The following is a 58,261-nucleotide window of genomic DNA, read 5'->3' on the forward strand; positions in this document are numbered from 1 at the left end:
GTAATTTTATTAGAACATGGTAAGTGGAAAGATTTTAATTTGGATGGGCAGAGGATAGAAAAGTTGTGATGAGGAGGAGGATTGTTGTGGATACCAGACCTGACAAGATTCTCTGACTCTGCAGAAAGTTCCTTAAACAAAATAAATAAATGAATAGAATATGTTTGTACAATTTACATGCATGCATACATACACATGACAATGAATGAATGAATGAATGAATGGATGAATGAATGAATGAATGAATGAATGAATGAATGAATGAATGAATGAATGAACAAATGAATGAATGAATGAATGAATGAACAAATGAATGAATGAATGAATGAATGAATGAACGAATAAATGGATGAATGAATGAATGAACGAATAAATGGATGAATGAATGAATGAGAGTGAGTGAGTGAGGGAGGGAATGATGGAATAAGAGAGGGAGGGAGTGAGTGAAGCCCAGCAGTACCATTTAGAGAGATGTTGGTGCTACACGTAGTAAGTGGTAGTAATTTGTGATATCGGTACAGTAGTTGCTGTGATGTAACAATGTTTCCCCAAATATCATAATAGATTAAATAAATACAGGAAGTTGCGTGAAACATTCCGTGAAAGTTTGTAGAAAATCAGACAGTCTGTTCAAATATTACAACTTTTTTTTTTCAGTTTTGGTGTAATCTACACTCAGCAAAAAAAGAAAGTAAACACTTTTTCGAGTTCAAAATTTTCATAGAAGATTTTCATGAAAGTCAATATATTTTATACCATATTAAAGGTAATTTAATTGGCTATCAATCTAGTAGGTCAGTATAAAAGGAAACTTTATGCATGAGTGAACACATTATCCTCCAAAGCACAAAAGTAAAAGTTGCAAAAATTGACATATTGTCTTTCATTTGCAAATGCCCTTTAAGACAATAATGATAAAAGACCAGTTTAACACAATGAGAGACACAAAGAAATGGCAAAAATAAGTTTATATTCTCTTAATCTCTTTATAAACTCAAACAAAATAAAAGTGGGAAACTTCAGGGTGGAAAATAAAAATTTTTACTGAACTAAAACTTCAAGTGACATAGGGAGTAAGGGCACGAAGATGATTAAATGAACAAAATATCTTTATTTTATTCATTCAATTTAGTAATTTAAGAATTCATAAGACAAATTCAAGAACCAAATATAATTTACAATTTTCCTAATTTGAATATTCAATTCAAAATTCTACCATTTTTGTTAATGTTGCTTATTCTCTCATTTCATGTGAATTTGGATTTGACAGAACATTCTTCATTTTCCTCCATTATTTTTAGCCTTTATTGATCTTTTGGGCTTTAAAGCATTTATAGAGATCATAGGTATATTTTTGCAACTGAATCCATGTTCATTATTGTGTCAAATTTGTCTTTTGTTCTTATTGTTACATGGAAGAGCATTTACGCATGAATGACAACTTGATCATTTTTGCAATTTTCACTTTTGTGCCTTGGAAGAGAAAAACAAAGGTGATCACCCATGCGTAAAGTTTTCCTTTTTATTGACTTATCAAGTTGATAGCCAATTAAATTACCTTTCATGTGGTATATAATACGTTAACATTTCACCAAGAATTCTATGAGTAATATAAACTTGAAAAAGTGTTTACTTTCTTTTTTTGCTGAGTGTATATATGCCACCCCTTCTAATTAGGTGATACAGTCTGGAGTACGATAAAAGGGAACCACCACCTTCACCCCTTGGTCATCTGTATCGAATGCGCATTTACGATTTTTCTGGAAAAGAGATATGATTTGGGGGGCTTAATTCGGGGAAAATTTTCATGAAATCATTGAAATAGGGGGTCTAATTAGTATGTTTCCTATTTATCTTTAATTAGAGGTAGTTTTCCAGGTTGATGAAAATGGATACATGGGTTTTCACATTTAAAATCTTTTCTTTTACATCAACAGACACCACCGTGCTAAAGTGCAGTATGTATGTGCATTTTCAAAATCTTGTATCCACAGTCTTCAGAAACGTCAGGAGCAAAAAACAAACACAGCAATCACTTCATGTGTATACTCCGAGGAGATCATTGATTCCTTTTTGGTGGAAACAACAGTGGCATGGAGATGTCATTCATCAGTAGCCTCGAATTATGCAATGATGTGATAAAGTGCAGTATTGTGTATTTTCAAAATCATGTCATAGTCTTCAGAAACATCAGGAGCACCCCCAAGAAATGGTGCTGGACCATGTGTTATTCTTTTCTACACATCACATGACCTGTTATATCTGAACAGCAGATGACTGCGTATTGTCAAACCGAGAGACAACAAAAAAAATACTGTGTTTAAAAATAAACATAGCAATCACTGATCACTGATTCCTTTTTGGTGGAAACCACAGTGGCATAGAGATCCCGATGTCATTCAGAAGCGTTGAATTGTGCAATGATGTGGTGGCGAGATCCTGGGTTTTGTAAAGTTTGAGAGGATTTCTTTTCTTTTTTTAATAAATCATCTTGTTTTGATATTGGATTTTACTTTTATTTGATTTTTTAAAAAAAGGAAAAAACGATTTGATTAAAGACAGTGTTTCAACGCAAGATACAATTGCAAAACAAATATTACAATTGCAGGATTCATAACAAAATCCCTCTGTAGGTATAAAGTTCACACGCACTCGGGCGCGTACACACCAATACGCCAACAAAAATCAGTTGGAGATTGACAGAGCAGAATGGATTTACCATTAACTATTTAAAGTTTTTTTTTTATTTTGTATAAAATGAGCAGTAAATTCCTTAAAACTCAGACAAATAAAGATTATTCCCTTAAAGATGGACGGAATCTTATTTCCGAAAACGGCTTCCGGCCACACGTGGGCATGATGGGGCGGCGTGGGCTCAAGATATCAGGCGGTGTCACACTACCCAAAATACCGAGATGTTACCGCACTGAACAAATCTAACAGCGGCACAAGATTTTCACATGTTACCATGGTACATGAGTTCATAATATGGTAGCAACAAAGGTCATTCGCCCATATGTGGCATTAATGTGGGCTATTAATAATCGAGCTATGATGGGCATCTATATTGTAATACCAACTCAGGTTGTCGCCGTAAATAACCGAGCACGATGCGTATCATATCAATTTGCCAATGTAACACGTCTACCGCATGTTAATTTTGATGCCTTGACGTGACTTGGCACCGTTTCGGTCGAAAAATCTTTGTACTGGTGATTATTTTTGTTCTAAACAACAAAATTCTGAAGTTTACAGATTTATACTTTCATCAACTACGACAACTCATGTTCAGTCAGAGGAACCGTGCATGTATGAGTTAGCAAGACGATTGATGATAATAAAGAAAGTATCCTCCTCAAGAAGTGATCTAACAAATTATTTTTATACCTAGACCAAGTTTTCAATCAATCGCGTGATGATCTAAAAAAAAAATGCACCTAATCTTGCAAAACTCACAGAAAGTTTTCATCGTTTTTTTTTTATATCGTAATGTTTATGCAAATGTCGATGGGTGCGGATGCGTGCGTGTTCGTTGGCGCGTGTGAGTGTGTGTGTGTGTGTGCGTGTGTGTGTGTTTGTGTGTCTGTGTGTGTGCGTGTGCGTGTGTGTGTGTGTGTGTGTGTGTCGTGTGTGTGTGTGTGTCGTGTGTGTGTGTGTGTCATGTGTGTGTGTGTGTGTGCGTGTGTGTGTGTGTATGGATGGTGTGCTTCTCTTTGCTGTCACTATACTTTTTCTATCTGTACAAATCCAATTAATTGAGTGGCCCCATGCACATACCGTTATTCTCTCACAGCTTGTCTTCTATAAATGGACCCCTCTTTTCCCCAAAATGCAATGATTTTGTTCAAACAGCTCAAAAAAGTTATGCAAACTACTAATTTTGTCTTTCCGCTGTCAGTATGATCGTGTATATTATTTTTATTACACTGACTTTCTGTAATGATATTGTTTAATAATGATATTATGTTCTATCTGGCAGTCAGCTTGATATGTTACTACATCTCTTTGAGAAAGTAAGAATAATAATTAGTTCGTGTTATTCATAATTTCCTGATAAAAAAAGGCAGTCAAGGCAAGCTATATGAAAGTGACGACGAATGCAATCAAAATGGTATTACTCGTTCAATTCAAGAGCAAAAGCTGAAACTATTTAATTATAACTCATTCCATTGCCCCTCAAGTGCCTGAATGAAAAATGATATTACATAACAATATGATGTTTTGATATATCTCTAAGAGATCATTTACATGTATATCATGTCGCCAAATCGCAGTCAGATACATTGAGACTCTTGAGAGAAGATCAAAGAAATGCCGCATGGCCGTGTAATTTTATGTGTTAAACAGGGTCAACCCAACGCATACATGGAACCATGATTTATTCATTGAATCTCTTGTTACGAATGTATATATATATATATATATATATATATATATATATATATATATATATATATATATTTATACTGATCCGAAGCCGCGGAAGCCTAATGTTACGATGAGCTGAAACAAATACGTTACTTAAACTTTGCTTCATTTAGAAAAAAGTAAATAAAAACAAAGCTCAGATGCTTTTGACTACTTAAGGTAATGATTGATCACACAACAGAAATTGTTGGAGGAAATGAATATTTTTGTAGATAACAGTGTGAGAACGGTAACGGCCCATCAGATACGTTACCATCAAACATGGCAGATACGTTACCAATAAAATGTATCGTGCAGCAAGGTTAACCGCGACGCGCTCTTGCGCGCGGATTTAACCGGTTGACAACGTGCTCTATATGACTTGCTAAGAGGACCTACAGTTCTAAGAGGTATTAAAAGTTTATTTGATAAAATCGGTTTTGAAATGGCCGATATATCCAAAATAAAGTAAAAGATTGAGGTCCTAACAAAATGTGATGGCTTTTCTACTTTTATTTGGACATCTTTCTTGTACTTTATTTTGGACATCTCAGTCATTTCAAAACCGATTTCATTAAATAAATACTTAATTCTTCTTAGAGTTGTATGCTCTTCCGTATTTCGTATTAGTAAATTTCACTTATCTTGCAAAAAGTTAAAACGTAAGTACTCATCTAAACCATAACTGTACTATCTCTTAGAATTGTGATATCTACAAAAAGGGCCGTCAGATATATACGTTACAAATTCATTTTATTTCTGCTTCGTTGTGTTTGTGTGTGTGTGTGTGTGTGTGTGTGTGTGTGTGTGTGTGTGTGTGTGTGTGTGTGTGTGTGTGTGCATGTTGTTTCACAATAACATAGAAGGACTTTAAGGGCTGAAGTGTGGTACCCACTTTTTTCAACTTCACAGCAAACGCAACTACCTACGGTCTTCCTTTGTTCATTATAATTTTGCATCTTATCTACATAAAATGGGGTTAAAGTATTATGATTAAAGTCAAGAGCACTTCCTTCGTTGCAGGTTTATGTTCTGAAAAATGACAATAGGATTTGATGTCTAACGTTTTGCATCAGGTATTTGAATCACATGTTTGAGTGATCGGGGTTTCATGTATAAATTGGTAGTTTATTGTGTCAATGAACATAAATATTTTGTCAGATACGTTACCATCGTTTATCAGTTCTTGAGACCCAATTAATTATAGACAGGAACAAAGGAAAATTGAATTCATGTGTATCATTTGCATAAATCTTTTCCAATTTCATTCTTACCGTCTTCCGAGTATCATAATAACAAAATTTCGGAACTATATCAGAAAAAAGTATGGATTTGGGCCTGCTTGGCTCTCGTATTTCACGTACATCTCAAATTTTTATTGAAGAGTTATAATCTTCTATCTATGACGAGAGCATTCTTTACGTTTAAAAGTAATCAGAAATATGTTTAGTAATTTAGAAATAATCATATTGTGATGTTCTTACAAGTTAAAATGAATATTCTTAGCGTGATTGGTGTTGGGTTTAAAATTGTATACTAACGGAATGTTTGATGCGTCAGATACGTTACCACACACCGTTATTCTTTCGATCCGAAATGTAGACTAACAAAGATGTTACCTGGCATTTGTTATTTATGAGAAGTATAATACTTGTTCATAAAGTTTCATACATAATCAATGAGATTATCGATATAATTCAAATTCAGGTAAAAAGTTAAATTATGGTAACATATTTTAAGCCAAAATATGTATTTGTTCTTGATTGTTATTTAGCCTTCACTGTATAAGTTACGATCATTTTTATTACTATAGATCAAGGCTGACTCCAAAATGTTTCCATGATGTTTGTAGATGTTTAAGCTTGTAGTTTTACATAAGCATAACCATTTTAAAGCAAGAAATAAGCAGACAACAGTTTTCTACGATGCTACCTCTGGTAACGTATCTGATATTTGGTTTAAACATGCAGAAAGGGACTCTCCGTTTGGAAATGTTTCCAGAAAAAAATATGGGCTCTCAAAAATCACCCATTGATTGTTTTGTATTCCTAAGGGATTAAAGTTTCTGAATTGATAAAAGATGAATGAAATCTCTGATGTTGAATTTTTGTAATTTGTACAACGGTAATTGCACACCAATATTTCGAAGAATGGCCCTCTAGTCCCACAAGACAGTGCGAGTCACGTGCTGTCTCCGCTGATCTCTATAAGTAACCATCTAAAGAAAGATCTAAAGATAGATAGGTACCGTACATGTAGAGATTTTTATCAGTGACTGCAAATTTAGTGACTCTATGGACTCGTTGAGTGGAGGCAGCCGCAAGAAGGCGGCGCCCATGTACCTTCACCACTCACAGTAACGCATTAGAAATTTGAAGTCAAATAAATTGTTCAAAGTACGCTTTCAACCTAATGTGACATAATTATAGTGCGAGAGATTGTTCCCTTCCTAAACGAACGCGGTGCCTCATTGTGGGTAGCATGATAATGTAATGTCATATGACACCAATCTTCTTATTACCTTTATACACAAATCAATCATTTAATGTAATACAGAAATACAATCTAACATCATCTCACCCACAGAAATACATTATGTATCAAAAATGGGAAAAAATATTAATAATAAATAAACTCAATTCTTATTATCATTATATGTCAGAAGTCTGATAGAAGAAGCCACTGACTTTAGGATTCCTGCGCATAATCCGAAAAAAAGTTTATTTTTTTATTATTATTTTTTTTTTACCAACAGGGCATGTTTTATTTTCTAATTCACTGAGATAAGCATCTTTGATGTAATGGTTATTCAAGTAATCCTTATAATTTTGTAATTTGTAATTTCCAGCACTTGCACCTGAGAGTGAAAAGTTTGATTTTGTGATATCAACGGAAAAAGTATATAATATGTTAATAATTTTAAAACATGATGAAATGGATGCTTTCCACAAAATTAATGTTTTGCTTTCCACAAAATTAATGTTTTGCTTTCCACAAAATTAATGTTTTTCTTTTCTTTCTGTTTTTTTTTTTTTTTATATATATATATATATAATTGACGGGCCATTCTGGTAAGCCTACCCAAGTTCACTGGTTGGATGAATTCCATAAATTGTAACATCGGGCAAACCTATGCATGATGCCGCTTTGAGGTACTTGTAACCAACCGACAAAAAAAAAAAGGAAAGAAAGAAAGAAAGAAAGATCACTATTGTACACCGTACTTTCTCTTGAAATTTGCAATGGGGGAGGGGGTGGTTCCCTGCAAACCCCGCCCTATACAAATGCAGTCTTTGCGAAAGATCATGGTTTCGCACATGTATTTGAAAATTGCGTGCATGTCATGTTTACACGCCGAAACATATTGAAATGGAATGAAATGAAGTCTTTCTACATTTGAATTCGAAAAAAAAAAAAAATCATGATGTCCCATGCATGTCTCCGGACGAGGTGAATTTTGTTGAGGAATCCACTCATTATACGCGAGGTATAGCGAGCTAGCTCACACATCTAGGTGGGGCTGATCCATTCTATCTGGAGGTGTGAGACCCATGCTGCAGTCGAACGTACATTCACACGTGGAAAAAATGGCCGGAGACAGTGACAACAGCGAGACACAGAGTGCTGGAATTCCAGAAGCGGTTTTTCTGGTGAGTAAATCTAAGGCTTTTCATGGATGATGTTTTGTTGTTATTGAGTTTTCACTGACAGTTTTAAGAGATATTAGATATTCCGAACTGTTTGCGTGAGGTGAGGTTTTACTAGGGAAGTAGTAGGTAGCTACTGTGTGCAGTAAACGTTCACTCTTGTCTGGCTCCAGCGGGAGCTTCACATGGACGGCGCGGACGCCTGCCTGCTGGGGATGGAGTGGCCGTGCGATTGCTATCCGCGAGCGAGGCGGGCTTGCCCGTTGTTGCCGACTCGCTGATGATAGCATGCCATGAATGATGAGTGATGTCGTGCACGCTGGTTCTGAGAGTTTCGGCGTAACATCACAACAAATCGAATTTTGAGGGTAGATCTTGTAGCGTTCCATGAGCTAGATTATGGTTGTTCCCTGTGGGTAATCATGGAAAGCTAAGGCCCTAAGTAAGGGAGGCTGATGTGAAGTTGAACTTCCTTTCTAACTAACGATAACTAGAACTCTACAGTAAAAGGAGACACCTAACAATTAGTTTGCGGTGTTGAAATTTTCGCGCATTTCTCGCGAACAGAAGCTTGCACGAAAAAACACGCGAATACTTTTGCGTGCTGTATGTTCCTGTGGTTGATGTCTTGATTCCGCGGAATTAAAAACACGCGAAACTCTTCTTGCCCTGCTGAGCGCGAAAAATTAGTCGCACGAAAATATCCATTTTTACAGTACCAAGAATAATGGATTTTGCTATGTGTGCATGGATTCTGTTACTACCTAATGATGCCAAATGGTTTGCTGTCCACTCATCCTAATTCTTATTTACCTTATATTATTATTATTAATATTTGAACTGATTTTGATAATTATGTGCTTCTTGATGCACACAGCATGCGTGATGTCTAAAGCTCAGCCCCCCCCCCCCCCCCCCCCCACTAGCCCCACCAGTAAAGTCCTCTATGTAACACTTTTAGTTAAGTTCTGGTACTGAACGTAATATGTAGAAATGAGGAGCATGTACAGATCATTTATTTCATGTAATCCTTGTAGCGGTCCACCATGAGAACAAACAAATTAAGCCACCGACTTTCTGTACTAATGGATGTCTTCTCACTCTCAGTATCACCTTTGACATTTGACCTTTGCACTTGCAGGAAGATGTAGAGAGCTTTATGCAGCAGCCCCAAAATGACTCAGCAGAAGCTGTCCTCAGACGACTGGAAGAGCAGCACCAGAAGTACAAATTCATGGAGATGAATCTCCTTCAGAAGAAAAGGAGGTATGTGACTTCAAGTCAAAATGACATTGAGAATGACATGTAGATGTATCATATCCAGTGTTTCTGTTTGCTTTGTGAGCTGATGAACTGTTGCATGAAAATTCCTTGAAAACTGTTATTGTATAGTGGCGGATTATCAGAATTTAAAATTTCTGGCGGACAGAGAAGGTGCAATTCAGTCAAACATATCATGGTGTTACTGATAACATTGCTTTGACTTGCCTGAATAAACATTTGGGCAAGGGCCCCATGCTTTTTAATGGGGAATGAAACCCAAATATGTGAATTAAATGAATGCAGCAATATTAGTAGAACACATCAGTGAAGTTTGAGGAAAATTGGACAATCCGTTGAAAAGTAATGAATTTCAAAGTCTTAGTGCTGTCATCGATGGATGAGATAAGACTACTACAGTTTGTGATGCCACACATGGGTAATGATAAAAAGAAAATATTAGAAGAATTCCACAAAATTTATTTTAATGGAAATTACACATTCCCTTAACTTGTTGCTGACAAGGGGTAATATTGTTTCCAAGGGGTAATATTGTTTCCAAGAGAGAAGTTAATAGGCAAGTGCTCTTTCAGTGTACTAGACAACTGAAAATATTTTGAGTTCGTAAAGCATGAATTTATCAGTGGGTGAGAAGACTACTACAGTTTGTGAAATAACGTATGGACAAAGATATAAAGAGAATTCCACAAAATTTCATTTTTATGAAAAGTACACATTCTGGTGCGAGTTTCTTCACTTTGTCTCCCTCTACAAATTAAATTTGTTAAGATCGCAACTGCAGATCAGCACCTGAACCTTCACCCCTCTGAATAATATCTTTCTTTCAGTACACATTCCCTCAACATGTTGCTGGGAGAGGGGTTACATTGTTTCCCCCACTTTCAGAGAGAAGTTTAATTGTCAAATGCACTTTCAGTATGCCAAACAACTGAAATATATTGAGTTTGTAATCGGTGGTCTCATAAATTTTCTTGTTGCAGATTGAAAGGGCAAATACCTGACATCAGAACAACACTTGACAGTGTGAAACACCTTCAGAGTAAACAGGTATTAAGTTTCTTCATCTCTTTCCTTTTTTCCCCCCTTCCTTTAGATAAAGTCAATTCACAGACAAAATGTTTTGCCAATTTTATGTCAATATCTAAATTCTTGATACCACTTGAAGGACCAAGTTTTTAGTCATTTTGCTTCTTTTTTTTTTTTCCATCTAATGTGTCGATTATTGTGATGAGTGTTCAGTTCCCCTGAAAGTTGGTGCACTGTATATTTTGTGAGTGGTCGAATTCATGATCAAGAACCACATTGATGGAATGAGAGAGAGAGAAAAAAGAAGACATTATCTCTTTTCAAGAGAACATTTTGCAAGTTCCGACCTCGAGACAATAAATACTGTTTATGTTTAACATTTATGTCTTATGGGAAGCAATACTTGTGTGAGTTGATTGCGGCTTTTCATTGACTTGCAATTGCAATTCATGAAAATAAAAGCACTGCTTTTGCACTATTGTTCATTGACTGGTGGTGTTTTCTAGACAGTGTCTCCGTTCTGTCTCTTCTAACCCATTCCAGGGATCTGGTGAACAGCTCTCCACTCAGTTTCTGCTCTCGGACCAGGTGTATGCCAAGGCTAGCATTCTACCAACAAATAAAGTTTGCCTGTGGCTAGGGGTAAGCAGAAACGGTCCTGAATGAGACATAAGTATATATGCATAAAGGAATCCAATTTGGTTTGAAGACTGTTGTCTGGACTGCCAAAGTCTGCTTGCTTTATACTATAAGCAGATCTTGTATCCATGCAGTGTGAGGACAGCATGAAAAACATTTTAAAATTTGTATATCACTTTTGATGCCAATTTTGTTTTGATCCTTTCAAAATTTGTACATCACTTTTGATGCCAATTTTGTTTTGATATGTATGTAACAGGAATTACATGCATAAATGCAAAAAATGGCATACATCATCAATTTCATTTTCATCAAGAGGCTGTGCCATGAGCTTAACCATGAGCTTATCCTCAACTATGAGCTTATCCTCAAAGTTAAGGATCATCATCTGAATGTTAATACTTGTCTGGAATTCCCCTTTAAGTTGACAACTCACTGTGGGATTTTAAAGTTCCTGTCTCTCTCAAATTGGCAAGTTTTGTAGTATCATAGCTAACAAGATGATGATTTTTGCAGCAAACCCCCAGGAACTTCAAGGGCTGAAGTGGTGCCTCTGCCTTTCCAAATCGTGATCATAAAAACCTTCATTGTATTGTGATGTCACCAACAGTATTGTTAACACAGAGGTGTTTGTACATTGCAGGCTAATGTGATGCTGGAGTATGAGCTGTCGGATGCCGAGGCCCTCCTCTCCAAGAACCTGAAGGCTGCCACAGAGAACCAGATCCAGGTCGACAAGGACCTGGACTTCCTTCGGGACCAGTACACAACCACTGAAGTCAGTATCCTTTGACCAAAGTTACCCTCGGATGTAATTTTCTGGCAATCTTCCATGGAGGTGTAAGCATTGCATTTTAGTTTATTGTTTCACCTTTGTGCAAGCCATTGGTTTCCACTTTATTTCACAGTGTTAGTGTCCCCACATTCTGCAAACATGAGGAGATATCATCAGGGGGCATGGAACACTCTTTTGAATTTTAACCCCCCCCCCCAAAAAAAAAACAAACACAAAACACAAAACACAAAACAAAACAAAACAAAACAAACAAACAAATAGATAAATAAATATAAATGAATAAATAAATACTCTCAAATAATTAAAAAAAAATATATATATATATATTTTAAAGCAGTATTGCAAAAAACACTCCACCAATTACTTTCTGAGGATTTCGCCCCAGAGGGTACCATTGATCCTTCATGCCACCATGGGCACTACCCTTGTTTGGGAGTTTACTTCAGAAGAATGTGATATGAATTGACATTTCATTCAAGACATGTTTTGTGTGCCTGTTTTCATAAGGCATGTCTACAGGTAACTCTAATCAAATGGAGGAGTTGTGGACTTTACTCTGCAATAAGTATGCTTCTTGCACAGCCTGTACACCATGTACTAGTACCTTGATCCACATTCAGCCGGGTCTACCTAAATTTGAATCTCTTACGTTGCGTTACTTTCAAAGTGACCCTTAGTAACCCTTGACCACCTGTGATCTTCAGACATGGCTCGAGTGTACAACTGGGACGTAAAAAGGCGCCAGGCAGCATCATCAAAGGGTTCGTCGTCATAGCTACAGTACAACGTTAATTTAGGCAATATACATAGTATAAATATGTGCTTTGTAATGTTCATATGCTTGTGCCCCCTCTGTGATGTGCGTGCGTGGACAGACATGCACATTATCTTGTCTATGCTTGTGACAATACCTTTTTTTAAATTTCGCCGTCGTTTCATCTTTTTATTTTGAAATGGGGGAAGGGCTCTATGGTTCAGCTCCCGAAGTGTGTACAATCAGCTGTTTGTATACCGATTTCAGCAGCTCCAGATATCAAAACAATTGCTATACAGTGAAACCGTATTGTAGCAAGGTCGGATGTAAGCAAGATACTCGGTATGAGGTAATGTTGCGGGTCCCATTCCTTTGATATTTTTTTTTGTTTTCATTCCTGATATAACAAATACCCGATATAGCATGGAAATTTCAGTGATCCCAGGCAGCTCGTTATTAGCACGGTTCCCCTGTATCAGCAGGAATTTCCATCTCCCTCTCTTGCAGCCTGTGTCTTATCTCTCCACACTAAGTTAATGGAGTTGATACCGCCTTAATCAATTTTCCCCAATTATGGTCTCATGTTTGCTGTGAACATTGATGAAGGTAAGGTAGGGTTTCAGTTTTGTACTTTCATGGTTCATAGATGTACACACAAATGCATTGATAATGAATGTATGTGAAAGTCACATTAATGAAAAATAGTAACAAAGCAGCTATATCTTGCAGAAGTTGTGATAGTGAAAATAATTTTTTATTTATAAAAAAAGAAAAGAAAGCCGAATTGGACGTGAAAAATGATAAACTGTACATCAACATCATTTCCACAACATCTACATCACATTTCATGCAGTGAATTTGGAACTGGAATTGAAAACAATTGTATTAAGTCTTGGATCTCTGTGGACATACCGTATCACTTCTATGATAGAAATTACCAAAAAAGGAAATAAGCATTTGTATAATTACAGTGAAAAATAAGTCGGATATTTAAAGGTTAAAACAATGATGGATCATGTTTGGCTGTACAATTGCGACCATGAATAGAGATCGTACTTGCAAGTTAACCATCCTTAAAGGCATAATTTACCTTTTGCAGATGAAACAAAAACCCAGTATTAGTGCTTTAGAAAAAATCTAAAATGTGAGTTAGGGTTAGAAACAATCACTGTAAAAATCTGAATCCATATCATTGATGTTAATTATTGTTAAATGCGCAAAATGTGAACAATAATTATAATGAAAATGTTTCCAGACTAAACCGTCTACAGTTATGGTTTATTAAGAAAAATACTGATGCCTCCTTATATGTTAGGCTTTATTGCAAAAAAAAAAGAAGAAATTGTATGGTAGGATGTTTTGTGATACAACAGACCTACACATATGCATCAAATGTGATATCTTCAAAAGTTTTTAAATCACTGCTCCCAAAGGTAAACTGGACCTTTAAAAGGGTGTCGATGTTTCTATTAAAAGCTAAGAGGATTGATGGATCCTCTTTTTGACAAAGTTTAACAAACTGCATGGACTTGATAAAATATCAGTTTTAGTCACATTGGTGACATTTGTTTTGCCAAGGCAGTTAATTCACATGATCTTCACAATTTTGGATAGGCTACAAACGGTCGTTACAACACAGTCACTCCAGCCCTTGTATACCTATGCTTTACTTGTTTGATGAAAATAATTGAAGTTAAGCCACTTGATCTCAATCACTTGCAAGTGGTATTATACATGTTTTGAGGAATCATACTCTGTTCAAAGTAAAAAATGAGTGCGTGTTATATGTGAACAAAAATTCATTTGTCCTACCTTTTTTCTTTTTTTCTTGCTGTGTATTATCTATTTCATTGTCTTGCATTTGTATATGAGCCCATGTGTTTGAATAAATATGCTGTGTAAATATATACCATGATAATTGAGTCATTTGGCTACTTGTATACTCTGTGTAGTATAGGCTTATCTTGTTAAATGTTAGTATTATGCTCTGTATTACACAAGTTATGGTCATACTTGTCGCAGATTGACTGTGTGTGGTCACCATACATACCTACATTATGGAGACACATGAGGAATTACGACTTTCTCTACATTGAATGTCACGCACCACAAATGGAAGTTAAGGGCTTATGATCTTCACTCCTTTCACCTAACATGAACATGATACAGTGCACAGACAAGCAGTCAATCAGACTGAACATTGAATACACCAAAGTCCTGGTGTACAACAACATTTCACACACATGGGACAAAGAAAAAGAATGTGAGATATCACCTGGTTTTAGCAAAATTTATTATGAGCACAACACATAAAGTCCATTGATACAAATAATGGAGCCCGACTGTGTAACAGTGAATGGTGTGCTTCTGAAAAGTTTGTGGAGAAGCACATGTACACTGTATTTGATTTGAATAAAAATCCACCATACAGAATTTTCAAACAAAACCCAAAAATTAAAAGAAGGTTCACTTTCGCCTACACCTTCAACACCGGTCTGGTAAAGCTGCTTTCTACACATATTCTGCATGTGTGAATTATTCTAGGTGTGTGTGTGTGTGTGTGTGTGTGTGTTTGTTTGTTTGTTTTGGGTTTTTTTTTAGATTAAAGTGTACTGTAGAACTTTGACCAAAAGTTCTTGCAGACATGGAATATTCAGACTAATTGTGCCAAGATTGCGACTTGATCCATTTTGTAGGAACAGTGCATTTTAATAGGCATACAGACAACCACACCAAAACTTCACCAGCATTAAAAGCAGTCATCTGCAATGTAACAATTTACAGGTACAGAGTTCTACGCAAGTGTGAAGTTCTAGATTCAGGTACAGTTGTATCTGCATGCATCGATGGCTCATATTGTTAACAAATCAATGTGGCTGACAAGTCTTAAAGGTAGGGAATCCCATTTGCATGCCTTAAATGAAGAGTTGTATTAATACAGTGGTATGTTGAAGAGAGTATCATTTTAGAAACTCCCATAAAGTATTGAAAGTGGAAGGTAACATTTAGTACATTTTTATTGACCGTTAGATTTTGAATTGAATTTTTTTCGGGGCTCACCGTAAATTTCAGTACATTACTAGGCTACCTTTGCAGAACCATGCACTGCATGTGTGTCTATCATGTATATTTTGTGAAGAAAGTTCATCCAAACTTACAAACATTTCTATATACATTCTTGCCACACACTCTATATGTTATTACATCAGCTCTTATACTTTTAGATTTGTGTTTATAGATAAAAGATACAGAAGACTGCAACAAAAAGGCTTAAGTGTGGCTGACACACAGAACTACTGAGTAGTTGAGTTTTGTGCATTATTCAAATTGTAGATAAATGTTGACTTCCAAATTTCTCAGCAGTGGCCTAAACAAGTCCCCTGAGGTTCATATTTAATGTTTTGCTGCATTTTGGGAGGTCTGTAAAAGGTATCCCCTACCTTTAATCAATTGGTGTTTTGGGGAGGGGGATGGGATATACAGTATGAAGAATGTGGTATATTCAAACTCTTACATAAAATGAAAAGGATCAATGAAGATATTTCATTACTGAATAAAAGATTGCTGAAACAAATGCTGTCAAAGCAAGAGTAACTTGTAATGGTGGGGATTACAACTCTTCAAAACTGTATTGTAGTTATTTCTGTCATTAAATTTTCCACTTCACTGCATTGTGGGAAGGAAAAGGTAGTAATTTCATAACTGATCATTTCAGTACTCTACATAGTGATAAATTTTATAATCATTTTAAAAACTACAGGGGGACATCATTATAACAAGGTTGGATAGAGCAATGTAACTGATAAAACAGGGTTATTTCATAGGTCCCATTCCTTTTATTTTCTTGTGCTTATATCTTTGATGTGACAAGGTAACTATAATGAGGACATTTCAATGGTCCAAGCAGTTTTGTTATAATGAAGTTCCCCTGTGTTGTTCCTGATTGAATTGCTCCAGAAACAGACACTAAAATCTTTGCAAAAATCAGTGCCATATTCAGGAAATATCAGTAGAAGCTAGTCATACCAGGATCTATGTCTTCCCATGGCAACTAAGACAACAGAAGACTTGTGTTAATTTAAAATGTCCATAGAATTTCTCTTGTACAGTTCAGCAATGCCACCCAGTCATCAAATTGTACACGTGTACCTGCATTGGACCCATCGCTGCCAAAGATAAAGGCAACCATGCAAATGGCAATTACATTTTGGGTCAGCAGTCTTGTAAGAGATAATGATATCCTCTTCTAACATCATGGAAAGCTCCTGAACACACGTCCTAGAGTCTGTTTGAAGACAACATGTGCAAAGCGAGTTGTTCATCGTCCTGTAATGACATCCCGGTATCCATGGGAACGCCTTCCTCCTCTTCCTCAAAAGATATCTTCCGCTTCTTCTTCTTCTTCTTTCCTGTGTTTTCTTTGCTTGATTTCCTCTTTGAAGGTTTGCTGCTTTGTTTGGCAGGTCTGTGGTGCATGAGAAGAGTCAAGAGTCTTGATCAGAAATAATAATTATGAAAATATATTATCAATTACTGTAAATCTGTTCTTCATCACAGTAATGGTTTGCTCTGTTTTGACCACAACAGAATTACGAGAAAAAATTCAAAGAAATAACCCACTGCAAGATACCATGACTGCAATGCACTCATTTGTGAAATGCTCAGTGCCTATGTACAGTACAAGATGAATGTCAAAATGAGCACAAAAAAAAGAAAAAGAAAAAAAAAAGAGTAAACAGATCTTCAGCATTATCCATTAAGGCACAACAGAAAAACTGTGTTAGGGAGATATCTTCGTCGCGACGATATGAGACAAAAGATCGTCGCCAATCGTCCCCGACGATCCAAATTTTGGGCCTCATGTGCTCATTACTGCGCTCTTCTTGGCTCATTATAAATATCAACAAAAGATGGTTCCGACGAGTCGGAACGAAGTCGTCTCTTTTCGTCGCGACTAATCAATTAAGGAGGTCTTTTGTCGATCGGCGAAGCGTTTCAGTGATTGTTCAAACGTCGCACATCGTCCCCGACGACTGCGTATTCAACTTGACTAACCGTTTTGTAAAGGTTTTGGTGATGGTTTCGCGTCGCTCATCGTCCCGACGATTGACCATTGAATTTAAATCACCGTTCCGTGGCGAGTTTGTTAATCCATAATTGTTCAAACGTCGCACTTATCGTCCCGACGATTGTCCATTCAACTTGAATCACTGGTCAGAGACGCGTTTAGTAATTGTTAAAGCGTCGCGCATCGTCCCTAGGCTTGCCCATTGAACTTAAATCACCGTTTGGTATGAGTTTGAAACGTCGCACATCGTCCCGACGATTGCTCATTCAATAATAGAAATTGCTCGATGCTGAGGTGTTTATTTTTTCTAACATCGCGAGTGATCCCGACGATTGCCCATTGAATTGAAATTGTCGTTCAATGATTGCCACCAGGGTAATTCATCTTCTATGAAGCCTTGCTCTCATGTTTGCCATACTTGTCTGTAAACAATACAAAAACATCGTAACGAGATCCGATGGCTGTCAGACTCCCGAAATTCTTGAATGAATCATGAAAAAAAAAGTGATGAACGTACATTATTATCTTTCCACAAATCCAGAGCTTGAAAGAAAACATCCGGCATTTATTTTATCAACGTACGGAATTCAATATCATTGTTATTCATTTCCGAACGTCAAAGCAAATTTCCGACACTTATATTAACATCTTTCAGAGCTGAATGTTATTGCTATTTACTTTCGAACGCACAAGCAAATACCCGGCATTTATTTTATCATCGTACGGAGTTGTATATCATTAGTAGTCATTTCCGAACGTCAAAGCAAACATGCGATATTTATTTAATCACCGTACGGAGTCGAATATTACTGTTATTCATTTCCGAACGCAAAATCGAATTTCTGACATTAATTTTAGCACCGTACGGAGCTGAATCTTACCGTTATTCAAATCGAAAAGTATAAGCATCCTTGGTATAAGCAAACATCCGACATTTATTTTAGTACCGTACGGAGTCGAATATTACCGTTATTCATTTCCAAAAATAAAAACAACATCTGACATTGAATTTTATTTTAGCATCTTATACGGAGTCGACTGTTACCGCTGTCCATTTCCAAAAGTAAAGGCAAACATCAGACTTTTTTTGGTGGCCCGACGTGCGTTTTTGGTGGCCCCGGTCCACCGAGCCACCGTTAGTGTCGAGCCCTGGTGTACACCTCACTAACCTCAGCTTGTTGGGGAAACTTATACTGCCATACGAGGGGAGATGCTTTCATCTCTTCTAGAGAGCTTCCCTATGAGCGAATGAAAATCTTTGTTTGGCATTTTCATTTCTATACTCCATAATCATTCGTTGTTTCCAAACATTTTCATGATGTCGGTATTTCAATATCATAATATTTTTCTTAATGTATTTCATTTTTATTCCTTGACCAAAGTCAGTATGTCCGCCACAAGTACGGTAATCGCTACGTTTCGCGCAGTGCAATATGTGCCGAAGTGCGAAACACGTGGTTATCAAGTTCAATGAAACGCGCCGTCCATGCGTGCTTCTTGTTTGGTTTCGTAGTAGCTCCGTGGTTACGGCAAAGACAATAAACGGAGGAGGCACTCCGTATATTTTTTTTTTCGTTTACAGTAAACAGTTTACATTCGATACAAATAAATTAATAGTCACGTCTTTTACAGTTTGATGATCGCCAAGTAGGGAAGAAGTATCTAGAGGAACTTCTCAGTTGATATGTCCGTGATGTTCATTCTAATTTTCACACGCAGTGGTACGCAGATTTCATGAGTGTGAAATCGAAAGAAGTTTCAATATATGTTGCCATGATATTGTGTAGGCCTACTGTTGTGTAATTGGGTAGGTATAGCTCTTACACTATAAACTTCAGCTTGTTGCAGCGGCATCTAGGAAAGCGATGTTTTCTTCGGCATTCGGGACCTTTTTTATATCATCATTATTTTTTTTGACACGTGATTTGAGTGTAAGTATGAAGCGACGAATAACCCCTTTGTTTTGTTTTGGTGTTAACATTAATGTGTAATACACCAATACTGTTCAACGTGTGTTTTTTTTACTGTTAAAGAAGCCAAGATAATGCGACATTTTAATAGAATTATGCCGTTCGGTCGGTTTACAGACTGCTTATAACCTGAAATAGTTGCAGTGCGCGCATTTTTTTTTTTTTTGGGGGGGGGCACCTGTTTTCGCAGAAATTTACACTAGAAGGGTTGTTAGTTTTTTTTTTCTTCTGCCATTATTTCCTCTGATATGATTTGTCGTGGCCATTAAGTTAGTTTCAACCTAAAAGATACGTGTCACGTAGGTCTATTGGTTGCCAGCACGCATTTATCTGACTTGTTGTGCGGTTAAGTCTGTTGTTGTTGTTGTTGTTGTTGTTGTATTTTATCATTCATGGGAGGGGGCAAACAAGAGTGAGAAATGAGGGAGAGGTGAAATCAGAACAAGGAAACATCTGTTCATTTAGCTGTCACTTATGCCAGCAGTAGTAATTGTCATCACCATTGCTATTCAGATCAGTTTTATAGTCATATCCTATAACATTCAATACACGACTATCATCATCATGACATGAGAGAGAGAGAGAGAGAGAGAGAGAGAGAGAGAGGAAAAAAACCGCCACCCGTTCAAGGGCGTATACAAAGCAAACGAATCGCAAAGTATTCAGTAGATCAACGGGGGGGGGGGGGCGTTTCATCAACGAGTTCGTCGGAGGTTTTCACCGACAAATTTGCCATCAGCCAATCAGACGCAAGGATTTCAGTAGCTTTTAACAGTTGTCAGTGTAAATCACTGACAAAAAGTTTCATGAAACGGTCCCCAGGAAGGTGGATTCATGGTACAATATTCCGTATGGCATACCAGCAATACAAACAGACACGTTACTGCAAAATAAATGATAGAACACAGCAAGAGAGCAGGCTAGAATCAAACCTCCTTTTGTAGGAAAGTCCAACAAAAGTCTTACAACATACCTGTAATAGGGGATTCACACGTACACAAATTAGCATGTTACAGAACTCAATTTTTGTTACCCTTTAGCAAACTCCAGTCTTTTGCACATGTGGACACACACACACACACACACACACACACACACACACACACAGAAAATTAGTGCGAACCAGTAGCGCGATGCATAACCTCAGAAATCTTGCTGATATTTCTGAATGAGCGCGGTATTCGCCCCGGCAGTACTTGAACGGTCGGGTTTAGAAACTTGATTGAGTTCTTTTATTCTCATCATTAACAACAGCGTGCACCACACCACTGTGAGGCACAAGAACAATAGTTTCATCGATTGGCAATTAGCGGGTTAATTTCTGTACGTGTGAACGGTTGCAAAAAAAGCAAAAAAAAAAAAAAAAACCTCAACTTTCCGAGGGTGGCTGGAGCGTCTGAACCAAAAAGTGTACAATCCTCGCGTGCACGCTCTTTTGTCTGAGAAGTTGGAAAAAAAACCTCGAGTATTGGAGCATGTTCAGTAACGCGCTATTTTGCACATCGTGAAGGCGGGTATTGATATATCAGACTCAGCATGGGGGGGGGGGGGGGTGATGAAATCTAGCATTAAAAGAATGAACTACACTGACATACTAAAAATGATAAAACTGGACATGAAGTTCATGACCTCTATCCGAGTGCCTCGGACACGGGAAGTACTATGCATGTATCTACAAGCTACATTAAAGTAAAGCATGATATAATCATAAACGCTGCGATTCGAAGTGTTCTTCTGTTTTGCTTTCAGCAATAACCAAAACTGTATTTTTACGCTCGATTCACAGTGGAGCACTAAATAAATCAAGTGTATAATATTAATACTAACTCTTTAACTCTTTATGTGCCACGTTCGCACCTCCGACTCAGTCGACGGCGTGCCAACTTCGCATATTCTGCTCAACAAACAAAGCCGCCAAGACGGATCAATAAACCGCTAATTACTGCTAATCCCGCGGCACAATGAAAGCGTTTTCTCGTGCTTTTGTTCCTCTCATACTAACATACTTGCATTCTATGTGGTGAACGACTATCAAGCGATGTTCCCAACTAGATTTACTCGTACATTCTATGTTTCTGTCACGATTTAATGTGCAAAAGTCATGCCTTTATAGTAATGTAGCAACTGGTCATTAAAAAAAAATTGAAAATAGAGTCGGCATACAATTTATATCGAAACAAAGCTTGGCATTCCTCTTTAACTTTGCCTACTATTACGCCCATCTTAACAGAAATTTGTAGAAGTTATACAAATTGAAAAAACAGAATTCTTTCTCAAAGCATGACTACCTTCGTGTCTCAGAATAACGTGGCACACAGGGTGTTTCCACCATGGCACATAAAGAGTTAAGAAGCAGGCCTGTGATTTCTCTATTTAGTCTGTTGAAGTATCTCATTGATATTATTTTTTTTTCAGTCAATTGTGCTCCCCTGACTAAGCTATCAAGAGTATAGCTTTTGTGTTCGGAAACTGGATTTACGCAAAGCATACATTCACCATGTATAGTACAATGCTCCAATATTGATGAAAGCGGTTTCGTGTGTAATACGTATTCCTCTTTCGGGTGAGTGTGCTGTGAAATCCGGTCATTTTGTTTTATTTTCAACTGCATCTCCTTATTTTGTAACTGTGGATGAGACTTTATTTCATTTTCTAAATCATGCAGGATGAGCCATACGTTTATTTTTCGGCATAGATAGATAATTCGCCTTTTTGAATGACGAACCTTCGTGTAATTTTTGGATTAACAGATTTGTTACAGCTGCACTGGGATGTCTTCTAAATTATATTTTGAGGCCACTGAGATCAAGATGATCATGCGTAGGCGTATACTCTCTACACTTTAATGTACATGAAGTTGATCAATTAAGAAAAAATAACATATTTACTTTTGCTTACAATCCAGCACATTACAACGCATCGCACATCAACCTGCCAATGCCCAATAATCTTGGTAACAGCTCATTATTCCGAAGGTTCGTTATTCACAAGACTCTTTAGTCCGAAGATTCGTTTTTCCGAAGCTTCGTTATTCCGAATTTCATTTTCAATCTAACGAATCTCCGGAATAACGAACCGTCGGAATAACGCAATGTTCGGATTAACGAACCCTTTTTCATTTTCGGATTAACGAACCTCCGTATAGGAAATTTGTGCGTTTCAGATTAATGACCCTTCGGAATAGCGAACCTGGAAATAACGAACAGCACCAATAATCTTATAAAGAGAAAGGATGCCCGATATATACATTAAAAATATTGAGGTATAATTAAGATACAGCATTATGTACATAACAGCAACAACAACAACAACAACAAGATTAGGATTGAGTAAGCAGACAAGTTTTCAACAATGATTTGAACATATCAACACTTTCAGCTATACGAATATAGAGAGGGAGTTTATTCCAAAGGGGTGGGGAAATACAGAAAAGGTCATATATTACCATAGCGGGTATGTGCGGGACCACGTGATAATTGGAGAGAAGAGAGAGAACAGGCTGAAGTGGAGGAGCGGAAGGGAGGTAAGATTAATCCATAATATTTATCTTGTAAACAATAAGGATGATTTTAAAGGTGATACGTTGATGTATGGGGAGCCAGTGGAGGGATTGGATAACTGGAGTAATTTGGTCAGATGTTTTTGTCAGGGTTACAAGCCTTGCAGCTGTATTTTGAATTTTGAATTTGGTGCAATACTCGAAGCAGGGAGACCAACAAGAAGGAAATTGCATTAGTCAAGATGAGAAGTAACAAATGCGTGAATTAGACGTTCGGTGGAAGACTGCTCCGATAACTTACGGATATCAACAATGTATTTTTACAAATACCCCTGAAGCAGCAGAACGACATGAGTTCTTAATGTGTGTGTTATTTCATTTGTTCGTTTGTTGTTGTTTTTTAAAGTTCTGATGCTTATCTACCATAACTCCTAGATCTCTGACGGACTGGGAGATAAATTTTTGTGAGAAAACTAGCCCGCCTGACAATTCTGATTTATCAGAATTCAATTTCAAATGATTATCGCGAGACCATCGCTTAATATCATCAACACAACTATGAAGTTTGCAGAGCTCTTCGACGTTGGGTATTTGGTAGTATGATTATGTAAATTTGAGTATCGTATAAGATATCTTCACGATCTTTCACAAATATTTCTTAAAATAATGATCAATATTGGATGCCCGCGTTCTACAGCTGATCTAAATTACAGCGAATTATGTGTCCTGTCAATTGGAAACCTTCACAATACCGCAATTTAACCGTCAAACGCAATAGAAATGCCACAACCTATAAGGATTTGAATCCTCGTTCATCATTATGGTTTCTATTAATGAAAAAGAAGGGACAGAACGAAATGAGATTAAGACTTTTATGTTAGTGAAATTGATCACTCTCAGCTGCATATATTTTGAAGGAAAATTAATGATTTCGGACATGTGTTAAAAGCATCGTCGACAGCGCGATGCTGCTCCATTTGGCATGCTTGGTAAAGCCTATTATATCCCCTACTCCATTCCCCCTTTCTTTATGAATTTTGGGGATCACATAAGGGTACGCGCTCTTTTGAAATGAGTCAAGTCTTAGTTAGGCATATAATCTTACCTTTACAGTGATCACACTAAAGAACCCGATTCCACATCATTCTATCTAATCAGAGAATCGAAAAAGATAGCTTTTCTAATTGATGTTTGTTGATAGACCAAATCAGTGTATCCGTCCCGCGATTGCCTATCAGTGACGTAACAGCGCGAATACTATGCCCATACAACTGCTTGTGTTATCATAGGCCTAATCAGTTACACTAAGAAGCTGTTCGTGATGTGTGGTGTTTGCACCAAAATTAGTATGTAAAATTCATACAAATTTTACACTATTAAAATGGCTTACATGATTTCTTAGCTAGTTGGCAAGAGGGATACCCCAACTCACAAGCGAGCGCACCCTCTGCGAGCTGTGTCTAAAACGAGTCTCGTTGTGTGTGTTGTTGAATCAGCGTGTCTTATACGATTCTTCTTGTATTGTTCCGCCAGGATGGTGTCTTTCAAGACAGCTGGACACTGCTTTCATTGTTCCTGGGAAAGGGTCATCTTTCTTTTGACGGTCAAGCCTTTCATTATTATCGTGGTGAACTTCACTAATCGTCCCCACGCTAACGTACAAAGGAAGGAAATGCTTTTATTATGTATCAATGCACGCGTAATACCATCAGTATAGGCCTATCAAACGAAAGTTTGACTCTATGTCCCGAACTGTAGGCCCTGTAATAGCAACTATACATGAAGTCAAGTATGGGAACGATGGATTCCCACTGCCAATCAAATCTCTCTCGACAAGGACGCGATCGGAATCAATCTGGATGTGATCGATCTACCTTGATCGACATTGGTTTCGGCTTCCTCCTATACACGATATTTTTTAACACTCTGTCGGACTATAGATCATAACATGCAGATTTGATCGGCAGTGGAACCCAGCCCTAAGGCAGATTCTTGTTCGAAAAGTAATAGCAGAAAATACCCTACACGAAATTCAGCATTGCATATACCGAAAGACAGATAGAGAGGAAAACATCGAGAAAGTAGTTCCAATCTAGGATTGAATGGATGGTATATATATGTAACTGAATGCCATAAAAAGATAGATAAATAAATAAAGAAATACAGCTCCGAAGTTGTTCGCTTTGCGACGACACCCACGTACACAATCTGAAAGTGAAGTTGGCTGTATGATTACATATTGCGCATATTAATGTCCGTTGGTCTGTCGAGGCGGTTGCTCAACCAAAACACGTAGCATTACACTCTTAAAAAGAAAAGGGTAAAACAGCGTTTTAAAAGGGGCAAGGAGCGACAGCGTTTTCAAAATGTTGTATTCACCCTTTTTCTAGCTGTATCTAGCACATCTAACGTTGGATTCAGCTGGATAGATAGGGTGAATGCAACATTACCTTAAAAACGTTGTCACTCCTCAGCCCTTTTAAATGTTGATTTACCCTTTTCTTTTTAAGAGTGTAGGAGGCTAATTTCAATTTCAGATCGAACAGATATAGTCACGAGTTGTTTTGATCGATGTCATGCAATTTGCCGTAATTCGCGATAACGGGTTCGGTTCAAATTTACGAAGGTGATCGGAAATTCTATATTTAGCGTTCTCGTCATTTTGGTGCAAGTTGGTACTTGTTTAATTTGATAAGTCCCCATGGGTATGAAAATAGGCCCTACACTAGCGCCTGATTCCCTTTATTCGAGACAGTGTGTATATTGGTATTGTGCCATCATCACACTTGTGCTTGTTTTGTTCAAAACAAACTGTCTTTTTCTCCATCCTTTACACGTTACTTTCAATACGCAGTAGTTCAAAGGACGTTTTGATATACAGGAAGGTAAACGAGTAATTGCTGTTCGATCACCGCGATCCCCTGACTTTCAGCTAGAGCCGCGTTGGCCAGCACGCAATGCTAAATCCCTCTAACCAAAGATTCTACGGAACAGTATACCCAGTGATGAAAAAAAAAATCCAACAAATCTTTATTTCCCGTTTTTTGTTGTTGTTTTTTCTGTCTCAAACACTGTCATTTCTCGTTGTAAAGTTATCTTTCGACATTATTGCAATAGTCGGGTAACGGGAAAACAAAACGTAAGGATTTTGTGTTTGATTCCGGACATATTCTCTTTATTTTACATATTATGTAGAGAAAGAAAGAAAGAAAGAAAGAAAGAAAGAAAGAAAGAAAGGAAGAAAGACAGACAGACAGACAGACAGAAAGAAAGAAAGAAAGAAAGAAAGAAAGAAAGAAAGGAAGAAAGAAAGAAAGAAAATGATCCCATGCTCGTCTAAAGAAGTTTAAGCTTTTCACGCTGCAACCTAATAGGTGACGTCTATTCGGTGTGGCGCTCTCTCACAATGAGTACTATGTCGCACGTGGAGTTTTCCAGTATTGAGCCAGAGATGAAGGGGATGCACTACTCGGGTCAAATAGGGGAGTTATTTAATGACGGATAATGATTCTTTGGTGTTTTATTTATCTGTTCAGAAAATTTCAGTGTGAAAAATTAGTAAAAGTGTCCCAAATCACGGTTGCTTTGAGACATTTTTTTTTTCCGTTACATTTTTTTTTCCAAGCATTGACTTTACGGTGCGCTTTGCACCTATTGTTCTTGCCCGATCGTAGCCTTTTGTCAAGGCCCTCTCGCTGTAATGGGCAAGCGAAGCGAGCCCAGCCGACTGCGCCAGCGCGCAACCCCACTCAGCTACATTTGGGCTTTCTTCACCATACAGCAAGAGGGCCTTGACAAAAGGCTGGCCCGATCGAGACTCCGCTTCCGTTGTAGAGCATAAGATGCTAATGAGCATTGCTCTTGACCCCATTGAAGACAAAAGGCATAGAGCGTGCCGCGGCGAGGGCTTTAGAATTGCGCAATACTGATGAGCTGAGCAAGACTCTGATCGGCGATATACACGCACCACATTTCATGAAGTGGTGATTGGCATGACGCACAATGGCGTTTGAAAAGTGTAGACACAAAGTACGATATGTATATATATATATATATATATAATGTGAGATATTTTATAACAGCTAAAACACAAAATAGCGAACTTACGACAGCTCTCCGTGTGTACATTTACAAAGGTTATTGGCTTCATCAATAGATAATTCATTCAAATAATGATAATAATCAGCTGTTCCCTACTATGTGACAGGCTGTTCAAAGTTTATCTTTGGAGATATACAAGGTTAATTTCCTTTTCGCAAAGACAATTCGTGTAATAATTCATTCGCTAATTCGCCAAATGAATATATGTGTACTTTTCCCAGTCCGAAGACTTATTGAATAAGTTATTGCCGGCAGGGAGAGAAATCGGAACAATAACTGATGCCCATTTTTAACTCGTGTTCTCTTTGTGAAATCTCTTCATCTGAGCACTTTTAGAAGTAGGGCCTATTTGAGAAAATGACAGAAAGCTTTGTCGCTACACAAAATGTGTTTGTTAAATAAGAATGTTTTTCGTGTAGTACGTGTACCTGACAGTTCAGAGGTCAAGTGTGCAAAGAATTTGCCTCAACAGCTTTGCGAAACTCGAATCAGTTGCCTGTATTGAAATGTGTAATCAGAATGAAAAGACTCGGACCTTCACGCCTTGTAACTGAGTACCACAGAACCACACACAACGAAACACACACACAAGAAAGGTGAGCTTCCTGCAATCTCAAGGAATGGATAATCAAGCAGCCATCATCCTTTCTTCGCCATTGATAGCAGGAAGTGACGTAATGGAGCGATGCTGTTGGAGAATCTGCATAAATGTCTGCTACAAGTACTATGTACAAAAAATTCAGACCCCCTTTGTGTTCATGTTTTGCCAAAACAAAAGAACCACAGTCAGTGAGACGCTAACTTACTTTATGTCCTATAAACCAGGGCTCCACACTAACTTTTATTTTTGGTGGCCCAAAGGTAAACATCCGTCCTTTTTTGTTGGACGATCAGGCCACCAAAGTCTTCATTTCTGAAATTTTGGTGGCCCGATGTGCGTTTTTGATGGCCCCGGGCCACCGGGCCACCGTTAGTGTCGAGCCCTGGATAAACTATGGTTACTATAAGTTGAACGTTGAAACTGCCTTTTACCTCCAGGCTTTTATAATAGCATACAAAGTTTTTACTGTTTGCCTGTATAAAAGAGGCGGGAATACATGTACACCCTTCTCGCAATCATCCTGATCTGATAACAGAGTGATACATTTTTTTTTTTATCTTTCCCCCGACCAAGACCGATGCCATTAAAAAAAACAAGATCAATGCCATTAAAATAATGACCAAACAAACAAATAAACAGATCCATGCATATAACGAACAGAATATGCGTTTGTTTCATGTTTGTATAGGTTAGCTCTTGATAATTGTTTTTACACCGTTTCCTAATAAGTACCTCTAGCGAAAACCCGACTTTTTTTTCTTTTTCTCAAGGAGGGAAGTTAACTTCAACGTAAAGATAGCTTACAGCTACATGCAAATGGGGCAATCATACATTTGCATTGTCAATTGTAAATTTGTCGGATGACGCTTATAAACGTTTGATGATTTTTTTCTCCTAAGGCATTTTGGTTATGATTACAGACGTATCTATTTACAAGACATAAGTGATGGTTTAAAGAATTGATCTTCAATTTAGCAAGGATTAGTCTTATAAAGTCATGAATTCCCTTTACCCATCATGGTTAATGGAACTGCGACATCGTTGAGGTAACCACACCTTTCAATTTTCATAGTTCAAACCTAAATCGTAACATAATCAAAACACAAGCTAAATATCTCAAAATGCTCAGAGGATGGCATGAATCAAAACTTTTTACGGAGATTGGATATGGCAATCTTTATTGACCTATATTTAATACAAGTTTTCCACAGCTATAATTTCCGCCTATGATAGCATTCTGATGATTTCGATTGCGTTTTGAACTCGTAGCGAGCTATACTATCGAAACAGCCTTGACCTTTATACATGTAGTTCAATATGAACGAGTGTTTCGGACTCATAACCATCGTTCGTAATCGTAACCACACAGTAACAAATCTACAAATATTGAGTAACGACTATCTTTATACATAGGCTGCCTAACTGATCACATGGTTTGACTACTACTTCAAGCAGGCTGAAAATAAAAGAAGAATGAATACACTTTTGATAATGATACGATGCTTTACAGCGTATTCACAGTATAATGTTTGCTTGCGTTTCTGTGTGCAATACGGACGGAAAATAAAATGCAGATGGATGCTATTAAATGCTAACACCCAACGCATCCAAATGTTTTTGAAATACATTTCATTGTTTTACTATACTGTTTGAAACGTCGAATTTACGAGTCCTTTAAAGGGTTACTACTCATATTATCAGGCAAAAATAAAAGTATTAGGATTTCGATTTGCTCGCAAGACTAACGATGCTATGGCGATCGTTCGCAGCAGTGACAATCCACTTCAATAGATCTATTCAATTATTCTGTTTTCATTGAAAGAGGAAGGAGAAGTCAACTTTAAACTTCGTTAGTTTTCTCGCCTTTTAAACATGTTTTCATGTATCATGCGTGGTATCGCTATTCCTTCTCATGGTAGTGCGTGAGATGGAGCGTGAACGCCGTCGCTAAGCAGGACTGCTTTAGCGTTTCGTCCGAGAAAAGAACAGGTTGTAAGCCTCTCTGATATACAATTATTCAATGGTACGCGGCAGTTTCTTTTTGAATGGACTCCTATATTGTACTAGCTACTTTCAGGAGATTAAGATGACCACGCGCTTAACGTTTCACATAATAAAAGAACCTTCTTCATCCCCATCCCGACAATAGAAAGCGTCGCCTAAGCAACCACATCCTGTGTACCACCGATGCTTTTCGTCCCGTCTCTTTCGCGTATACTACTGGGAATGTCTAGACCATAAAGTCTTTATAGATCCGAGCATGAATCATAAGAGGGCTTGCTCCAGTCGATTTGAGCGACATCATTAGTCGTCTTTAAGATGACAATAGCCTTTCAAACACAAAGTTCAAAATTGATGCGCCCCTCTAGCCTGAAATAACTATCATTCTCATATTCTATATAGACACTGAGGTGTCCACCGCGTACAAAAAAAGAGGGAAATTTGGCTCTTGCATAAAAATGGGCCAATGGTGCAATTCTAAGCATACTAATTCTTAGTTGTAAACTTACTAGACATTTGATAGAATGCATGGTACTGAAAAAAAGCACTTTGAATATGTTTAATGTAACAAACCGTTGTCAAGAATAACTCTATTTGATATCTAAAGTCAAGAATAACTCTATTCAATATCTAAAATGGCGCATGTTCATTTTGATACATAATATATATACTGAAATTTAACGTAAAAGACGAAAATCGCAAAATTATAATTAAAGATTACAGGTAACAGTGTATCGTATAAGACTCGATAACTTATTATGATAACATCCATAAGTCGGCTTTCATTGCACACTATTCCGCTGCTATCAAAACGAAACTAATCTAAACATGTAAAAAAAGTACAGCCTCAGTATTGCAGTTTCATCAAATCAATGTGCTACATGCTGATAAACTGTCCTTATTTTTTTTTTCGAGGGGCAGAGAAGCATATTCAAGGTGTTAAGCATGAAATAGTATAATTGGTTGAGATGAGGATTCAGCTATTAGCCTTTTTACAGATAAACGTACTTTGAAAAGAAAGAAATATTAAAGAGCATACAATTCTGACAGGAAATCAAATTTCATTTGGTGAAGATCGGTTCTGAAATGGTAGAGATATCCAGAAACAAAGTGAAACATAGCGATCCTTGTAAAAGGCGGGCACCTATATCTCAGCCATTTCAAATCGCACTTCTCTTTGGGTTTTGGATTCACGATGAGCCCTTCCTGTCATACTAAAAAAAAATAATCATTGTCTGATTATGTCAATTACTATCGCAGTATTTCAAAGTGAAATGAATATCCCTACTAACTAGTTACTACCTGTAAAAGTGGAAATTTTCGCGGTGTTGAAATTTTCGCGAATTTCGTGCAACCAGAAACTAGCGTGAAAATAAAAGCACGTGAATATTTTTTGCTTGCTGTATGTTCCTGTGCGTGATGTCTTTATTCCGCGGAATTAAAAACACGCGAATCTCTTCTTACCCGGCCAAACGCGAAAAATTAGTCGCGCGAAAATATCCACTTTTACAGTACCATGACACAAACATAATGATGTCTTGAAATTTGTTGTGAAGATGATAGATGAATGTTACAAAGAGATAGGAGGTAGAACATATCCTAACCGCATTCATGCAAGACTAATGATATTGTAGCAATAGTACCCTCCCCCCCCCCAAAAAAAAACAACCCCGCAATAATCATAATAATAACAATAACGATAACAATGATGATAATTGCAAAAAACTCTTCTCTATTTAGAGTAGCCTCTTCAATGCTATCAGTGCTCTAGCTATAAGAGGGCCCGCCTGACATTATTATCGTATATAGAGTTGCTATAGGACGGAATAGGATGTAATCGCTGCGGGGAGGGAATTGAACTCGGGTCCTTCGACTGGGAGTCGTGAAGCTTAAATATCCACCGTGCCACGGCGCCCTCGCCCCCCCCCCCCAAAAAAAAGAGGAAAACCAAAAAACACCCAAACAAAAAAAAAGAAAAAAAAACAATGTTATTTGGCATAAAACAGTCATGATTATGCTTGATTTTTATGGTTCATCCCTGCAATACTGAAGATTTGCGATTCTTAATATCATTAAAGTATCCGTGGCATAAATAATAATTATGCTTATTGTCGCTGGCATTCAATGCATATAGTGTAGGCAAGAACTTCCACTTGCATGCTAATCTCTTGGTTCTCGGGAAATTTGCAAAATTATCATGCACGCAATTATTCCTCGTTTTACAGTAAAACCTTGTGTTCGCATGTTGCAACTTAAGCGGTAAAACAATACAAAACGAAAGGCAAGGTTAAACTTCGTCTTCTTTACACATCATTCTTAGGATGATCACTGACATGACAATTTTGTGTGTCCACCGCTTCAGAAAGATTAACTGTCCTATAATTTGATTGTGGGATTAACATCTGCAGGAAGAGAACCTGAAGCATATTCCAAAATTCGGTTCAAATATATTAGGCGCCAAATCTTCAAATTTCATTCTATGTTGACGAATTCATATACACGGACGAAAGGAGAATGGTTAGCAATGTATACAAATTTCCGTCAAACTTCCAATGGCCCATTTAAAATATTATGCAACATGTAGGTTAATTGCCAGATCATCAAGTGATCAGCAACAGTGTGAATACCGCTGTGCCAGCGTGTAGTCATCACAACAAGCAAGAATAGCTTTTTTCGTATAATGTACAAGCACGTCAACAGTACGCGGCAGTTTCTTTTTGAATGGACTCCCGCTATCTACTTTCAGGAGATTAAGTTTGCTACGCTGAACGTTTCACGTTATAAAAGAACCTTCTTCATCCCCATCCGGACAATAGAAAGCGTCGCCTACATCATCATCCCCATCCCGACAATAGAAAGCGTCGCCTAAGCAACCACATCCTGTGTACCACCGATGCTGATGTTGTTCTTTTAGTTTTGTGGAGCTCTCTGCCGGGTGTGCCGGGTGTGCCGGGTGGGCAATTTACTCCAAAAAATATATTCAATTTAAATATACACTTAAATTCGATTATAAAAACCTACACTATACTTCTAATTATTTACAAAATATAATAATAATAATAATAATAATAATAATAATAATAATAATAATAATAATAATAATAATAATAATAATAATAATAATAATAATAATAATAACAATATATATATATATATATATATATATATATATATATACATATATATATATATATATATATATATATATATATATATATATATATATATATATCTCAATATTTACAATCGAGATATTTACAGAGAAAGAAAGGGGACACGTTTTAAGAAAAGATATCGCCTGCCTATACTCCTGCACCGACATGCAGGGTTACGCCGTTCCCGTCGGCAAGCAGGTAGAGGACCCGCCCGCCGACGCCGGTGAAGTCTCGGCCTTTCCCGGGGGCAGGCGCCTCTAGTGTTAGCCTATATGATAGGCGGGGATATCATGGAAGAGGAGGGATGATAGAAGAATAGAGGAAAGGGTGAGGACAGAACAGAGAAAACAGACACCGATGCTTTTCGTCCCGTCTCTTTGTTGGGTATGTCGGAGCACTAGACCATAAAGTCTTTGTAGATCCGAGCATGCATCGTAAGAGGGCTTGCTCCATTCAGTCGATTTGAGCGACATTATAAGTCGTCTTTCAGATGACAATAGCCTTTCAAACACAAAGTTCAAAATTGATGCGCCTCTCTAGCCTGAAATAACTATTCTATATAGACACTGAGGTGTCCAACAAGTTCAAGAAAAGGAAAATTTGGCTCTTGCATAGAAAAGGGCACATGGTGCAATTCAAAGCATAAGATACTCATTCATAATTGTAAACTTACCCCAACGTTTGATAGAATGCATGTAACTGAAAGAAAATATCTTTAATATGTTAAATGAAACAAACCATTGGAAATCGGAGAAATCTCTCCACCTGAAGCTTAACAATATATTGTTATATCAATAACAGTCAAGTTTCTTTACAACTCGTCGTAGCTACCATCAACCTTCTTGGCGACCATTTCTTCGCACTCAGCCGGAAAAGGACAGCTGAAACAAGTTCTGCAGTCGAATTCCCGTTTGAAAGCTGGACAGAATCTCTCCTCCAGCTCTTAGGTATTACAGGACGACATAGATTTTAGCAATTATATTACAACTATCACGAAGGCCGACGACCAGTTGAAGTAAATGCCGCAACAGAATAAAAAGGCAAACCCGGTGTTAAAATACAAAGATTTGATTCAATGGTGTGTCAAAGAACACAAATATCAATGTATTCTACAGCAACAAAAATGACAGAAGTTAACGGAGTTTGACAAAGAACGACGACCAGCTGAAATAAGTATTAGAATGTTAGTCTAGTTCCCGTTTGGAAGTCGGACAAAATCTCACCACCTGATGCCAAACAATATTATATCACTAACAGTCAAGTTTCCTTACAACTCGTAGCTACCATCTTTTAATATCATCACAAGCCCCTTTTTACACTTTCACGGATTGCTTCACGGATGACCACGGATCGTCATCCGTGGTGTTCCGGCATGCAAAATATCGATTTTCCTTTCAATGCCGGTGTGAATACAGTCCCAACTGGTTGTCTACACGGACAAGTACGGAAGCTACAAGGACAAGTACGGTGCCTACACGGACAGACAAGGAATGAACGCGGACCACAGCGGAAACGATACGGAGCTAACACGGATATCAAGGAAGAGCACGGACCCAACTGGGTCCCTTCGCGGTGTTTACGCGAATATCCCCAAAAAGTTGACACATTACATTTGCTTTTTCTTTTGATACTTTATCATTCTTGGGCGACATGCTTCCAGAGCTAAGTAATATGTAACAAGCACACCAGAAAATCTACAGCAGATTACATACGCATCTGCTTGTCGACATCATAAAGGCATATCTCTTTGTTGCAAAATCTCATTTTGCGGGAACATAACAACATAAACAAAGCAAAACAAACTAAGACAAATCAACCCCCCCCCCAAAAAAAAAAAAAAAAAAAACAGCAAGAAGATGTGTGTGGGTCACTTGAAGATTCTCATGCGATATAAACCTACTAGAGGAGTCGATTGGCTGTACTGATGGGTGAAGATGTGAGCAAATTTCATTGACTTTCTGAGCTTGTATTGGCAAAATATACACGAATTTCTCATCCCGGATGGAGCCGATGCTAATACGGACGTTCCGATGTCTTCACGGAGGCAACATGGAGTAGCCGGTGCCTACAAGGAAGGAATACGGATGCAACACGGAGTAGACGGTGCCGACAAGGAAGAGTTTGTATTGATTTCCATCCGTGATGTCCGGGATGAAAAATTAAGCAAGCTCATTTTTTTTTTGTTTTTTTTTTTTTTCGGCGGACATGCCGGATGATCAAGGATAAATTTAAATGTCGGATGACTTCACGAAGTCAACACGGTCATGCCGGAAATAGTACGGATGATCCCAGACCGACGATCCATGGTCATCCGTGATGCAATCCGTGAAAGTGTAAAAGGGGCTTATATAGCGGCCAATTCTTCGCACTCGGCCGTGAAAAAAAAGAGTTCCGTGTGTGTGTGTGTGTGTGTGTGTGTGTGTGTGTGTGTGTGTGTGTGTGGTTTATTTTGTATGTGTGTGTGTGTGTTCCCGAAGACATCATCTCCCGAAACATAATGGCAAGTGAAAACATTTGCATTATTTTCCTTTGGTGCTAGTTTCTGGTTGCGGAAAGTGGGCGAAAAAAAAAATCCGCCTTTACAGTAAAGTTAAAAGGCGAACGCAGATGACATTCTATGGTATGTTGACAACATGAAATTAATTTTTTCTTTGTTTTGTTTCTTTTTCTAAGAATAAAAATCAATAAGAACAGTTAACAGGGATCGACAAAAGCGGGATGGACAGCTGAAACAAGTTCTTCAGTCGAATTCCCGTTCGAAAACTGGACGGAATCTCTCCTCCCGCTCTAAAATTTTACAGGACGACATAAATTTTAACAATTATATTGCAACCATGACGAAGGCCGACGACCAGTTGAAGTAAACGCCGCAACAAAGTAAAAAGGTAAACCTGGTATTAAAATACACAGATTTGATTCAATGATGTGTCAAAGAACACAGAAATCAATGTATTCTACGCAGCTACAAAAATGACAGAAGTCAACGGAGTATAACAAAGAAAGACAACCAGCTGAAATAAGTATAAGAATGTTAGTCTAGTTCCCGTTTGGAAGTCGGACAAAATCTCTCCACCTGAAGCTTAACAATTAATTCAATAACAGTCAAGTTTCCTTACAAGTCGTCGTAGCTACCATCAACCATCTTAGTGACCAATTCTTCGCACTTGGCCGTGAAAGAGAGTTTCGTATTTTACCGAAACCAAGACATCATCTCCTGAAACATAATGGCAAGTGAAAACATTCGCATAATTTTCTTTTTGCGCTAGTTTCTGGTTGCGCAAAGTGGGTGAAAAAAAAATCCGCCTTTACAGTAAGGTTAAAAGGCGAATGCAGCTGACATTTTTGGTATGTTGACAACATGAAATCAATATCCCTTTTTTTAGCATAACAAACAATGAGAACAGTCAGCAGGGATTGACAGCTGAAACAAGTTCTGCAGTCGAATTCCCGTTTGAACGCTGGACAGAATCTCTCCGCCCGCTCTAAAATTTTACAAGACGACACAATGATTACAACCACGCGAAGGCCGACGACCAGTTGAAGTAAATGCCGCAACAGAATAAATAGGTAAACACGTTGTTAAAATACAAATATTTGATTCCATGTTGTGTCAAATAACAAAAAAAAAAAAATCAATGTATTCTACAGCAAAAAAAAAAATATGACAGAAGTTGTCGGAGTTTGACAACGAACGGCGACCATCAAATAAGTTTTGCAACGATGGTCAAGTTTTCGTTTGTAAACCGGACAAAATCTCTCCGCCGTGTTTCCTACGCGTAAAGACAAGATAATACAAATTCAATGTCTATCGACTGCGGTCAAGTCTCCTTTCACATCGCCGTAACTACCATTTGCACAAAAGACAGAAAGTCAGCCTGTTATTCACAATTATCTATAGCAGCGAGAATATTTTTTTTTTCTCTCGTGAAAACACAAAACTTCCCATTCATTATCGTACTCGACATTGCGAATCATATCACCCAGCGGATTAGCTGTAGCCAAGCGTTTTGGACGTTGCTCGACGATGGAACAGAGACGGAATTTCGGTGGTACAGTAATGGTAATTCGTCGGGACGATATGCGACGTTTTAGATCACACGGATAACAGGCTTTATGCTGTGACAAGTAAAGCTGAACAAAACATAAACTTGAACACGAACGGCATTGAAACGAAGCCATATAGTCAGAACGTCTCCCGACGGTTGAACAATGATTCGTCGGGAACGATATGCGACGTTTTTAACAAAAGAAACGCAAGGCACAATAGAAGCCGAACTTTGAAAATAGCTAGTAAGTCGGGACGAAGAGCGACGATTAGTGAAAGGGAATCCTTTCTCTATCGTCGCTTATCGTCGGGACGAATAAACAAAGGTATGAATAGAAAGTACGTGTATTCATATGCACGGTTGCTTATTCATATGCACGTGACGCCTGTTCATATGCAAATCATCAAACATGCACAATGCGACATCGTCGCGACGAAGATATCTCTCTATCAGGTTTTTCTGTGGTGCCTAACATGACAAACACATGCATGGACTCCCTTTTGTCATTTGAGTGTATTAATCTAATACTTCCTCGTGGAAGGTGAAGTTAATGGGTAGGATAAGGTTGAGGGAGGGACGAGTTGAAGTAGTTCGGTCAAACTTTTCAGTAGATGAGATTAGATCATGACTGACCACTAGTCTCATATGCATATGATCACAGATATGCTGGCCATATACTCTACAGAGTTTTAGTTGACAGGAGTGAAAAACTGTACAACAAGGAATGCATATAAATTTTGCAAGCGCCAACGTTCGTGAAATTAAAATGCATGCGAAAGTTCTTGCCTACACTATATGCATTGGACACCAGTGGCAGTTCGCAAAAATTTCATGCCGCAATAAAGGTAGTCGGCTCTAATTCGCAAAACTTTCATGCCGTGAATATATCATGTTCTACAGTATCATTGTGATGTAAATGATGAAACTTACTTCAGTTTGACCTTTGACACATCTTCTTTGTCGACATCCTTGTGGGCATCATCATCGTCTTCCTCGTCACTGACAAAGGCGGAGAACTTGTCGGGGTCTGGCAGGCTCATTGGATCGAATTCCTCTTCTTCCTCAACGTTTAGGGTCGTACCAAGGTGTACACCCTCGTCCTATCAAAACAATAACGTTACAAGATGACCACAATGGGTAAGCATGGCACCACAATGCACTCCCATTATATTGAAAACATTTATAACAAAAGTTCATCACAACAAAGTAAAAACTGAGGTTCCAGAGTTATCATCTACAGATCTTTATATACTTTATTTGTTCAGCTATAATGAAATTTCGATAAAACAAAAGAAAAATGCTGGTCCTAAGGACTTCATTCAAATGGGAGACACCTGTATACAAGTCTGTGTACATTAGCAAGCATTGTATTACTGATCAGATCTTTGAATACTCAATAGACAGGACATCTCGCCCACTTGCGTGTACATATCAGTCTGTTGACTTTGGTCTGGCATATAACCAAAGCAATACAGGGCTATTAGGTATGAAAGTGCAGCAATGTAAAAAACAACTTGTCTTAGACATACATTCGGCAGAAATCCTATGATCACTCCACAACAATGAATTCATTTGATTACCATTGACAAAAAAATAAGAAGAAGATAAATGCAAAATAAATGCCTGGTCACAGAGACACAGAGTGAAAAATATCACAGTGGCATCCAGCAAAAGGTTAGAGCAGATGAGAGGTGATGAGTGATCGATTCCAGAGAGTCAAACATTCAAACAAATAAACAAGCAACAAACGGATAATTACCTCATCATCACTGTCCTTCCGTCCTCTCTTGCCTTTTTTCTCTTTCTTTTCTTTTAACCTTTTCATCTGGTGGAAAAGCAAAAAGGCAAAAAAGGTAATAACTACTGAACAATGATTGTATTGATAGACATTTCTAATTGTATCTTTTTTTCAAAAGGTAGCAGGGAATATCTGAAGCCCTCTTTATGGTGTATTTCTGTTTTGATTACATAAGTAAAGTTGTAAAAGGTTGTGATCATATCTTCAAAAATTTATTTCATACCATCCCCAATTGACATATGGGAAGTATTTGTAGCTGTCATTCTCAACTTCAAATGTTTTAATGAGTTTTAATTGTACTAGTAGACAGCAACTTCAAGTTCTCATTATACTGAGGATGAACTTGAGACTAAAGTCACATGGTTAAATTGAGGTTGTGATGATAAACGTTTATCATTACATAAATAAAACTGATACATCTTATTGAGTCAATCAAAATCAATACATGGGTAGCTTTTTCATGAACTTGTCGATGAATTTGATACTTTTCAAATCATATGTGACCGTGCATCACAAAACCAACAAAAAGTCACGCCCCTTGATTTTGTGTGAGGATTGAAAACAGGTGAAATGGGTCAACTCAGCCAATCCTGAGTTTTTCATATATTGTATTTTCTGAAAGAGCAATCCTCCTTCTAAATTATATCAAAGTATGGGATCATAAAACAAACAGGAAATTGTGTTTTTGCAGTTTCTCTCGAACACTATTTGGTAGAATAGTTTGATTATGTGTGTCTTATAGAGTCCCCTTTGCATTAAAAAAAAAAAAAAAAAAAAAAAAAAAACAACAACTATCCATACTCTTCCACTTGTCAACTTAATAACTTTGGAAAGGATGATGCCACTGCTTTGAAAGTTGGAATTAATCATTTAAAGAATGTGTTAAAGAAGCATGCTCACTTTCAGCTTAATCTGATAATCCCTTCATTGTTGTTGCTACAGTGGTTAACATCCTGGTTCTTGTTCCATTCATCGCACAGCCAGCATGGCTTGGTAAAGATTAAGTGCTTGAATAGACCTTGTACTTCAGAGTCTCTTTTCTCAGTTCACAGTCTCCAGATTGTGAGCTTTCTTTCCAATATCAGGATAGGTTAGAAGATTTCATTTGATTTGAGTTATATACTATTTTAAAGATTAAGGTCTGCTCTTTCAGAACCCGCTCTAAACTATAAATCCATATCTAGTGACTTTTTGTTAGTTTTGTGATGCAGGGTCATATAATTATATTCTTCATTTATAAGACTGAACATCTCTTTCTTTCATTACATACATAAATTCCCCTCATCTCTATTCAATGACTTAAGTACTCACAAGGTGTTTGGCCTTGATGCGTTCCTTGAAGAGCTGCTTGTCATGCTTATCCTCCTCAGCCATGAACTGCTTGGCCTTCTCAATGTCGATCCCGCCTCCTTCCTCCTCTACATCGTCATGGAGACGGGATGCTTTGGTGGGCTGTGCTGGAGGCCACTGGGCTTGAACCTTGGGCAAGATGAAATTGGCAACACACATTTCAGAGATTGATCTATCTCTTCATCATGATTGTTAAAAATAAACACAACAAAACCCCAAGACACAGCATACACAAAGCAAAACAAAGTTGATTTTTTTTTTTTTTTTTTTTTTTTTTTTTTTTTTTTGAGGCAGAGGGGAATGAAAAGAGAGGAGAGAAAAATGTAGTATGCTTTCAGTTTACTCTTTTTTTCTTGGACTATTTTAAGAATTAGACCAAATGATGGTAAAGGAAAAAATATGGCCTTTGGCTCTCATGTGGTTGGTTTTGAGGTCCACAATCACGATATCTATCTGTAGATCTATATCATATGCACACTTTCTTTTTTTTTAACTGAGATGTCCTGAAGAGAGGTGGTGTGCTTAATCCATAGTAAGAGCAAAATTTTTGACTAAACAAAATCAGTCTTTATCTACAAGAAATCATCAATTAAAAAAAAAGTAATTTGGTAAAAGCAGTGTAAGAGGAAGTATCATGGAGCAAACATGGTGGTATAGCAAGAGACGTCTTCACTTTTCAGAGGCTCAGAAAGGCAAGGCAGTTCCCGTTATATCTTCTGAGCAATGTATGGCATACTTATAGTACCCATGGCCATTATATACACTCAGCTAACACTGAACTAACACTGAACTTACACGGAAATAAGTTCATCAGATGTACCTGAAGGTGTCACATGTATCAGTATATACACATAATCCACATTATGGATTTTTCTTTTTTCAAACTGGCCAGAACGTGAGGGTAGCATTATAGCACAGGTGCCATAATCACTTTTGTAAATACAGTAAGCAGCTGTAGGGGAGTCTTACTTGCCAAGCACTACCGGTGCAAACTTATGTGCTACATGTACATCTCCATCTACTGCTTACCTCTCCATCATCATCAAAGATCTTCTTGGTGTTGATGGTTAGATTCTTCTTCCTGATCTTCTTGGCCAGGGCGTACTTGGTGAGGGGCTTGTCGGATTTCTTCGACCGCCTCTCGGGCACGGCCAGATCTTCGTCACCGTTGTCTCCGGCAGCCCCGATCTGAAGGAGCAAAAAAGAAAAAAGTGAGGTCAAGCGGAAATTACGAAAATGAAGACATGCTTGACTCACCAAGACTTTGACATAACAGGGACTCCAGCCTGGAGACACATCAAATTCACTCGAACTCAGTGTTTCTGCCTATTGAACCAGAGCCAGTGTCACTACAGCACAATCTTGTTTTACATTTACATTTTTGTGACTTCAAAAATGACTCAATTAATAAAAAGCAGCATTTCATAACATTTTGCACATTGACTGTGCTCACATACCACCATCCACAAAAATCAAACAAAGCATGGCTACCTTTGACTTTTGCGAGGATGTTAACAGCTCTTGTTTGAAAACTACATTTAATATTTCCACACTTCAAGAAAATAAGACACATAATCCCGAAGCTCATTCATGGATGAACATCTTTCTCTGTCTGAAGCTATGACAGCACATTGCAGCAATCGCAAAGAATGAAAATGAATCACCTGCTCTGTTGCACTGCTGGATTTCTTGACCAGCAAGTCGTCCTCATCCTCATCCCCGTCACCATGGAAACTGTAGCCTTCCTCAGAAGCCATGCCTCTGGGCATCTTCTCCTCCTCGGACTCGAGTTCTCCTTCTGATGACGATGAATCCTCCTCATTTTCATCCTCTTTCTTCTTTGCACTAATTGAGGCTTTTGAAAGCGTCCTTTCATGTCCAGCATTTGTTTGGACTATTCCTTCGTTTCTTGATGATGCTCGCTTAACCCTGCTTTGCTCTTCTTTCCGCTTCTCCGCCCGCTGGATGAATCGTACCCTGGGGGCAACGGCCAAGCCGAGCGACCTGATGAATGAACATGAAGCATAGTGTAACCGATGAAAAATTGAAAATACAAACTGGATGCAGACATGCAAATCACTCTATGATTAAATATGCTGACATTCTTGTTTGACCACTTCATTACTTTATAGTGATATTTTAATGGCCAAGTGTCAACATAGAGATTAATACTTCTTTGATATTATAACTAATATACATATATTAATACTTCTACTTCTTTGATATTATATGATTGTGATAATGATAGTGATATTGTATCGCTGTATATCTTTTGTATGTTTATCATGTCTATGTATTTACGTATGTTTCAATGTATACGTGTGCTTTGTATATGTATAATGTATCGATGTAACCGGATATGTATGAAAACATACCAATTATCAATTGACACATATTCATACACCCTTATATATTATATACACACCACATCCAATATAATGTTGACTCATACAGATTAATACTTCTTTGATGTTATATATTTATGACAATGATAGTGATATTGTATAGATGTATATCTTTTGTATGTCTATCATAATATGTATCTATGTTACAGTGTATACGTGTGCTTTGTAAATGTATAATGTATTAATGTAACCGGATATGCATGCAAACAAAACAAATTTCCGGAAACGGACAATAAAATTGAATTGAACTGAATTGAATTGAATTGAATTGAACATTGCTCCTGAAAATAACACCTTCGATATATCTCTCTCGTTTTCTATGGTAATAAGTAATAGCATGAGCAAGGACAGAAGCAATCCTTTCAGTAATCACACTATGGGGAGTAGCTGTTATGAATCGTTGGTCCTAATTCCATCTTCCTACTTCATGACAGCAGTTGGCATTTTCATGACACACTGTCTCAATCCACTGTGTAAACATATAAGAATCTTATGAAAACCCTCCAAAATCATCTCTGTCCTTACTGCAACTACAGTCACGCAAATTCACAGATGTTGGATCTAATGAATCCGGAGAAGAGCCCTTAAATGGACAATAACAGTACAGGGATGTCAGACATTAATTCAGAACACAATCAACACTTTCACTTGCACTCTCTCTTAGCTATGTACCTGAATTGAGGGGTTTTTAATGAGATAACTGTAAATTTCATATTTCTCACAATACAAAGGAAATTTCAGCAATGTACATTCAACGTCATCATTAACACAAGATTATTCGACTTTTGATTTTGATGAACAAAAGCCCTCGAGAGGTCTCACCTGGCAAAGCTGTCGAGGGCCAGCTTGTGGACCTTGAAGACGTCCTTGTTCTTCATAAGGTAGACTGACTTGAGGTAGGCGATGAAGGCCCTCTGGGCGGACTGCTTGAGTTCCAGGCTCTGGGCACAGTAAGACTGGAGCTTCTTCTCCACCGTAACTCTCTTGTTGGGGTTGACCCTGCCAAGGATATGAGAGGAGGAGGTTTTTTTTTTTTTTTTTTAGACCAGGATGAGGGTATCACTTGATATATTGGGATTGGTGGAGGGGTTGGTGGAGCCCTTGGTATGGCTTTTTAGGAATCTGTTCTGTGTGGTTCATGTATTGTCAAATCATCTTCATCATTAATTCAATACTTTGGGAGCACTGTGGCTGAGGTGCTGTGAATAATACTCTGGATTCCTACACATGACATACAGAGTTTGATTCCCGCCCCATGTTCACATCTCCAGACAAGATCTTCATGACCTTCTACGTCCCCTTTGACCAAGATGTGAAAATAACTATGCAGAGATTCTGGGATTACTTGTGATAATGGCTCGCTGCCATGCAGAGCATGGCTTACATTGAAGAAGCTGTTCTGGTTGAATTACGACAATAATGGTTACATTTAAATGGTTACAGTTATGGCTACAATTATATATAGTTCTGGTGACAAGTGCAATTATGATTACAGTTACTGTTATCAGTTACAGTTCAGATTGCCATAAACAATGAAGAGACAGCTCTCGCTAGATGACGATGGTAAAATTAATGGTTTTGGTTTTGGTTACAATTACAGATGTGTTATGGTTACGATTACAGTACAGATACTCTTGCAGGTAAAGTTACAGTTATGCCATTGCTTACACTTACACACATGATTATGTCTGAGTGCACTATACTGATTATAAGTGGACCAAAACAGCACCACCACAGGCCACTCACTGTATTTTCTCAATGGGTATCTTCCTCTTCTCCAGCTCTGCGACCATGGCCTCTTCCTCCGAGGGTAGGAGAACCAGGAGAGCTTCGCCATTCTTCTCGTATCGGGCCGTCCGCCCAACCCGGTGGATGTAGGTGCTAGAGTCCTCTGGACAGTCCAACTGGACCACCCAGTGGACGGCCGGAAAGTCTGGTAGGGGAAAATGCAGCGGAGAGGGGAAAGACGTAGTCAGGCAGCATGTTACAGCCAAAGTGAAATGTTTCACCATGACTAAAAGACCACCACTAATTTTTCTTCTCACTGAATAATGAGGAAAGATGCTGATCATGTTTAAAGAGAAAAGTACTAGAATTTGAAAATGAATGAGCCACGAAAGTGAAGACGACCAAAGAAGATGTGGAAGAGATGGGTGGAGGAGTAGTTTAGGAAGGTTGGCTTGAGAAAGGAGGACGTTCTAAATCGGGCGAGATAGCGAGATAGTCATGAGAGAAGTTGCTGCTAGAGAAAGGGAAGTCCCGCCAACCCCATTATTGGGGACAAACCTGGATCAAAACTGGGTGATGACATAGATAATGAAAAGCGCCTCATTCTTCCTGATGAGTGTACTATGTGGTTTTAGCTTAGAGAATCACACATAAATGATTTTTTTTTTTTTTAATGAGACTCCATTTGTTACCATATGAATCCTTTTAAAAAAATCCAAAAGTCCAATGTACGTACCACTCCGCACACAGGTACAATTGACATGTGCTTCCCTTGACTAAGGTCCAAAGAAGCTTACAAAAAACTGCTGGATGTTGGTTTCTAGCAAATCACAGTAGTGACAAATTAACTTCCAGTCCCATACACTTAAATCCGTGTTTGTATATTTTAGCATACAAAGTCTTCAGCACATCTATGTAATTCTATTTCAGAGATGGTGGTAAACATGAGAACACACAAAAGACACAGGAGTAGAAGTGCAAAAGCTAAGTTTTACCAAGTCCCCGAGCTGCAATGTCTGTGGCCAGCAAGACAGCCGTCTCCCTCACGCAGAACTCCTCATAAACAGCGACCCGCCTCAACTGATGCAGAGAGCCGTAGAGTGCCATCACCGAAATGCCTGGGTTCAGCTTGCAGAACATCTCAAAGACAAATTTCACCTGTGCATAAATTTGAGAAAATGAAAGGTTGATAAGGAGCATATAAAATCTGTGAAGATATCTGTGCAAGAAGCTCTCAACTCAGCAACAGAACATGCTTAACAAAACCAGACTTAGATAATGCACTTTATTCAAAATCACTTTATTTGCTTTATATCAAAGGGTTTCCTCTTGATTCTTTTCATTATGGCCTGGTATAGACTTTCATGACAAGAATTTGCTAAAGAGCAATTGGCTGAAATTACACCAGGTAGCACTCTAGGTATGCCTCCTGAAAAGTAAACTGTAAGTTACTTGCTTGTTTTGTTTTGTTTTTGGCTTGTTGTTTTTTTGTATGCATGAGCTTATTTCTTCTGGACTCAAAATCTAGTTTTGGAATTAACTGTATGGTACTTTCATAATCCATGAATTAGAAAGTTTCTAGTGCACAATCTCTGATGATTTAAATGATATGGTCATTACTGTTTTACAATTCCGAGATTTACTTGTGCAAGCTGCTTTATTCCACAGTTTAGCTTTTATGTGAATGGTGAATACCGACTTGTGATGATTGTCCTTTACATAAAGCAACCTGAAACATAAACTCATAACAAAGAGTGTTTTTGTGTGTGAATTTGTGAGTCTGTGTAGGTATTCGCATAGGTGTTTGTGTAGGTATTGGTATAAGTGTGTGTGTGTCGGTAGGTGTTAACCCACTGGACACATGACACAGGTGTGTGCTTTGCAAAGGCAATGGGGATGTCTGGGAAAGGGTTAATATAACTCTCCTAACCTGTTTACAGCTGGCCATGAAGACCAGGATCTTCTGCTTGAGATGAGCTTTGATGAATGAATATAGGACGTCCAGCTTCTGCTCCAACTCACACACAATGTAGCTCTATACAAAGTCAATGGGAAGACATGGTAAAAACAAAGTCATCCAATCAGAGCAGATTACAGTGAATATTGTTCAACCAACACCATTGCTGTCAATTTAAGGAATGCATCATAATTTCAATGATTTGCGGTGTGTTTTTTTGTTTTTCAAAGTTATTATTATTTTTCTTTAACAGTGCCAGAAAGGACAAAATGTTAAATCATACAGGAAACCTGGATAGTTGAATTCAAAAGTAAAATACTCAACAATTCAATTTTTCATACTTAAGATAGAATAAAAAGAAAGATGAGTTTTGGTGCGAACGACACAATCATTACTACTGCTGCTAGATAGGGCAAACCCCAGCAAATCCTGGGATTCTAGAATCTTAATGGTAAACATGCTTTCTCTGAAATTTCTTGCACATATCACAAAATTTATTACACCAGGGCCCTGTTTCATAAAGCTGTTTGTAAAGTTACGAACAACTTACGAGCGACTGGTGATCAGTTCTGATGTGCTATACTTATCAGAATTTCCATAATTCAGCACAAGAACTGATCACCAGTCGCTCGTAAGTCATTCGTAACTTTACGAACAGCTTTATGAAACACCCCCCAGCAGTAGTAGTGATGATCATTTAGGGGAAGGAAGGCTATGAATTCTTCATTTTTTTTTTTTGTTGTGAAAGATGACATAATTACCAACAACACTGAAATAATCATTCCATAACTTGGCAAACAAACTGATACAGAATTTATAGTGAACTCCCATGACCACCAACTCAATCCTGTGTCCAAAACTTTGTTAAATAAACTGAAGGATTCCTCTATAGTATCCCATTTCATTTTATGCCACTAACTCCGACTTGTCCTTTAAGTATGAAAGTGACAACAATGAACACATGGGATTCCTGCCACGTATACAATCTTTTATTTCCTTATAAAACTGAAATGCATCAAAAGTGTCAATGAACTGAAGTCAACCTGTTTGTGTTTGAATTGCTCCTCTAATAACCAGTGAAGTCCTCGTCAAATGTTTTGGGATGACAAAAGCTAAGTACCTGATGAAGCATTCTGTCAACCTTACTCTTACAGGTGGAATCTTTTATGTTCTTCCCCTGTTCCTGGGGATATTTTCATCAAACTTTATCTTGGAATGCAAACTTGAAATTTGACCTTACCATCACACACACCAAACTTCCACTATCTCAACAAAATATTGTGACATTTCAGAACTTACAATTTGACCTTTGAATGCCGACCTCATTATCAAAATCTAGCCTACCAACATCAGTTTACCATCCCAGCAGAATGTATACAGCCTTAATAAAATTGAATCGGAGTTCCTAACTCATCAATGTTCCATATGTATATGAAAATTGTCATATTCTGAACATGAGAATTAACTTTCTTGGGATCAAAAACAAAAAAAGTATTAAGGCAAACATACCAAAGCTATGTTCATATCTAATTTAGCCCATCAAGTCCAAAAAATGCATTTGGGGAATTTTGTGTTGTATGAATTTACTGCAATTTTTCTCGCATATTATCAGACTTTTTTAAGAGAAAGATAAAGGAGAAAAATATCCTCCAACTTCAGCCCTTTGCTGTTCAAATCGCAGAAAATTCAAAACCCTTTTCATTGCCAATCTATGTATTAGTCATAATTCATAACCGATACATAAAATCGGTAAAATGTCTGAGAAAATGGCATTGTTTCTCTGTCATATGAAAAATGTCATGTTCATTTCATTCTGATTTTGTGCCAATTCAATCGTCATAACCTCTAGTAGTCTCCTCATCCAACGGTTCTAACACCAAAACTTTAAAAATTCATAACTTTTGCACCGATTGTCCGATTTTCCTCAAACTTTCACTGACGTGTTCTACTAATATTGCTGCTTTCACTCAGTCCACATTGCTCTTTGGGTTTGCATTCCCTTTAAACGAGATGTGAAATACCTGATCAAGCTGTACAGGAGTGCTGTGAGTGTGATGCTCGTGAACTGCCACATACTTTGGATCCTGCAAACTCAGCCTCGCCAAGTCACGCACAGACCTAGACAAAACACACAAGCATAAACAAATACAACATTTATAATCAGACATTTAGTAAATGCTGAAGAACAGAAGCTGAACATATTTCCAATATGGTACAATGTGTATTGACAAAGAACAGAGCCATGCATTCCTCAGATTGGATTCTTGATAAAATGAAACTGGTGAAATCTTGGATGTCTGGAAAGGTTTAAGGTGTGCTTCACTCTTGAATTTGCTGCAAATCATTAAAACAACAACAAAACCCACTTAATACATACATGCATAGAGAATGGTGCCACATCATTTCCATTATTGATCAACAACATAATTTCCCTAATTGATAAACAGCTATTAAAATCTCTGAAGACTGGAAGCTGAAAACAAAATGTTTACATCAATGATCCCTGGTGAAGTGAATGACAAGTAGCAAAGAGGAAAACACGACAAAGCCACTCTTATTGAGGTCAATGAATGGACAGTCCACAAACTTGAATATTGTTAGAGATCTTGAGGAAGAATTCTCCTTTCTTGCATGTTTCAAAATAAAATCATGTAAAGCACGTACGAAATCAAGATCACGGTTCTTGAAACACTGATAAATACTCAGGCAGCTACAACTGGAACATAACATCAAATACGAGCCACTGATACACAAAATAGTATGGTTCTGTCTCCAAATAAAATGGAGTATAATTTAGGCAAGCAAAACACTGAATCAAAAAGACAAAGAACTTCTCCCGAGTATTCTGTTTGTCAATCAGGAGGCAGTGCGATCTGAAGCTTGCGAGGAGCTATACACTGATAAATCACATTCAATTTCATTGATATCTGAAATTCTGAATGCATGATTCGAGTTTCATGGTAACATAAAAAAGAAGAAGTCTTACTTTGTCTGGGTGGCAGAGAACAGAAGGGTTTGTCGCTCAGAGGGGAGATGTTCAAAGATGGCATCCATTGTCTTCTGGAAGCCAAGATCCAGGATGCGGTCAGCCTCATCCAAAACTGGTGGTAAAGAATAAAAAACAATGTACAGTGTATATGAGACCCTTCTTCATGATGATGATGATCATCATCATCATCATCATCATCATCAACATCAACATCACTGTCATCACTATCATCGTCATGGTTGTCATCACCATTATCAACTCTGATATCATCATCATTTACCATTATCACCAATTTCATCATCAATCACATCATTGCCATCAAGTATCAGCGTGCTCATCATTAAAGCCACTTTTTAACATTAGGAGCAGAGATTAAATACAATTTTGAATTGCATCTCTATCACATCTGATGCATATGTATAGTTCAGTTGTATCACAAAAAACACTATCGTACAAAAATTTTGCAATAAAGCCACAAATATACTAAAGGAGATATCACTAATTTTCTCAATAAACCATCATGCTGACGGTTTATTGTAGAAATGGTTTTTATTCAAACTATTGTTCACTTTTTGTATATTCAACAATACTTGTTCACATTTTGTACATTCAACAATACTTAACATTTATTGATTATACTAATCAACATTTTCACGTTGGTTATTTCTATCCGTAACTCATATTCTAAAACTATTTTGAAGCACTAATGCTTCTTTTTTTTTTAAATCTTCTGCAAATGTTAGCAAGGGGCATTAACATCTTATCATCATCTTAGCTAGCAATCTTACATTTATTGTCATCATAATATACATATCATTAAATCATTATCTCTCTTAAATGTTCAGTGACATCTTTAGTGTTTAGCTTTGCAACATCCCCCACCCCCATCCCTTTGCCAGACCCATTATATTCTTCTGAGCAGTCCAGCACATAATGTCCACAATAAACCAACAAAGTTTAACATTATGTTTAAAAAAAAAAAAAAATTAAAAAAAGATGCTGAGAACTGCTTACTCAAAAGTGGCAAAGCCAGTGGGGTATTAAAAATGGGAGTCAAAAGGGGCCTGATCTTAGGCCCTTTTTGACTCCAATGTCTAACATTGTTTAACCTTTTTTTGTGCCAGTGAGTCAAATTTGCACAAATTTCACACACAAGCCAATAGGTGTGTAATGTAATGTGGCACGCAGAGGGTTTTAAGAAACAACCGACAGAGTGTAACATTGCAAGATCTATTGACAGTACTGCCCTGAGAGACTTTCCTGTGCCTGGTTAGTCAGAGCTGGCTGGTGATGCTTACCTAGCATCTGAAGGTTGAGGCTCTCAAAGCAGGCAGTCTCATCCATGTGCTGGAGGAGGCGGCCTGGAGTACAGATGATGATGTTGGTCTTTGGTAGCCTCTCCATCTCTGTCTTCAGGTCCTAGAAGATCGCGACAAAGATGCATAGAACGCTCAGGTGATTTGCCAGCTCATAAACAGTGTATTTCAAATACAAATAATGTACTGTACAAGCTGAAATTTTCGCGGTGGTTTTATTTTCGCGAATTTCGCGAATTGCCTATGAACCGCAAAAATAACAACACGCGAAAATGTTCTCCAAGTAGCAATTCGCAAAAATATCTGTACGCAACAATTTCAGCTCGTACAGTATACATCTCTATATATATCCATGATATCCATTTTTTTTTTTCAGATCACTGACAATTCATTTGCTAATTGTCTTTGGGATGCCTAATTACATCTCTCAGATATGACAGGGCTGCACACTAAGCCGTTTTTTTCCACTGGTCTGACCTGTCTGTTGAACCAGTAGGTACCCAATTTTTCCATTCTTTACTGGTCTACTCCTGAAAAAGTTACTGGTCTGACAGTGATTTTTACTGGTCAGGGACCATCGCACTAATGCCAGTGTGCAGTGTTGGATATGATACACAAACTTTGTTTGAGAAACCACAAATGTAGATGTAATTTGGCAGGGTATGGAAGCGCTCATGACAGGCACAACAAAATATATCAACTCCCACATACAACGCTGTATATGAAACATTCATGTACTGGTAAGTCTGAAAGAGATAGAAATGTCATTTCTGACACCCCATACCAAATGCTCACAGCTGGAAAGAACTCAGAAGCACGTTGTAATAATATTTCAGTCCTCAGGAATGGAAGAAATTTACCCATTGAGAATGAGTCCCAAGTATACTCAAGCAAGTGTCTATGGGAAATGCGTATGTAGTAGCAAATTCAGCCCATCCTCAATGGGTTAAAGTCCCCCGTCAGCGCCCCCCCCCCCCCCCCCACCATTCCCCTTACCTTTCCACCAATGACGAGGCCAGCCGAGAAATCATGTTTGGCACCAATCTTGCAGAGAACCTCAAACGTCTGGTAGGCCAGCTCCCTGGTTGGAGAGATGACCAGGGCCCCGAGGCCATCCAGCATCGACCAGGAGTTGCGGTACAGGCATTCCAGAATCTATGGTTGAAAAAAAGAATAAACAAATAAATAAACCACGATGTCACACAATAGGAGATTCAGGCTTCTACCAACCTTCAGTGATTTGCTGGCTAACTTTCATCTACTCCTGAGGACTTCTTCAGGCCAGATCATTGCACTGTTTTAGCACTGCCTGCTTGTTTCTTGATCACTGGACCGAAGATTTGTGATAGGCTGTATCCAGAATCCCTATTGAGTGTGGGTTTGATTCTTTTTATCCTGATGGAGACTCTTTCACTTTTCTCGGCCAAAAGTTCCTTTCAAAGGCTAGTGTTGTTGCATCCTCCCATCCAATATTGTGTCCTGGGTTGAGGGCGTGTTCCACTAAGGCTGAATGAGAGGGGTCGTTTAACCTAAGAAGTCTGAATCTCCTATTGTATGATCTCCCCAACTGATGAATGCTTTCTGCAAACCAAGATGTCATTCAGAAAAATGCCTGGACTCCACTGTGTGGAAATCACATGTGTGGAATGTGTAGAAATGAGATCTTGCACTCCAAAAGTTTTGTATAGCTCTAAGCACTGGTGTTACTTGTAATTGAATAAAGAAGAAAATAACATCTACATTGTATAATAAAAAAATGATGTGGTATATAATCAAACATTTACATTAATACCACTTTATGATGGCAAAGGTGTAAAACAAGGTGGATATGACACAAAAACATTGTAGAAACCAAATTATATGTTGTTGTTTTTTTCTTTGCATAGCAAGATCACTTAAAGGCATAATAAGCATAATGCATTGCTACTGCATGTTCTCATTTGTTTTTTGTTTGTTTGTTGTTGTTGTTGTTTTTTGTTTCCTTTGCTACAAGAGGCATAAAAAATGGTGTGAGGCTGACAATTGATGATAACTTGGTTGGCCTTTCTGTAGGGGAACAACAACACTTACAGCATTTTTTTTCTACACATAATTTTGTGCACTATGTATGCAACTCATAGAAACTTGATTAGGATGAAGTATTCTTTACCAGTTTTGCTTTAGAGGCGATATAATTATGCAAGCTTAATAACAAATGACCTTTTTTTTTTATAGATTTTTTTAAACCTCTTTTTGCTTGTTATATCAAAGTTCAATCTATCATGAACTTGTATCTGTTGCAAGCTTACAATTCTTTTTGTTTGTTTGTTTACAATCTTGCAGAAGGTCATCCGGAGCTGTAAACATGATTTAATAAATCTAGTACACGACCACTGCACCAACCCTGTCTAGCTTGAAAGAAATTTGAAGAGTGGCAACTACTACGGTCAGTGTACTTCACATTGCAACATTAAGCTCACAGGAATGAGGAATGCCAGGGTTTTGCCAGAGCCTGTCTTGGCGGCTCCCAAAACATCATGGCCCTGGAGAGCGAGCCCGATGGTCATCCGCTGAATTTCTGTGGGAACCTCGTAGCCGGCATCGGTCAACCCAGACTTGGTGCGGCCACTTAGAGGGAAGTCAGAGAACTTCTCAATATCAGCTGGTGTGATCTGTTTGTTGTAGGCAATAGAAGACAACGAATGGAAATGTGAGAGATAGATACAATTGTGCCAGACCTAAATTGGAAATCAATACAGACAATTAAACAATGAATTAACAAATGGTTGTTATTGGACCAGACTACTTCACGTTAGGGCAGTGAAGTGATTTAGTTCAGGCAGAAGAGTGTCTGCCTCCCTATCCAAATGGCAGTCACTATGAATTGTTGATGCCCTGGGCTGGCAGACTAGCACTGCACTAGCAGCAGATTGCCAAAGACCAAAAAACAAAAAAACAAAAAAACAAAACAAAAAATAATGATAATTCATACTCTTACTAGAAAAACACTCAGAGAGCACAACAGACGTCCGCCAAGCAGCTCATTTCCAACCATACACGCATGCTGAAAATTGCCCCATTTCCAAGTGACTACCAGCAAAGAAGCCTTTCGGTCGTGTCTAACAAGTTTACCTGGTGAGCTGCTGCCTAATCAATCCTCCCTCTGGCTGCATGCTGCGCCTTGAGTGGGCACGCTCAATGACAATGCACATGTAAAAATGTGCAGCCTGAACTCGTTCTTTTAATTTTGGAAATCCCCTACCAAAATTTAAATAGCCATCTGTCATTCTGTGATCTGTATAGGATCTGATCTGTGTAGCAAATGTGTAGACTAGATTCTAGATCTTTAAGCCGTCATCACTCAGTTAGCTTTAGTTTAGGCCTAGCCTAGGCATAAAAGTTCTACTGTCCCTCTCAGTCAGTGTTTGTTCCTTCTTGGAGAAGTTGGTGTCATGTCATAGAACACTACAGACAACAGTTAAATTTAAATTTACATACTTTTCCTGTACGTCCTAGAGGACCTAGTGAGTAGTGTTACTGTTTCATCCAAATAAAATTTTTACATTCACAACCGACAACTTCTTGCGCTTTTTTGCTAACAGACAGACGAGAGACAGACATACAGACAAACAAATAAACACTGATAAAATTTACTAGTAACCTCCTTGGCCATGTTGGCGGAGGTGCTTATCAAATTCATAATAGACACCTCTTAGGCCTACATGTAATTTAAGTTTATGGCAATGATTTGTGATGGTTGATGCAAATAGCACGTTCCAACATATTTACTAGTGCGTGGGACTGGACTTTTCCAAACAAACCAAAGGACTGAGCATACCTGGTCATATTGTTCAATCAGTTGGTTGATCTCTTTCTTTTCGACTTGAAGTTTCTTCAAAACCACTTTCTTTTCACGGAGCTTTCGCTTCTTGTGTTTGAATTTTGACGAAGAACCCTTCGTCGAAGCATGTTTTTTCTGCTTGTGAGTGTCCATGCCTTCGATTTCAGTCATGACTGCCTCGGCCGCGCCGTGCATATATATATAGTGCGTGGCTACCAGTGCACTGGTGGTGGCTACTAAAGGCACAGAACACCTTCTGTGGAAAAGGTACATTTAATAATATTCTCACATGTGTTGCAAACCTCGCGTTGCCAATTTTAGCGAGGTTTTTCATCAAAAAGGTTTGCTAAAAAAAAAAACAACAACAACAACCTATGATCCTCTACTGTATGAAGAGCATAATGATTTAGGGTGATCTTTTTCTTTCTTCGGCCTATACAGCAAGCAGCAAGTCGACTGAAGTCATACGATCGAGAATCGAATCATTCCTCACAGGTCAATGATCTTTGAATACTAGTAACAAAATGAAGCACTATATCCTAGCACTGTTCTCTCACGAAAATGATAAGAAAAGTTATCATAATTCCTGCCACATTTATAATTTATTATTGTTCGGTCACTCGTCCTGTACGTGAACAGTGTATTGGTATCTCGTTTATAATGTATCTATTCATTCATTTTATCTATTCATTTTACTTCCTGTCAGCAAGAAGGTATTTCACAGACAGATACCAAACCAGGGTGGGAAAAAAAAAAATCATCTTCCCCGGAGTATGTTCATATTGCGCAGGAAAATTACTCAGTACACTGAGAAAACCAACTTTTAGCCACTTACAGAGCTGCTACTGAAATAGAACCACATAATAAATGAATGAATAAAATGAATGAATGAATGAATAGATAAATAAATAAATGAATTAATAAATGAATGAACGAATAGATAGATAGATAGATAGATATAGATAAATAAATAAATAGAAATAAAAGTTCATGAAAAATTAATTTATTCATTAATCAATATATCAATTGATTAATTAATCAAAATGTAGGCCTAACTGAATAGATGAATCTATAGATAAACCTTTGATCAATCAGAAATGAGGATTCATCAAATTGATAAAGTATAATTCTGTATATGCAAACCATAGTTAAAAATGCTTATTACCTCGTTTCATTCATTTTATTTTCATCAAAGAGTGACAATGTACAAATTTTCAAATTGATCTTCACTCATTTTTTTACTATGCTCATTTTTTTTTTACCATGAAATAAACATTAAAAATGTGTCATTTGCATCAAATTATTGTTTTGTGGTATTTTGTCAGAATAACCTACATAGGCCTATATGTTACTCATTTTACTTATGTCCTATGGCTATATACCAAAGGCGTCAAGTCACATGTAACGAGATGTGTTCTATCCTGCCCATGGTTCATACCCGTATACCTAAAACAATATGTACACAAAAAAGAAACCACAAAACGTACATTTTCCTCTTTTTTTCTTGCTCCCTCTTCAACAACCTTCCAAGTTTCATCCAAACGTCCGTCTCGAAAAATTTAAAAGACAAATTCGATCTGCAAATAATATCGTATAAACACCCTTCTGTCATGCAATGAGCAACTGATAGTTCATCTAATTATATGAGTTACATCTATTGTTTCTGTATCATTTTTGTTCTTATTGCTCATTTTACCGTTTTAGTATATTTTATATCATGATTTATTCGACCTTGCCTTTGATGATTTCTTAATGCGCTGTTATCTTTTGTATTTACATCTTTTCATCTTTCATCCCATTCTGTGTACAGGTGTATGACACCGCATCTTGTTTTCACATTGTTATTTGCATTTTGTTTGTTTGTTTGTCTGTCTGTTTTTGTTGGACTGTTTGGATTATTTGCAAGAAAGTGTGTCATACAACAACGCACCAAATATCAGTACTGCATTGCCGCATTAATGATAAGTCTTGTATGGATTAGTTCAATATTCTAGACTGATTATGCCCTCTATATGGCTTTAACGCAAGCTTCAATTCACACACGGTGTAAGATGATATGCACTATATTTTCGTATGGTTACATCCTGCATTGTTTGTTCCCGTAATTAAACAGAATTTAAAAAAGGTGTATTATCAAATTTTGCTTGTTCCTTTTTAAACAGCAATCCAAGTTTCATCCAAACGTCTAACTACCTTGAAAGGTTTAAAAGAGAAACTTGATCACCTTGTAATCCATCCTAAACCCAGTATTTTATAAGTTATGACATCAAGCAACTGGTTTATACACATTACATTATTGTTTCTGTTCGGTACGGTATCATGTTGGTTCTTATTGTTTATTGTTTTGTACATTTTGGTAACTTGATTTACTCGACCTTGCTTTAAAAATTTCTTATATACCGCCATGACCGCTCTTATAATAATTGTCTTACTTTTTATTTGTGCAGATATCGCATCTTGCATATAGATACATGTTCATTTACTATTTCTATTTTGTTGTTGTTGTTGTTGTTTTATGTGATTTTTGCTTGCCATCTATCTTCTGTAACAGGGCTCACTTGAAAGCAGGCCCTTGGGCTCTGAACATGACTACCCTGTTCACTTTTTAAACAAAACTGAATAACTAATAAATCAGAATCCATTATATGCACTAATAATTCAACTAAACAGCGGTATACGTCCGTGACTTAAACACACAATGGTATTGTGGCATACACGCTTGGAACAAGTATTTAAAATCACGTTTATTTTCATTTCATCTCATTTATGTGTTTCCATATCGAAATACTACAAAATAATTACAAAGAAGCATAATAATATATAGATTTGTACGAGGTGAAATGTCATGAGGAAAATACAAATGCAAACAATTAATACATCACAAAAGTGTAATGCAGCTGCACCTAAACACACACATGGTTTAAATTATAATGTGGTGATCATCTTTTTAATCAGTCAAGTAGTATGACACTACTTTCTCTCTATCTCTCTTTTCCCGTTTTTTGTCTTTTTTTTTAAAGTCTATACTGTTTGCACGGAAATTCTCGCATACATTGTCAGGAAATTTCGTATATGTGACTTATTGCCCTTGATTCCTTATGAGCTTGGCAAACATGACGCATGAATGTTACCTGTCTGGCTGCACGTCTATGAGCGAGGTTATAATGTTTTGTTTACATGGCCAACATTACAGTTTCTGGTTCAAGACCACAACATTCACGCTGCGAGAAACGGGGAAAAAGAACAGTGAGTCTGTCATGACAACTTCCGTTAGGAAGACATTAGAATGATAAAAGAAAAGACAAACCCCAAAACTCACCTTGACTTTATTTTAGAAAGGGGACACAAGATGACGAACGCAAAACCTCCCAAAATGATATGCAAAAGCAACAGGAAAAATAAAAGGCCAGTGCATTTCAGATAGATTTCATTTAATTTCGAAATAAAATGTTTGAACAATATACACCTAAAAGTATATTTGATTATGGTTTTAGTGAATGTGGTTAATGATAAAGAAATATAAAACAATATCTTATTTGACTAACATAATTATACTGGTCACAATCATAAAACTATATTAACACAAACTAATGTCGGAGCACTGAAATACACACATAAATAAGCTAGAAATATTTTCCTGTCGAAATGGCCAGGTTCGTTCTATTCTACCTTTTTCGCAATTAGGATGGAATGACTGAGCTCTCCTCTGAATTTCATATTTTGTTGATGACATTTACCACTGCAGCTCAACTGATTAACGATCCCCCCCCCCCCCCAGTGAAAGTTAAATAATTACATGAAAAACATTGTATCGACATCGTGCGTATAGATAGGTTGATTGATAATGCAAAGAAAGAATGTAATTTCACATCCAAATTCTGCATGCCTATCGAACAGCTCTAGGACA

General features: G+C 37.6%; 2 protein-coding genes across 2 annotated transcripts; one reads left to right on the forward strand and one right to left on the reverse strand.

Annotated features, from left to right (window-relative positions):
* The first annotated feature begins 7,943 nt into the window (after positions 1 to 7,943).
* On the forward strand, positions 7,944 to 14,459 carry LOC140242235 (prefoldin subunit 3-like). Its single transcript, XM_072321978.1, has 6 exons — positions 7,944 to 8,057; positions 9,196 to 9,320; positions 10,316 to 10,382; positions 10,905 to 11,003; positions 11,644 to 11,782; positions 12,501 to 14,459. The coding sequence occupies exons 1-6, from the start codon at positions 7,959 to 7,961 to the stop codon at positions 12,569 to 12,571; spliced, it is 600 nt and encodes a 199-aa protein (XP_072178079.1). The 5' UTR covers positions 7,944 to 7,958; the 3' UTR covers positions 12,572 to 14,459.
* Positions 14,460 to 14,830: 371 nt separating this feature from the next.
* Positions 14,831 to 54,527, reverse strand: LOC140243163 (probable ATP-dependent RNA helicase DDX10). Its single transcript, XM_072322892.1, has 16 exons — positions 54,352 to 54,527; positions 52,994 to 53,185; positions 51,531 to 51,689; positions 50,517 to 50,637; positions 49,216 to 49,330; positions 48,251 to 48,347; positions 46,203 to 46,307; positions 45,268 to 45,430; positions 44,291 to 44,477; positions 43,367 to 43,543; positions 41,804 to 42,143; positions 41,169 to 41,327; positions 40,101 to 40,268; positions 38,751 to 38,816; positions 37,922 to 38,091; positions 14,831 to 17,015 (listed from the first exon to the last, which is right to left on the reverse strand). Exons 1-16 carry the CDS (start codon positions 54,523 to 54,525, stop codon positions 16,829 to 16,831), a joined length of 2,580 nt encoding a protein of 859 aa, XP_072178993.1. The 5' UTR covers positions 54,526 to 54,527; the 3' UTR covers positions 14,831 to 16,828.
* Positions 54,528 to 58,261: the final 3,734 nt, after the last annotated feature.

The sequence above is a fragment of the Diadema setosum genome, chromosome 19, assembly GCF_964275005.1.
Source record: "Diadema setosum chromosome 19, eeDiaSeto1, whole genome shotgun sequence".
NCBI lineage: Eukaryota > Metazoa > Echinodermata > Echinoidea > Diadematoida > Diadematidae > Diadema > Diadema setosum.

Bases quoted from the DNA above. Each gene is read 5' to 3' on its own strand.
- LOC140242235 (XM_072321978.1), top strand. From the start codon at position 7,959: ATGCTGCAGTCGAACGTACATTCACACGTGGAAAAAATGGCCGGAGAC. The intron at 8,058-9,195 runs GTGAGTAAATCT...TTGCACTTGCAG, and splicing joins TTCCAGAAGCGGTTTTTCTG to GAAGATGTAGAGAGCTTTAT. The intron at 11,004-11,643 runs GTAAGCAGAAAC...TGTACATTGCAG, and splicing joins AAGTTTGCCTGTGGCTAGGG to GCTAATGTGATGCTGGAGTA.
- LOC140243163 (XM_072322892.1), bottom strand. From the start codon at position 54,525: ATGACTGAAATCGAAGGCATGGACACTCACAAGCAGAAAAAACATGCT. The intron at 46,308-48,250 runs GTATTTCACATC...GACTTTGTATAG, and splicing joins CTCCTGTACAGCTTGATCAG to AGCTACATTGTGTGTGAGTT. The intron at 44,478-45,267 runs GTAAAACTTAGC...TTCCCCTACCAG, and splicing joins CATTGCAGCTCGGGGACTTG to ACTTTCCGGCCGTCCACTGG.